General features: G+C 36.0%; 1 long non-coding RNA gene across 2 annotated transcripts; it reads left to right on the top strand.

Annotated features, from left to right (window-relative positions):
* The first annotated feature begins 27,478 nt into the window (after nt 1-27,478).
* Nucleotides 27,479-60,100, top strand: LOC146544625 (uncharacterized). 2 transcript variants are annotated; one of them, XR_014882336.1, is made up of 3 exons: nt 27,479-28,430; nt 54,941-55,082; nt 56,396-60,100. It is a non-coding gene; the product is annotated as an uncharacterized LOC146544625 (long non-coding RNA). The 2 variants fall into 2 exon arrangements; XR_014882337.1 differs by lacking the exon at nt 27,479-28,430 and adding an exon at nt 29,037-29,501.
* Nucleotides 60,101-72,089: the final 11,989 nt, after the last annotated feature.

Raw genomic sequence — 72,089 nt, 5'->3', positions numbered from 1 at the left:
ATTACATTTGGAAGCATACAGCAAGAACAAATTCCTTTTACACTGAAGGAAGGAGAAGAACAATTTTACTATAAATGGCAAAATAATAGCCATTGCTTATATGATATATATATTTTTTAATCTTCATTTTTGAGGATAGTCATATCTTCACAAAAACAACATACTGGATGCTAAGAGCTTGTGCAAGGTTTTGCAGGAACCTTCTTGGTGGGACCTATGAATGTATGCACATGTCTTCAAACATTAGTTTCTTTGCTATAGAGCTTAAAGGCAATGCATTAACTGAATGCCTTTGATTGTGATGAATCGCACTTACTTACCCATAAGCCTGTTTCAGACCATTTTGTATTTGCATAAATGCACTAATGAACAAAGTGAGAACACAGGGCAAGACAAGAACTGTTCCCTAGATTGATGCAAAGTGTTGGGACTCGCTATCAGAAACAGTGTGTAAATGGTTATGAAAGCACAGCTAAGAAGCTCAGAATTTTCTATACTATAAGTAATATGAAGTACCTTGCACTAAGGTAAGTTAAGCTCTGTGGCAGAGAGAGAAGAGCCCTCTTTTGCAGGCAAGGGTATTTTTCAAAATGCTAACTACATTAAAGTCACAGGAATCCTTAAAAAAGCAATTATTCACACCACAACATTGTTATGTTTTAATATTTTTAGGATATATTTCCTGGAAGTAATATAATGACTGGACAAATTAGCTTGATTTTGCTTGGTAGTTTCAAAGCAAAACTGAGTTTTCATGCAATCTTTTTTTTTTTTGAATTTATTTTAAAATCAAATAATATTAAAATGTTTATAGTTTTTTCTTTTATTTCACAAACTCTGCTGTTCTAAAGCATTGTGAAGATGAAAAATAAAGAACTCTAATGCTTAGGGAAATAATGTAACACTATACTTAAAGGGCCAAGTGTCAGGTTTAAAGGGCCAGGTGTCAGTGGCATTTTGGCCACAACAATCCCAGGCAACCCCACAGACTTGGGGAGGAGTGGATGGAAAGCTGCCTGATGGAAAGGGACCTTGGTGTACTGATGGACAGTCAGCTGAATATGAGCCAGCAGTGTGCCCAGGTGTCCTAGAAGGCCAATGGCATCCTGGCTTGTATCAGGAATGGAGTAGTGAGAAGGACTAGGGAAGTCATCCTGCCCCTGTATTCGGCATTGGTGAGGCCTCACCTTGAGTATCGTGTTCAGTTTTGGGCACCTCAGTACAGAAAGGACATTGAGGTGCTGGAGCAGGTCCAAAGAAGGGCAACAAGGCTTGTGAGGAGGTTGGAGAATATGCCGTACAAGGAGCGACTGAAGGAACTGGGGCTGTTTAATCTGGGGAAGAAAGGCTGAGGGGAGATCTTATTGCTCTCTTCCAAAATCTGAAAGGTGCATAGAGCGAGAGCAGGGTTGGTCTCTTATCACTGGTGACAGGACAAGGGGAAATGGCCTCAAGTTGCACCAGGGAGGTTTAGGTTGGTGTCAGGAAAATCTTCCTTACAGAAAAGGTTGTTAAGCACTGGAATAGGCTCCCCAGGGAGTTGGTTGAGTCACCATTCCTGGATGTGTTTAAAAACCATTTGGATGTGGTGCTCAGGGACATGATTTAGCAGAAGGTTAGTTAGGGTAGTTGGTTAGGTTGTCTTTGGACTTGATGATCTTTAAGGTCTTTTCCAATGTGAGCAATTCTATGATTCTAATAGAATATCAGGAAGAGAATCTGTTCCTTTGGACACTTAGGCATAAGTCGTTACAAAAGATGCTTCAAGGAGCACATCATACACTTGAAAGTATAAAATGTGGAAATCTTTCTCTCCTGCATATTCTGCTTTTACTTATTATTGCACACCACTGCAAAAATGCACTGTGACATATTGTGATACAGAGGTACAGAGGTATCCTGGCGGGTACAGCAGATCATTCCTACACTGTGATTTCAGTAAATATTTGTAAGCCTTGGGCAAAGAGAAGAAGGAAGGGAAGGAAAACAATTCATTAAAAAAAAAAATCATTAAAAAAAATATTTTTCTGAATATTTGGAATGATCTATTATATTCCAGTTATAGCAAAGTGATTCAGTTCAACAATACTTCATTGTAATGGACTTCTACTCTGATGCAGTGTATCTTGTAACCTTGACATTTTTATCTTAATGAAAGAACAGACCACATTCACTATATATATTTTCTATTAGTTATGTATTCTTCTTTTAATTAAAATAGATACTTTGATCCTGTCACAGAGCACTCTAGTCTACAAATTAACATCATAAAAAGTTTTTTTAAATTAGTTTAATGTGTTTAAAATTTCTTTAACTGTTCCTTTTTCCTTTACAGTGTAAACTGGAACTGTCATTTAAGTGTGCCTTCACTTATGCACTAAACTTTGTGTATGGAAGGAAGCCAAAAATCAGCACTTTTTTTCTTTAATTATAAAAATACAACTCCTTCAAATTTAATTATTTGAAAGCAGGAATACAAATGTTTCATTCATTCACCTTTAAACATCAAAAGCTTAAATAATATTTTTTTTTCTGTAGTAGTTCCATAAAACAAACATCACTTTAAAAGCACAGACTTAAAAGTGCAGGCATGTAGCAACAGGATGAAGGTAAATGGTTCTAAATTGGAAGAGCGTAGATTTCAGCTAGCTATCAGGAAGAAATTCTTCACTATCAGGGTGGTGAGACACTGCGCAAAGGTTGCACAGAGAGCCTGTGAATGGCCCCTCCCTGTAGGCATTCAAGGCCAGATTGGATGGGGCTTCAAGCAACCTGGTCTAGTGAGAGGTGTCCCTGCCTATAGCAGGGGGGTTGTAACTTAAGGGAAGGGATTTTAAAGGTCCTTTCCAACCCAAACTATTCTATGATTCTATGATTCTATTATTTTGTTTTCTGTTAGTTTTCTATAGACTTGAAACAGCTCTAAAGCATTAGAAATAAAAATGAAAATAGTAAATTCTGCTTTTGTACAAAATCTTAAATAAAGCATTAAACATGTATTTTACTGCTGTCTAATTTGTGAAGTCTTAATTCCAGTTTTCAAATACAGTTTCATTTTTTTTTTTTTTTCATTTCCATCTGTGTGCAACTAGACTCAAGACTACCTGTAAAAATTCTTGTAATTTGAAAAATTCTCTAACCACTGTTTAGGGTTTTAATGTAGATTATAGACTGGATGGATATTTAATCACTAACACCTGCTTTTACCTGTGTTTGTAACTTTAGGAAAGCCTGTTCTGCAGAGCAATTGACCTGCAGCAGTCATTCTCTATCATCCATGGAAAAGAAAATGCCGTAAAAATATCTGGGTTAAAATGATGTGTACATCCAAAACAAAAAGCAAAGGCTGTTTTCACTTAGAGTTGCAGGATTAAGAAGAGAATAGCAATTCCTAAAATAGAAAGGAAATGAGGTTATTAATGAAAAATATTTCTCAGCATATTACTGTGTGTGTGCATTTCTTGCTGGTAAGAGTTTATAGATAGAGAGCACAATCCTCTGTTGGTGAGGATATATAGGATGGGATTCCTTAGGAATTGAAGGAATAAACTAAATTAGCAGAAGAATTGTTCTGCTTACTGCAATGCCTTTTTTACTCTATTGATTGCAACCTGAAATTTCAGAGAACTACATGTCAGCAAGAAAAGCAGCAATTACCATTTTGATTGTTGAGTTATTGCTGCCAGAGGAAGCTGGGCTTCTCTCTCAGGAGTTCTTCTTTTTCCTTTTGTTATTTTCAACAGCTTAAAATACCTTTGGGAGCTGGGAAATAAAAGAGTCACTGTTTGTGTCAGGACACTGCAAGGGTTGCTCCCGCAGGGAAGGGAGCCAGGATCTGGGGCTGACCCTAGCATGGGCCAGGCCGTGCCAGCACTACTGAAGTGCCTTTTCACTGCACAGAAGCAAAGCAGGGTTCTATTGACTCTGCAGCAGAAGGCCTATTGATGGTCCAGTGAGTATTGTGTGAAGCAAGATAACAAGTTAGGGCCAGGCTCAATTCAGGAAAAACAAATTACAGTTTAAAAACACGACTTCATTCTGACAGCCCCATGCTTCAGGGTGGTGAGACAGTGGCAAAGGCCGCCCAAAGAAATTGTGGATGTCCCATCCCTGGAGTATTCAAGGCCAGGTTAGACTGGGTCCTGAGCATCCTGATCTAGTGGGTGGCATCCCTGCCCACAACAGGGGGTTCAAACTGGATGATCTTTGAGGTTCCTTCCAATCCAAGCCACTCTATTATTCTTTGGTTCAATGCTAAGATGCAGGGGGGCTCCTGGGTTCATTGATAAGTGTGTAGGGTGGCTGCAGATGAGGCTGATCATAGTCAGAAAGGCTTAATATATCCTGCGGGGCTCTGACAGCTGATAGAGAAAAAAATATATCTATCAAAAAGAAATGAGAGTTTTTTTCTAGCAGGAGCTGATAAATCTATTGACCTGAGCACGGTAACTGCTGTTACCTCCTACTTAACATCTTTTTTTTTGCATACATTTTTTGTGTATATATTGTTATGCTTGTTCATTATCTTCTAGGATTCATAAGTTGCTAAATTTGTCTCACTGGTAAGGATAATATTCATCATGTTTTTTTGTTTTGTTTTGTTTTTTTGTTGTTGTTGTTTTTTGGGGGGGAGGGGAAACAATGGGTGGGATAAAAAGATTTCTTTCCATCTGAATTAACAAGCTATTCCAAAGTAGAGAACACAAGATCTAAGGGTACAAATCTATGTCTGTAAACTGTAAACTTTAAATTCAGTCACAGTAGTCAACAGTGAGAAGAGAAGAAGCAATTGCCAGAACTTAGCTTAGCCCACCCACCTAGGTGTGCTTTTGTACAGGACTTATACCCAAATTCTTGCAGACCTCTCAGTGAGTACCTCTGCCATTTTCTGCACTTTCAGCATCAAAACAATTTTCAGAATTAAGATATTTTTATTTTATTGGTAGCAAAGAAATGACACAAAGCTAAGGATGGCAAAGCATTATGGCATTCTAGAATTACAGAGGACAAGCCACATTTCATTTCACAGCACTGAAACAAAACCGAAAATATTAACTATGAAAATAAAAAAGAAAATGGACCTTAACTTTGTAGTTATTTATAGTAGGGCAGTGATATGAATAGAACTAATATTTCATCCCTTAAAAATAAAAAGAGATGCAGAAATATTCCTTACTGTGAAAAGAAGTACGTAGAAGATGAACAAAATCATGTTTTACTCATTTTGGCAAGTAGCTACTGGCTTTGATCAATGCTATGATGTGAAATGAGCAAAGCTATTATATTTTTATTCTTCAAATTGTTAAATTGATGGAAATACATATTTCATCTAGTCTATGTCTGGTATAATTATGTTTTTACAGAGCTCTAGAAGTGCTGTCAGAAGTTGACAGTAATACCTAGTTTTTGACAATTTAGGCCATGAATGTTTTGATATCCTCTTTTCAAAGAAGATTTTACATATTTCATTTCCATTTTCTACTGATTGTAGACTAAAGCCTGCAGTGCATTTACTATCAGCCGAAAGTCCACAGAGCACTACAGCATGCACCCAACTTTAGGTACATGATTAAAACTGAGTGTATGTTGAAGAGCCATTATGTATCTTGTAGAAGAACTTTCACCATGGTGTTGAGTTTCCTCATTTCAAAAGAATCCAGATTCTACATCTATTACTGCAAAATGGTAGCAATGGGAATGAATGTCTGAGCTATGCATCTTCTTTCATTCATTCAGATTTAACTTTGGTATTGAAGCTTTCTGTGGTAATGCGTTCGCATTCTAGGACTCTGAAAAATCTCAGCTTTGACTACTGTTGTTCTTATCTCAAATTTTAAATGACTTGGATATTTTTCCTCCTATCTTTCTATTGTTTCAGAATTAAACATACGAACAGAGGAAAATTCCCAAAACTTTAAATATCATCTCAGACTCTTGATCATAAGGGGTTACTGGAAATATCAAAGAACCCTTGGTAATTGAATAATCATGAAAAATAAGAAGAAATGATGCCAAATAGAGAGCCTATACTCAAAAGTATTTTCTGGGAAAATAATTTTTTCTTTTTTTTTATTCTCTGTAAATACTGAAAGTACCATAAATTGGCTTCAGTCCTGCAGTACTGAATTACAGTTACTTAAGTTTTTAATGAATGTTCCTAACTCAAATTCCATTTCCAGTTGTTCAGGTATGATGAGTTGATCTTAAGTTCATGTTTTGAAATTGGGTTAAGTGTCATAATAAGGAACATAGACTTCTTTGAATGTGAATTATTTTCCAATTTGCTTTTCTTCACAAGCTCCTGATCATTTCCCTTTAATTTATATACTGTAAAACTAAAAGTAGCTAAAAAAACAATAATATAAAAAAAACCCTAACAACCTAAACTAAAAAAAGCAATTTACCAGACCAGTAAGCATTTGGGCTTCTCCGGTGCATAGTTAGATACAGGTACCATTATAGATGAAATATCTAAGCACCTAAGTAAGTGACTTGTGAAATGCCTAAATGGCTGAAAATATATAATTCTCATTTCAACCAACAAAAATCAAGTTTGCTAAAAATCATGGTAGTTTTCCACTACAAATTAAACTGTTATTTGATGTGGATTTCTTTTCCGCATTTGATAAGAAGTTATCAAAACTGCTTCTAAAAATGTCTAAATGATAGATCATTACTACATTTTCTACACTATATTAAGAACCATCTTTAAAATAAGAAAATTCAAATATAAAATCAAAATATTTGGGGATATTTTCATAGCAATTTTCAGGAATTGATCTGTACATTTCATGTCTTCTAGGTTACATCTAGCTTAAGACTTTTTAAAAATGATTAGGTTGATAGAGATAGGACAAGGGGGAATGGTTTTAAACTGAGACGGGGGATGTTTAGGTTGAATATTAGGAGAAATTTTTTCACTCAGAGGATGGTGATGCAGTGGAACAATCTCCCAAGGAGATTGTGGATGTCCCATCCTGGAGGCATTCAAGGCCAGGCTGGATGGTGCTCTGGGCAGCCTGGTCTAGTGGTTGGCAAGATTGCAGGGGGGTTGAAACTAGATGATCTTTGAGGTCCTTTTCAACACAGGCCATTCTATGAGTCTTTGATATGATTCTATGATTACCTTTGTTCTCCAGTGGTTATGTGCTAGTTTGTAATCCTTTCAAGAACTTTGATATGAACATCTTTTAAGCAAGGAGGAAAACAGGTACAAAATGTTATTAACTGTCTGTCTTCACTGTTAATAAGACAAAAATCAACAATGGACATTTTTTGTAGTTGCACCTTCTCTGTCACTAGATCTTGTTAGGCATTTGTTTGCAAAATCTGAACAGATTCTTGGTTTTAGAAATACCTCCAATAGATCATTATTTACAGATTTCACTTCTGGATAAATTCAATGTACTGAATGCTTTAAATTTTTGATGAATAACTTTCGTTAAACAAGCAAACAAACAAACAAACAAAAAAACAAAACCAAAACAAACAAAAAAACAACACCACAATTACTCATACCTCAAATAATTATCTTTTCTAAAACTTCTTGAACATTTTAACAAACATCTGATATTAAGCTTCAGCAACCACTTAAAAATAGCCAATAAACCCTGATGAAATTACTTTTAAGAGAGAGAAATAAAACAAACTTTTTGGATTTGAATTGAATTTGTAAGGAACCATCTAACTGGCAATAAATATTTACCTGACAATGTGTTTTGTATTGGAAATCTCATCGTCTGCTTTTGCAGCATGGATAGAATCTTGTCAAACTGCTTATTCTACTTTAAAAAGAATGATTGTAGGAAAAAATAGTATTATGTGTGGTCAATATAATTATTTTTTAGTATAGAAGTTATAGAAACTTTGGTTTCTTCTGCTAGCAAATTCTCAGCTATGTCAGAGAGGAGAGGTAAAGAAAATCTGTTGGTTTTATAGAATAGGTTTGTGTCTATATTGTTGCATGACTAGTCTTAGAGAAAAGTTATGAATGTCACCTAATCTAAATTAATCACTTTGGAAATAGTTCAACCTTAGTAGTAACATTTTTTTAAATAACATGTATTCAAAGTTCTTACGTACTTGGTTTAATCTCATTATGCTTAGCTGTTGGGCCCTAAAATAATGAGGTAATTAACACTATGAATCAACCTTCAATCTTGCACATTTGATTTGGGGTATGTGTGAATATTTTACTTCATTTATTTATTTTAATTAAAAATAACTTGATGTCCACTTCATTAAGAGCATTCTTCAGCATTCCTTACAGCTCACTTTGTATACTTATGATCTCTGTTACTTGTAAAGTCATTTAGACCTCAATTTAAAAATACTGATTAATCCATAAATCAGTGCATAGCAAATGGACAAGAGAGAATGTACAGGAAGTGTTAATTATGTTGTATTAAAATAGCACATAGAATCTTTGTCATCCTCTATAATTTAGAAATAAATAAATAAAAAAGGTAGAAAAATAGCTCTTGAGGAATATTACTTGTAAGAGTCTTTCCCATGGGAAAGTTTGTTGATGATATCAACATATTTAATTCTTGTGCAGATCCTTAATTACCATGTGATGACATACATTATTCTGTGAGGTACTATCTACAAAATTGTGGGTTTATCAGCTGTAGCACAAAAAAGTGGCAAATACATTTTACCTTGGATTCATATTGAAATGTTATTTTTTTTCCGAAGAGTGACTGTGATTTAGAATAGATATTAGATGTTCTGGAAGTAAACATGAGGCTTATCTTTCAGTACCTCTAAGAGGAGTTTTAGCAGTCTAATAGAATATTGTCTGTGCCTTAACTGTATTCCTACTCCTCATGTTTACCTCATCCCACATTACCTCAAAAATAAGGAATGAGGTTGCTCGCAGTGATAACCAAACCTTCATGTGCCAGTTAGAGGAGTATTATGGTTTTATGATTTTTGTTATCAGTATTCCACATCATAACATTATGTAGTTCACTGAGAGTTAAAGAGTTAATGCTCCAGTTCCAGGTATCTGTCCCAGAAGGGAAGTAGAACTACATACCCCAGAGGACTTTGTGTTCAGAGAGGAGATAAAACATCTGGCAAAGTCATGAGACCTCTCTTTCTTCCTTTCTGCTCTGCCTGACTGCATGTCTTGCCTCAGCATTAGAGTAAGGCCTCCAGCTTTCAAATACTCTCATTTAATTTGATTTATTAGCATCAATTCTAATTATATTGTAATATATTGCATTATAGTGGGTTATCTTGCATTCCAATATCATATTTAGTAAATTAGTTTGTTTCTCCTCAGATCATTGCCATTGTTTTGTTTTTAGACCCATCTCTTTACCCCTTTTTCCCTTTTTTCCCTTTTCCCTTTCTGGGGTATGGATCCGTGGCTTCCCCCACCCCACTAGTCACAGAACCAGACCAATGCAGCCAGTAAAATGTTGACAAGGAGAAAGTGCAGATATGTGGATGTAGTATCTAATTCTGTGCATTTTTAACATTTTAAAATTCTTATATGTTTGCCACTATGATAGTGAAAATTTGCTTACTAATTATGAACTGTCAATATGTTCTCAAAAAATACAAGTAGTGTTGGTGTTGTTTTTTAACATAATACACCAGGTTAAGTTGTTTATTCTTGGGCATCTCTGTTTGTTAGACTAATAAAGTTAACAGTATATAGAACAGCTGATCAGAACAAGCTCTTATTTTAGTTTTCAAATGCAGTAAGCCAAGTATTTTCAAACATACAGTCTCTGCAAGAATGATGTATTTCACATCATTCGAAGATCTATTTTTAATGAAGTTTGATTCAACGCATATTATACAATGATCTAAATGCTGAATTGCAGCACTGTTGTGTGCTGTAATTTGATAGTAGCAAGAGTTCCTCAATCTTTACACTATTGTCTTTAAAATTAGCTTTTTCAGGTACATTTTTTAATGTAATAGAAATTTCACTGTTAATATCTTATTTGGCAAATACTTTAAAATAATCAACATATGAATGATTCCAAAGGAGGGCCACAAAATTGATCCAATAGATGGAAAACCTTCCCTATGAAGACAGGCTGAGAGAGCTGGTTCAGCCTGGAGAAGGCTCCAGGGAGACCTGATAGCAGCCTTTAGTATCTAAAGGGGGCTCTAAGAAAGAAGGGAACAGACACTTTAACAGGATCTGCTGTGATAGGACAAGGCAAAATGGCTTCAACATTAAAGAGGGTAGATTTACATTAGATATATGGAGTAAGCTAAGTCTTAGCACAGTGAAGGTAGTGCAGCACTGGCATAGGTTGCCCAGAAATGTGGTGGAAGCCCCGTCTCTGGAGACAATCAAGGCAAGGATGGACCAGGCTTTGAGCAACCTGATTTAGCTGTAAATATCCCTGTTAATCACAGGGAAGTTGACTAGATGATCTTTAAAGGTCTCTTCCAACTCAAATGATTCTATGATAATGACCAATGACTTTTACATTGACATTTTCTTATAACTGTACATACAAATCCACTGCAAATTGAACTACTTGAAAACTCACTTTTGTACTTATTATTCTGCTTGCCAAATATAAAATGCAGGAGAGAGTTTTAAAAGTATGAAGATAATTTTCACAGTGCAAACAAACACAATTCAGATAATCTGATAAAAATAAACATAACCCTTTAAAATAAATTGTGAGTGGGATCATGGAATCATAAAATCATAGGTTGGTTTAATTTGGAAGGGTCCTTAATCTTAGAATAATAATATATATTTTTTTCTTCAATCAACTGCTACTTCCTTTGCAGAGATCAGGATTTGGAAAAGCTGGTAAATAACAAGGTAGGTTTTGTTGAAGTTTGAATTACAAAATCTACTGCTGATAATAATCAGTGACTGAATCACTGCTTCAGTGATTTTATTTAGTCATTTGGATCAAATATTTACATACCTAGTGTTTAAAATATTCTCAGGTTTCCATTCCAATCTTCAGTTTGTTCAGGGGAGTGAAAACTACATTATTGACATTACAGGTAATCTTATCTTTACACAAAATGAAACCTTCCTCCATTTTTTTACATTATTGAGATTAGTTGCAGTGGTCTTGTACATTTTGAAATTATATAACTTTGTAGAAAGTCATATAATGTATTTCATTATAAAATAGCTTTATAAAATACTGATTGGTGTGCATAAATCCCTTTCTGCATAACTTCCAGCATCAATTCCAAATAGTTTTCAGGCCTCATTCACTACTGGAAGTGAATCTTTGAAATCCTAAGTACACTGAAATGACCAAGGACATTCCTCCATAAGATACATAAACTTTCCAGTGTGAAAACATGACAAGTAAAAATCATTTATAACAGAACCATCACATTTTTATACCTATATATCAAAGAATCCAATATCCTTCATTTTGTGAACCAAGTAATCTCAGAGTAAAACTAAGCCTTAAGCCATTGCTATCAACAAGAATGAATCCTGACAGACAATCAGTAAAGAATAAAACCCACTGAACTTCCATAGAGGAGAATTTCTCAGAACACAATTGTTCAATTTCTGATCTCTCAGCCCTGATTCTCAAGGGAACCAAAACTCCTTATAAAAATAAACTTTGGAATTAAAATCCATAACTCTACTGAATACTAAAACCCACGATCTCAATAAAAATATTGGTTCTGTAACATATTGTCATATTCGTCATCCAATTCCAGACCCATTAATCTCCTTGTGTTTCACATTTTATAAACTACTGCTGTCTTTTCCCTAAGAGATTAATGACCTTGTCATATCTCCATCTCCTTTCACTCTTCTGTTCTTCCCCTACATCCTTTCTAAAATTCATAGGTATATCAAGTGTGTTTACTTTTAGAGATAATCTAAAGAATACATTTCTCAGATGCCTAAGTTTGAGATATAACTCTTCTAGCCCTGAGGAAGAAATAGTGTTCCTAAAAGCTTGTTACTTTTTTTTATTTTTTATATTTTCCCATCTTCATCTGCTGGTTTAATGTAAGTTATTATATCTATATGGAAGTCTTGATCTGCTTTTATTTCTTATCCAGACTTTCTATAAGATAATGTAGAAAGCAGTGTTCAGAGACAGATTTTAAAATACAGTATATAGATGAAAAAAAAAAATATATAGGTACTCTGGAGCATTTCAATACCATCATTTCTGGACACAGCAACTCTACAACCACTTAGAGCTGGTTGCATTATCAGGAGAGATGCCAAAAGATTAAGTTACAAGTGAAAGTGCCAAGAAGTCCTCCAGGAGATGTATTTATTACGATAAATGACAGATTAAACTAAAAATGGTTTTTAATGTTTTAAAACAATGACTGTGGCAGGGTGTTTTTTAATATGTACTCCTTCATTCATGTGCTATCTTGAGAATTCTCATAAGCTTTTGAACATTGGAAAAAACTTGCAGAACTTGGGGGATTACTTATTGTTATGAATTTGAGTAATTCCAGTTTTAATAAAGAGGCAATTTGCTGTTAGCATTCTCCAAAAGGCTAATTTTGTTTGCAATAGATGCATTGCTATATATGGAATAGATTTTAAGTATTAATCCTGATTTCACAGCAGGTACAAGTTCCCATGTCAGGCTCTTGTCTAGATTAACAAAGGCTTAAAGAGCTTCAATGTATTATTAAGTAACCTCAGCCTTGGAACTGTCTTACTCTTAAAACACATAATACTCTCCAGCTACTGATGGGAGGAGTGGAGTATCATTTGTTACTTGCTGAGTAAAAGACTTTCTTTACAAGAGCAAAACATACCAGTTAATATCCACCTTCTCATTTTGAGTACATATTCAAAATGCTGTTCTATGTAATGAAAAGGTAGCTTGCCTAGCTTTGTGTAAAGTAAGCAAAATATTGATTGTCTGGTTATGTTCTGCCTGGACTCTTATGTCCACTTTCTTATGTTCCATTTTTCCCCTGACTTTTACAATAACATGACTACTAGCTTATATTATCTTTGGGTTTGCTAATGAATTTTTAATTGAAAGGAAAACAAAGATGATGATTGTTTGGGATGAGCATGCCTCACTTAGAGAGAAGCATTAACTTCTTTTATGTAGACCCTTTTCCACCCTAAGAAGTTTAAAACCCCTCAAAATAACAACAAAATATAAGAAAAGATGGAAAAACGAGGGTGTGTTAACATAAAAATCAAGTCATAAACAAGGAAATAAAATCCCAATCTAGGTGTTTTTTCAATATAAATATATCTCAATATATTTATTGCAGGCATGTGTGGCTGTTAACCCTGTCCTTCTAAGATAAATAGTACTTTTAAAGTAGTTAAGGTATTAACTTCTAAGACTACCACTTGTCGTGTTTAATTAATACGTTCTTAGATGGTTTGGTATGATCTCAAGGAATTTAAATATAAAGTAGGACACACATACTATGTAATGGTATAAAAATAAAAGAGAGAATTCTCTCTAGAAAAAGACTTTGATCTCTGATAAAGACTTGAAGTTTTTTGCCTCTTAACGAAATCGTGAAGAAGACTGAATAGCTGTGATACATTCGCAAATCTCAGAAGTATGATTCCTGTTTACAGGTAAAATGATTTCCCCTGTTGGATTTTTGGAGTTGCAATTGTACCACTTCTACTTCCTTGGGATGGGATAAAAGAGAATGTAGTTTTTCTTGATCACTCTCACAGTTTTGAAAACAGAACTTCTTGCATCTGTTGTTCATTTTCATTTCAGACATGGAGAAAGAGGGCATTCCAGCCCAGAAGTCATGCAAATAAATTATTCTTAATATACTCTTCTGAATAAAATTTCTAATAAAATAGTTTCCACTATGCTTCACATAACAGATTTGGAACAAAGTCCATTACGTCATGTAAGTAAAATTAATCTGAACCATTGGATACAAATTTCTAGACAACTGTCAGAAGCAAGCAGATAGAATTGTAAAATGAAAAATGAATTCATGGTGGAAAAATCTTCAAATAGAATGATGCTACTCCAAAACCATAATGACAGCAAACATTATACTATTATTCAAGATTTCGTATATAAGTAAAATATTACATATTGGATATGACTAACATCACATGTGTTTTTTTGTTTTTTTTTTTTTTTAAATCAAGATTATTTGATCTGATTGGAAAGAGTAAGCTGAGCTGATTAGAAGCACAGATACTGTGATGGCTCTAGTGGAAAATATTTCAGATATTACTACAAGGGCTGCTCCGATAGTAAATCGTCCTATTTTATTATGTTGGCCCACAGTGTCAGAGGAGAATGTTGGTGGTATGGCAGTAGAAGCAGACCTTTCCACCAATATTCTGTTAAATTTCATTACCATGTGACAGTTGGCAGCGGGGGCAGTCTGAGAAAATCGTATCTGACCTGGAAGTGCATGAAGCAAAGGGGTGTCACTGAATTCCTCCATGCAGAAAAAATTGCACTAATTGAAATTCATCAATGCTTGCTGATCTCTTATGGAGACCAAACAGTGGATTTGAGCACAATGAGGCAGTGAGTGGTGCATTTCAACAGTAGTGACATCAACAGTCGTTCATCTCTGCTACAGATATTTAATGAGCATGGCATGCAGGTTCTTGTTCATTGCTGGCAGAAATGCTTAACTAATGGTTGTGACTATGTTCAAAAATACTATTTTGTAGCTGAGAATTTGCTCTAATAAATAGTGTTACTGTGCTCTTTGTATTTGCTGTAGTTTCTGTGGAAATAAATAGGAAGCATTACTTTCAGAGCAACCTATGCATCATTTTTTTTTTTAGAAGATCAATCTTGATTTAAAATTCTGTACCTAATGTCGATTAAACTGTGACAATACAGTCAGGGATTTCTTTTTACTGAAAGTCTTAAAAGATGATTCCTTTTTAATCTCAAGAATTACCACTGAGGATGACATCTAGAATAAATTAAAATTCTTCCTCTTTATTCTGAGACCATAGCATTATCATGCAGCAGTGATAACGTGCCATGGATGTGCCTTTCCTTTTCAATGGAGGAGAAAGTAAGCACCCTACTCAGTAAGTGAAAAGCATCTAGAGACTTTTGCAAGCATTAGAGGCAGAATTCAGTAGTTCTTGGTTAAGTACAGCTTTATTTATTTATTTATTTTACATCTAACCACCACTGTGCCTCCATAGAAAATAAATCAGAGATTTCAGAGGGAGTCTTGTGGGAAAGGACAGTATCCTGGTGAATTCTGACTGCTTGCACATGAGTGAAAGTAGTCATGAGTGACAGAGGCAGGAGGGACCCCTGGATGATGTCCTGTTCCACACTACCCTTTGCAGCAGGTGGCTCAGGGCTGTGTCCATTTTAGAGCTTAACACCTATAATAATGAAGATCCCACAGTGTTTTTGGGCACCACATCCAGTATTTGACTAATCTCACATTAGAAGTCTTTTCCAAATACCTAATCACATTTTCTGTGTTCCAATTTGTGTCTTTTGCCTCTTGACCTATAATTGTTTATGACTGAGAAAAAATTGGCTCTCTTTTTTTCTGTATTCTGTGATCAGTTTACTATTGAGGACAATATTGTTTCTCCTTCACTTTATTTTCTCGCAGCTGAGCAGAACATTTTCCTCAGCTTTATCTTCTGCATCCAGTGCTCCAATTCCCAGTCATCTTAGTGGATCTTCATTGGACCTACTGTAGTATGTCAGGATATTTTCCTGTACTGGGAAATCCTGGACTGGTCAACACTCCAGATGCAGTCTTATAAGTGACAAAGAGAGGTGAAAGATTTCCTTCCTAATTGTGCTGACAACATCTTTGCTAATGCAGCTGAGAATGTTGTTGACTTTCTTTGATGCAAGGGCTCCTGTTCAGCTTTTTGTCCACGAGGATCTCCAGAATTCATATCATCAGAGCCAGTATTGGTGCTTGTCATTACTCCATCCCAGGTGAAAGACCAGAACTTCCTGTAGTTCCTGTCAGCCCATTTTTCCAGCTTGTACAGATTCCTCTGAATTGCAGCTTTGTCTTCCTTGTCCTCCATGTTGACTGCTGCCCACAATTTGCTGCCATCTGAAAAACTGCTGAAAGTGCACTACATCAGCTGCTTCCATCAGCTCTTTACAAGGATAGGTAGTGGTAGGACAAAGGAGAATGGTTTTAAGCTCAGGGAGGGGAGGTATAGATTGGATGTCAGAGGGAAGTTCTTTACTATAAGAGTGGTGAAGTGCTGCAACAGGCTGCCTAGAGAGGCTGTGGATGCTCTAACCCTGGAGGGGTTCAAGATCAGGTTGGATGGCGCCCTGGGACGCCTGGTCTAGTACTGGTTCTGGAGGTTGGTGGCCATGCCTGTGGTAAGGGGGTTGGAACTTGATCCTTGGGCTCCCTTCCAACCCAAGCTGTTTTATGGTTCTATGATGATCAGATCAATATAGTCAATAATGAAGACAGTAGACAATAGCATCAGTGCAAATATTGATCCCTGATTAACACTGCTAATTACCAGCCCAGATGATTTCATCTCCATACCTACATGTGCTGGTAACATCTTTCTATTCCTGTGAAGTAACTCATACCTCCCTCTATTTTCTGTCTATCTTTCTTTTGAATGGGAGCTCAGTCAGTATCTCCATATTCATCCTAATGGGTTTGCTCAGCTTTCTGCACATTTTTCTGCATACTAGCCTGTCTTTGCACTCTGAAAATTCTGTCCTTGAGAGGGTAAAGTAAAAAAAAAAAAAAGAATCAACCATCTGTCCTCGCTTCTTACCCTCCAGGACAGTTTCCCATGGGATTGCACCAGATAGGTCCCTGTAAAGTCCAAAATCTGCTCTTTTGAATTTCAAGGTTCTAATTCTTCTGGTTTCATTGCTTACACATCTCAGGAACTTAAACTCTAATTACATGGTCATGACAGCCAAACTGCTCTCCACACACTGCATGATTGCTTGTTTGTGAGTAGCAGACTCAATGAAACACTTTCTCTAGTCAAATCATTGATAACATGTATCAAGAAATTACCTTAAGTTTTTCAGAAATATCCTAGATTGCTTGCAGATGCATTTTCGCCTCTGTCTATGCTGAGCAGGTTCTAGTTAAAACCCTGAGTTTTACTGATGCTCAACTAATGCCCAGGGCGCTACACCTATGCTCAAGCTGCAGATGTGCAGATGGAGAAAGAGCTTTTCTCCTGCTTCCATCCTTGTCTGTCTTTACCAGCTTCTTCCTTTACTTCATCAGTCATCAGTTGCCACTCCTTCCTTGCCTGGCATGGCTCAGGCTCTTCCTACCACAGAATTCCTTCTAAGACCCTGATATCTCTTCAACCTCCTTGATGCTATGTGGTCTCTCACCTCTCCCTGCAGCTCCCCCACCTTCAAGCTCAGTACCTTCTCTAAAGCACAATTATTGCAGAATAGACCCCAGGCATTCTTTACAGCACCAAAGCTAGGCAGTGGCCTAAGGTCAAGGCTGTAAGTGTCAGTCAGCACTTGAGCTTGTGCCTTGCAGTGTGGTGAGATCATCACTGCAACCATTCCGTAAAGTCCCACTCTTCCCTCAGCAGTGATTGCAGTCTTCTAGGGCCTCTCTCCACTAAGTGCTGACAGCAGTGACTAAGCCTGCGTGTTGTCCCTGAGCTTAGGCCTCCCAACCCAGCAGCCAGGAGTCAGCACTTTCCAGCAGCAGCTGCCAACAAAACCTCAGCAGAACTGGCAGCAGTCTGCAGTTGCTATACAAAACGAGAGCAGCATCCACAAAACAGCCTCAGGAGCCCCTTGGCACCCCATCTGGTCCCACCAGCAAAGCAGCACCTGCTGTGTCTCAGAATGCCACAGACATCACCTGTACTGGCGTGCTTTTGCCAGATGCTTCTTGTAAGACTGAAAACATGTCTGAGCTTGCTGCCACTGTGAGCTCCATTTGTGAATGCTGCTGTTTGCAGCAGGCTTGCAGCAGTCTGCATTAAGCAAGGCTGACCCAATTGTCACAGTCTGAAAGGCTTCTTACACTCTGGGCTGAGTCTGGGACATGCGGCTCTGACAAGTGGATAGCAGTGTCTGATGCTCACTGAGAACTCTGATCAGTTGAGGACGCTACAAGCTGACAGGTTGACAGGGAATGTGCAACATAGTAGGCAGGCTTTGCAAGCTAACCTAATACCGTATTTCATATCAGTATTTAAACAATTATTAAAGAAGTGTATTGGTTCATTCTTTTCCAATTTGCGTTTTCCTTTATTTAAGAAAAATATATATATATTGTTTCAGATGCAGTTTTCCCTGAAACCAGTTTTAAAGTTGTAAATACTTCTTAGCAAGGATTGTGTCCAAATATTACTGCAAACATAAATTTTAAGCACTGTGTGATTTTCTGAGGGTAATTTCTCATTCTGTATGTGTATAGCTTCTGTTTTTCTAAAAACAAGGACGATGTGACACTCTCTGTATCTTTTTCAGCTTGGGATTCTGCCTTCCCCACCCTTCTATTTTTCCTCTGTCTTTTGAACTCACTGCAGACACTCAGCATTTTTCAGCAGTACTAAGGTCTTGGAAATAACAATGATTTTGTTAAATTGGACAGCTCAGTAAAGGAAAGGCTGCAATACAAGAAAACTGTATTAACTAGCTTTAGGAGGTTTAGGTTAGACGTGAGGAGAAACTTTTTCTCTCAGTGGGTGGTCAGGCACTGGAATGGCCTGCCAAGAGACGTGGTGGAGTCGCTGTCCCTGGCAGTGTTCAAGAGGTGCCTGGATGAGGAGCTACGAGATATGATTTAGTTTGTGGTAGCAGTGGTAATGAGAAGATGGTTAGACAAGATGATCTTACAGGTCGTTTCCAACCTTGTGATTCTATGATTCTGTGAACAGAAAAGAGAGAATCCACAACAGTGGAAGGCATGCCCATTCATAAAGACATTATCTGGGGAAAAGCTTCATTCATAGCAGTGGCCTTTCTGAGACACCAAAGTCAGCAACCGTATGACAGAAATCTATATGAAATTAGAGATAATTAGATCCAGAGTTGCAACCAGACTGGCCCTGAGCATCACATCTTTTATTCAGCTTACATGTCCTTGCCTAGGTAAAAAAGAGTTACAGCGTTCTACATCTTCACTTAGAACAGTGAGCACTGAACTCATCTGCAGTACATGCTTTTGTATAGGCTATTGTATCGGCTGCTTAAACACATAATACTTTAAATGAATACTGCTTGTCAGTGTTTATCAGAAGCACGGAAATCATACAGATTTTAGTTTGCTGGAACCACTGACCCAGCATTTACTGACACGTTTATTGGAAAAAAAAACCTTATTTTTGTACTGATATGGCACAATACTTCTGTACAAAGATATTTTACATACAGGTTACAGATATCTCTATGTATTTCTGAAGCAGAAAGACTTGGCTGTTAATCACATTGTTGCTTACTGCATAATATGTCTGTAGTACTTTCCAGATAAAAGTCCTATGCCATCCATATCTAGTATGTGGTGGGGTTTTTTTCAGTTCAAAATGAGAATAATAGACTAAAATTAATTGTGAAAGGAGAAGTTTTGCTAGAAGAGGGTCAAAAATCTGGGCCTCACCTGTAGATATTTTAGTTTGAGTGAGCAATGGATCACATTGGAAATACCATAGAAGACTCTAAGGCTTCTTTTCTCGTTATTATTTTTCTTTAATTTCCAGTGCAATGCATCCTGATTTCAGAAGCAGCTTCATCTTTTTCCCATTCATCTTCTCGTGCCTCTAGTTAACAAATCAGTGCTCTCACAGATGGCCTTTTGCTTAACTACTCCTGTCTGTACAGCTAAAATGTAGAATAAATGTTTGCTGGTTAGCCAGGTTGCATCCTACCAACAGGCTGCTGCTGTTGCTCCACTGAACTTCAGCTTCTGACTTAGTTCAATTTTCAGGCTCTGTTTCAGTGCTTTTGCCTTTAACCGAAGCCTCCAGGAGTTCATCTGACATATGCTTGTGCACTTTGAAGATGCTTCTGTTTTCATTTTTGTTTCCTTTGCCATTGCTACCACCAAATTGCTTATCTTCTTGCTGTCTGAATTTAGTTTTTCTGCAACCCCACAGGCAAAAGCATGGTTTACATACCAGCTTATCAGCTAACAAGTAAATAAATAAAAAGTCAATTTAGTTAAAACAGTCAGGAAGCATGACTTGAGGTAAATGTTTGGTACTGCCTGGATCAATATAAGGAGACAGAAATTATTCTAGCAGAGCAGTAAAGCTGTTCTTTTGACTGGGGACAGGCAATAAGAGCCAGGACCAATTAACTTATGCACAGGTATGGGTACACTGGAAAGAATGTGATGAGTTCTGTGTGACTTCCAGCATCTAACAAAGTATTAGGTAGTTGTAACTATTTAGTCAATCACTGTATATTTGTGATTTTAAAATAAAATTTCAAATAAACTCAAAAAAGTTGTTTCACTCTAAGAGTGTCTGATATGATATAAACCTGATCAATATTTAGTAAAAAAAAGGCATTGAGCATTTTAGACTTAATTTCAAATACAAGAAACATAAAAAAATTGTTTTTATGGTTGGGGTTTTGTTATGAGGCTATACAAACTCTTGTGGAAGTTCTATACTCATTTGCTTTTACCAAGATTTTAATTGTATATTCAGACCACATGCAAGTGGTCAATCATGAATATTAATGGTTTAAAATTAATGCATAGATTAATTTGTATGTTTCAACAATATTGGTAAGTATTTTAAGCCACTACTAACTTTCTGATTTCTTTTCTAATTGCGTGATTTCATTATCTATAACAACAGGTTTTTTTTATTTACATTGTTCAGTCTGGAGAAGAGGAAACTCAGGGGAGGCCTTATTGCTTTCTATAACTATCTGAAGGGAGGTTGTAGTGAGCTGGGAATCAGCCTCTTCTCTCATGTAACTAGTGATAGAACTAAAGGGAATGGCTTCAAGCCAGGGGAGATTTAGGCTGGATGTTAGGAAGTACTTTTCTGAAAGAGTGATCAGGCACTGGAATGGGCTGCCCAGGGAGGTGGTGGAGTCACCAACCCTGGAGGTGTTCAAGAAACATTTGGACATTGTTTGAGGAATATGGTTTAGTGAGAACTATTGGTGATAGGTGGATGGTTGAACTGGATGATCTTGTAGGTCTTTTCCAACCTTGGTGATTCTGTGATTCTGTGATTTTCAAAACTTAAATAGAAATCGAATAAAATTTAATAAATAATTAAGTCTCACAGTTACATGCAAATGTTGGAACCTTGAAAATGTTTACACTTCAAAACTGAAGTAGAAATGAGAAAAAGAAATACCTAATAGCAGTACTAGCTGTCAGTGAGACTACTGCATTGTACAACTGTACAGGTCTACAATCACAGAATCTAAAAAAAGAAAAACAATTTTAAAAAATCAAAATCTATGAATATGACAAGAATGAGATTTAAAATAATTTCAAAAATAAAATAATATTTTAATTTTGTTTGCATTATAAAACTGCTCTGCTTAGAAGTAAAAGCACATATTTTGCTTGCCAGGAAGAGAAATTTTCCACATAAAAAAGCAAACCTGGAAACATAATAATTGTAATTCTCCATAATCATAGAGATTTTAGAATTTTATTCATGATGCGTTTGACTCAACATGTGATACCTTTTGGTGTGCCTAAGTCTGGATATTTATTTTTTTTATAGTTTACAGGGGGTTAATTATTTTAAGATAATGTTCAGTATTAATGTTCTGCTTCTGATTGTGCTCCTCATGCTTCTGTAAAGAGATGTTGGAGTAAAAATGGCTACTCCATATGTTCAGCTGAAAAGTAATGCAAATATTCTCTTCAGTGGAAAGTTTCAATACATACTGGAAGTCTAAGCTGCCCAAAGAAATCTTACATCAGAAACTAATATAATTAGTTAGGAAAAGATACATCAGGAAAAGGTGCCATCCAGAGAGACCTGATCAGGCTTGAAGAGTGGGCTTGTGAACTTTTTAAGGTTCAATCAGGCCAAGTGCAAGTGTCAATATGCAACTCAGGTGCACGTGCGCTTAAGTTGGGGCGATCCCAGATGTGTGTTCAAACTGGTAGAAGAAATCATGGAGAGCAGCACTGTGGAGTTGGACAAAATCTGGACATGAAGCATCAGTGTGCTCTTGCAGCCTGGAAGGCCAACCGTATCCTGAGCTGCACAAGAAGAGGGGTGGCCAGCAGGGAGCGGAAAGTCATTGCCCCTCTCTATTCTGGTCTCATGAGGCCCCATCTGGAAAACTGCATCCAGATCTGGGCCCTCAGCATAGGAAAGATGTGGAGCTGTTGGAACGGGTCCAGAGGAGGCCATGAATATGATCTGAGGGATGGAGCACGTCTCCTATAAAAAAAAAGACTGAGGGAGATGGAGTTGTTTGGCTAGAAGAAGAGAAGGCTCAGAGAAGACTTCATTGAAGCCTTCCAGTACTTGAAAGGAACTTGTAAGTAGGAAGGAAAACAACATTTTTCATGGGTAGATAGTGAATGGTTTCAAACTAAAAGAGATGAGATTTAAATTAGATGCCTGGGGGAAATCTTTTACTCGGAGGGTGGTGTGGCACAGGAACGGGCTGTCCAGAGAAGTTGTGGATCTCCCAGCTCTGGAGACATTCAAAGCCAGGTTGGCTGCATCCCTGGGTAGCCTTATATTGTGGATGATAATCCTGTCCATAGTAGCAGAATGGAACTAGATAATCTTTAAGGTCCCTTCCAACCCAAGCCATTCTGTGATTCTATTAGCAACTATAATGCAGGAAACAATACAAGCTATGGAGGAATAATGAAAATATTATTGCCTTTCATGACTTAATCATATTATAAAATATAATAAAAGAAAATAATATATTTTCCCTTTCAATTTTTAGTATTTAAAGAATCAGAAGACAGCACAAGCGTGGATCTGAAATCTTGTTAAAGGACTTTAAAAATCCAGAAACTTTTAATGGCAATGAATATGTGAGATTTTTTTCTGCAGACGCCTTCGATAATTTTATTTACATTCTACGCAGTCAATTACAAGAAAAAGAAAAGTTGTAATTTTTTTTCTAATGAGTACAGTTAAATGAAACAACATAGATCTGTGGAGAAGAAAAAAATTGATATTTTTTGATATTTTTCTTTGATATTATGAAGATGAAAAAGGCATTCTTATGCTTCTTACTTCTTAGCTGAATGCATATATCTTACAAGTTGTTTTGTCTTTTTTAATAACCTTGAGCATTTTGTTGAATAAGAGAGATAGCTGACACAAATATATAAACTGTATTCTCTAAATACTATGCTCATAAAGGCAGAGAGTGATTTCTCATTAAAATCCAATCTAAATTTACTTCATAATATATCACAGATTAATAAATACATGAAATTAAAAATATGTTAATTTAAAAATATGTGATATTGCTGTATATTGTACTTGAATTCTGCTAACAATAGTCCACAAATAAGCTTTTCAGGAAGGTAAAATTCTGTCAGCATTTGAAAGAGGGCTCCAATATTCTGTCTATGTCATTCGTTCATAGTGAGATTTTCAGATTCTTGAGTAGATGCATCTGTTTTCCTTAAGGATATCTTCTCAGAGAGCAGAATAAGATACGTAAACTAAGCAATTTTGTAATTCCTGGCATATATGCCAGTATTCAGTATGGTATTTTAATGTAGATTTTCTTAGTTGGCACAGTGACCTTAAATGTAAACTTTCCTTGCCCATACAAATATGCATGTTGTACAGGTATGTTCTCAAACATACCATACACTCTTCACTTCCACTGGAATAAATATACACAAATATGTATATCATCCAGTGGAATGCATATCTTAAATCTAGTCATTGCAGTATCTTGAGTAGTGCTGACAAAAGAACTGTTTCATGCAAAATAGATGGCACTTAGGCAGACCATGCAAATTGCCTACCTAAAGTTATCTTAGCTTGGCAGTGGAGCTCCTATGACACTGGCACACTGAGCTGCAATAAGGCTTTCTGCCTGCTTAGCAGATGGCTCCGAATGAAGGCAGCCAAGATACATGAAGCACTGTGTATTTGTGCAAGCCAAAATTCCCGAATGGTATGTTTGGAGTTGCTGCTTAGCCAGCTTGGATTTAGGTCTGTTTTGTGTTATCAAAATCATGGTGTCTGCAGCAGTCTGTAGCAGAACAGGGGTTTTCACTACCTTATTATGATCCTACACAGCCTCAGTAGAACTTACGTGTGTTTTTTTCTTTCATTGTAGGGAATTTTGAAAATATGGTCTATTGCTTTGCATCAGTGAAGTGCCTCTTGCAGAAAACCAGCCTTCTTTTCTCTTTTCTACTACCAGCTATTTTGTTATTAGGCCCTCAGTAACAGTAATCTCTTCTGATGTATTCATTGATATCTATTGATTCCTTACTTTAGATTTATCTATGTAATTTCCCTGACCTTTATAATGGATAAGAGGATCAGATTCCTACAGTATCAAGCTTCCTTCCAAATTTTCTGATAATGTTCATAGTAAATTTTGGAAATTGAGCTTTTGTAAATGACCTGAAAAATATTTGAATTGGGTGATCTCATACCAGCTCTGATTCCTGGTGAATGATGGATAACAAATGTCAAATACCAAGAGAGAAAAAATTTCATTGTACCCTTTTGCTGTTGTCTGTTATGTTTCTTATTTCATTCAGTAACAAAAGTACCTCATAATTGAATACATATTTTCACAGAGTAACTTTTGGAGCATGTAATTGTTATCATGTTTTTAAGAGAATGTTAGCTCATTCAAAGGAAATTACCCCAAACTCAGTGTAATAGGTCAAGAATGTAGTTTATGTACTGCATGAATAATTTAAGTTCAGCAAGATCTTGAAAGATTTGTCTTTTGTATAGAAGAAGACATTTAGTTTCTGTGAATCAGCTAAAAGCAGAGAATTCAGTGATGAGATAATTTGGCAGCTATAGTAGAAAGGTGATTAGAGCTTATAGAACTATTTTGATGGGCTACTTTAATTAAAATTAGTTATCAAAATCTTTTTCAGGTGAATCATTTTCAACCTAATGATACTCTAAATGTATAACTTTCTGAAGTCTTTTTACAAACTGAAGTATTTCAAATGTGCCACGGAATATATATACATCATTATGTAAATATGATGATCTGTTCTAAATGGGCTTCTCAATGATGACTTCATTACTGAGCTTCTTTCCCAAATCATTTATCTGCTAGTCTTGGTTTTATCAAGGTTTATTTTTGTAATAATGCTTCCTTGGTTTTATAAATGAAAAATGCTAATTTGTTTTTTGATTTCTGCTGAAATAATTGATATTTGTCATTTTGGCATGACTGGCTTGAATTAATCCTGAAAAAGAATGTTTGGTCCCTGTTAATCTCAATAGACTCTGATAACACATACAAAACTAAGAGGTCTGCTTGCTTTAAAACTCAGAAGTAAATAATACCTTTTTCTCGTATTGTCTTCACAATATTTCAGTAGAAACTGCTCAAGGAGCTTGAGGCATACCAGTATTTTTATTAAGTTCAGTAATAAAGCCTCATTTTATTTTATCGTCTTGATTATTCTCTTTTTCTATATAGAGTCCACAGGACTAAAGATTTCTGATTTAGCATCTCCCCTGTTTGACTCAATCTGCCTGCCTCTAGTCAAGTGTTGGTTCATATTTCTGAGCCAAATATAAAATCAAAGGTATGATAAGCAGTTAAAGAGGAGGAAGGTGGAGTACACTGCAAATTTTGAAAGAGGGAGGTGGCAGGAGGATGAAGAGGGGAGAAAATATAGAAAATGCTGGCTCCCTTGCAGCACAGGAATGAAAGCATTATGTTGTACCTGTAGATTTAGAGCATCAAGAAACATGATTAGAAAGATGTTGTGCTGTGGCTTCCACACTAACAAAGCAGCTTTCATGAGCTTGCAGACAGGATATAACACAAAATATATTTGGATGAGAGGTTAAAGGAGCTCTCATGAAAGACATCAGACTCAACACTTCAGCAGACTAATTGTTGCCAGAATTCCTGCTACCATCAGGGAAGACACAATAGAGTGGATAATTAGTTACTTCTGTCAGTGTGTAAGAAGGGATTATCCAAAATGAGAGAGCACCACAGCACAAAAATACTGCTTTGAAATTTTGCCATCTATATAATGTCGGCTGATATCATAGGGCAGCTGAAGATAGAGTTGATATTTGCATGGCCATTGAGAAATATTTTGAAGGGATTAGTGATGGAAAATTGAAATGATATTCTGATTTGAAGAAAGGCTTAACAGTTCCCACTTTTGTTGTTTTAGCTCCTTTAGATTTGAGATCTCTTTATATCAGGCAATATCAGAGGCAGATTTTGGTGGTATCTCAGTAGAGGCTGAACCTTCCCACAAATATCCTGTTATATTTTGTTGTCATGAAACAGATGGCAGTGGAGAGGCAATCTGACAAAATGGCATCTGACATGGAAGTGCGCATGAGGCAAAGGCGTATCATTTCATTCCTCCATGTGGAAGAAGCAGCACCCATTGACAATAAGGTGGTGCGTGGTGAGTTTCATCAGTGGAGCCAGCAATGTGACAGATGAGCCACCTATCGGATGGTCACGCGTATGTTTACAATCATGGCATGCAGGCTCTTATTCACCAGTTTTGAAAATGCATACCTAATGGTTGTTTCTACAAAAATATTGTTTTGTAGATGAGAATGTGCTCTGTCAAACAGTGGTATTGTGCTCTTTACATCTGTTGTATTTTCCATGAAAATAAATAGGAAGCATTGCTTTTGCAGCAGTTTATGTAGTATATTCTTTCTGGACACTGGTTATACAATGCAACTTCATCAGGAAGTTCAGGAAAACTGAAATAGTATGTTCTCAGCTGTACAATTTCATTGCCATTAAAAAGGTTTTAAAAATCAGAAATTTAATAGTTCTGCTACAAACCTTTAAGCCTTTTAGAAATCTCAAAATAATTTATACTATAAACTTCTGCAAGAAGAGGCATTAACTATCTTATTAACTAAACTCTCAAGCAATATGAACACATCTTTATAAACATTTTTCATAGAGACATAGAATACTTAAGAGTTGGAAGGGATGTCTGAAGGCCATCTAGTCCAACTCCACTGCAATGAACTGGGACATCCACAGCTAGATCAAGTTGCCCAGGGCCTGATCCAGCCTCACCTTGAAAGTCTCCAGGGATAGGACATGAACCATTTCACTGGGCAACCTGTTCCAGTGCCTCACCACCCTCACTGTAAAAGATTTTTTCCTGGTATCTTACCTAAATCTACCCTCCTTGAGCTTGTAGCCATTTCCCCTTGTTCTATTGCTGCAGACCCTGCTAAAGAGTCTGTCCCCTTCCTTCGTGTAGGTCCCCTTTAGATACTGAAAGACCACTATCAGGGCACCTTGCAGCCTTCTCTTCTCCAGACTGAAGAGCCCCATCTCAGTCTGTCCTTTTTGGAGAGGTGCTCCATTCCATGGATCATTTTTGTGACCCATCTCTAGACGTCTGTAGTTCCAACAGGCTTTTTTTGCAGAACTACAAACATAATTGTTACTTACAAAATTGCTGTTCTATCACTGTAACTAATAACTAATGAAATGTTTTTCAAATCTATTTATTGAATAATAGAAGAACACAAAGAAGTAAGACATGCTGAAAATGAAATGCAATTATCACAAGACAATATGTGGCAGGAGACAGTCTCCAGAAGACATAAATATAAGCATCTGCACTATTGGAATTAATCATTAGTTATGCCCCAAAAGCAGTACTATCTGAGTAATAAACTGTCACGTTTGAAAAAAGGAACCAAAAAATGATTGGAGAATGGTATATATTATGTTCTTTCTTTCTTTCTTTCTTTCTTTCTTTCTTTCTTTCTTTCTTTCTTTCTTTCTTTCTTTCTTTCTTTCTTTCTTTCTTTCTTTCTGTTGTTGTTGTTGTTGCTGTTGTTGTTGTTGTTGTTGTTGTTGTTGTTGTTGTTTCCTAGCAAGATGTCATTTGGTAAATGATTCTGAAGTGGATAATTGGATGTCTTGCACCAGTTTTGATTGTTCGTTTGTTTAAATAAGCCATTTATCTGCTTTGTTTCTCCATCCTAATTTCATAATGAAATGCTGTCTGAGACAACATTTGGTATGTTGCAAATCAACATGAGACAATCCACAATACTTCATGGGCTGTTTTACATTCAAAAGCATTCCTCTGGACAGAGCCATTACTATTTGCTTTTGAAAAGGAACAGTCAGGGAGCAAAGATTTTCAGCTTGATACAGGAGATGTTGCAATTGTATCCTGCAAGGACACGGGGCCTGGTAGACAGGAACAAAAGAGTTCCTGCTGAAATCCCCAAAGCCAGAAGCTGTTACTCCAAAGAGCAATCTTGATCACTCTGGACTGTATGCATGAGAACGTATTGTGGTTGTCAGCTGACTGTCGCATCTTGGATGATCCACCACTACCAAAGACCAGCATCCCCTGACATCAAGGTACCGCTGGATCAAAAAGTGATGAAATGCTTCACTTTGCTGTGGTTGCATATCTGTCTGTCTGTTTGTCTTTCCCTATTTTCTATTTTTTCTCTATATCTTCTTTTACTCTTTTAGTCTTTGTAATAGCCATTGCCTAATATTTTCTTAGAACTTAGCATAGAAATAACTCCTGTGCCAAAGTCCTCTTACCTGTAATGCTTAGTAGTTGTTCTTAGCAAATTAGCCTACCTCCAAGTAAGGTATTAGTTGTTCTTAGAAAGCTCTCAATAAATTGATGTGTATTATTCCTCTACTTCCTGAATGACTCCATCGCAGTAACAACCCCTGCTGATTAGGGGGGATGTGACTTAGGAGAGAGAAAACTATTTGCCTTCCTCAAAGCTTACTGAGTGGGATGTGACACTTCTATATAAACGTATATAAACAAATATGCATATACACAGAATGTCAAGTCATAGCTGATGCTGAATGTGTATCGCACTGTATGTAATAATAGTTAAGCAGTACTACTGAATCTATTCAAAATAATGCTGCATGAAGTGTGGCAGTCTTCATTTTGAATTGCTGTCTTTTTCTTTCAGTGCTTGTCCTATCTTCCTCAAGTAATTGCAGGGAACAGCCATCATTGCAGAGGCAGTCATAAATCTTTCTGCATCAGTGATTCAAGCCAATATGTTATGCTTGTTCCTGCTTTTCTTGAAAACAAAGACTATAATGGTACGTTGACTTGTTTAATTCAGCAAGGGACAATGCAAAAAATAACTTTTGTTGCAAAATTTAATCTATTATGTCACAAAAAAGCTTTCTGTGACAGGACACGTTAAATTTCAGTTCTTTCCATGCTTAACATTTACTTGAGATCTGAAATACTTAGAAAAAAAATCTTTGTTGTTGTAACCCTGGTGTTTTACCAGGTGAAACTCATTACTGTTCACTAGAAGGTGCTTTTTCCTCACTTGAACCAGAATTATTATTTTTTTTTTACTCTGTGACTTGACTCTATAAACCTTGTGGTGGAGTGCACCACTTCATGCAAGAAATCACAAGGAGGTCAAGGTAAGACTTCAGGTAAGACTTTACAGTGCAGATGTACCATGGAATTATTCCTCTTAGCACATTAAGTCAGAATATAATAATCCTTAAAACCAAACAACAAAAAAAATCTAGTATCTCATCTTTCCATTTTGTATGTGACAGGTACTATCAACATATGAATTATATTGTGACTACTTGTGATTAAGTTATGCCATCAGACACCATATAAGAGGAGTCATTGCCATTATTCTAAAATTATGTTGTTTTTTGGTTTTTTTTTCCCGCACATTTTAAATAGATCTATAGCATCTGTTCAGGTGTCTCGTATCCAAGTAAAATAATCATGAGTTTGTGTATTATGGATTGCATCTTGTATTCATGTCATAAAGTGACAAGACGCTGAAATCATATGCTACCACATAGGATATTTAGGATATTACAAGCAGTTACAGAATGTCTTCTTAATTTATAAATCTCTTTAGTTCCTTCATACTCATTTTTAATTTCCATGCATCTCTTCTTTTCAGTCTCTTTCCTGACAGTCTACGTCTTTAAACTTAAGCAAATGTAATATATATATATATATATTTCATTTATATATATATATTCATTTTCACTTTCCGAGCAGAAAATCCAATAAAGACTCCTGAGCAGAGAGTGTGTATATTTTGAAGCAATCAGAGACCTCTAAAAAGAACTTTGCCAGTCAGTTCTCTGGATAGGAATCCTTACAAGCACATAATTTCACTGCAGTTACAAGAAAAGCTCTTTAAAACATAAAACTGTCCAGATTCTAATCTAATTTTTGCTTGTCTAATAAAGAGCTTTATTATATTTGGCAATTGCAAATAGCTAGATGAGGCAGCTGGTGCATAATGGTATACATGCCCTTTTTGTGTTGAACTGGCACTTTGCATTGGAATACAAATGTCTTGGCATTACAGAAATAACTTTTCATACAGGGCTAGTTATATTTTAAAGTAACAAGATGTAAAGACCAAGTACCATATTGGACAGTAGATGTGTAATGGCATCTTCTGCAGAACATGAACACTCCATGGCTCCCAAGAGACAGCTGGTTAATAATGCACAAATTTAAATGTATTTGGCGATGGTTGCTTCGAGAGGCAATACAGGGTTATCAAGCTTAAAGACATTTTACTCATCATTTCTCTAACCTTCATTTGATGCACAGTCTGATATCATATATTGTTACATACAACTTGCTGCCTCATTAGTATTTTACTGGTTTTGGAACACTGAAAGAGAATGGGTGACATTCACCAAAGATCTGCATAATTCACATGAATTCAAAGTTTATTCTAACTTATTGGACAGGAGCACCTAACAATCAAAGCAAAACTATAAGCAAAAAAGCAGGAAGATTATCTTTATACAGCAGGTTATATATGCTAATCATATAGTAAATTTAATTTGCTTTATATTACAGTAAAAGTTCTTTTTTGCCCATATCTTATTCCTGGAGTCTTTCAAGATGAGGCTGGATAAGGCCCTGGGCAACCTGATCTAGCTGTGGCATCCCTGTTCATTGTAGGGGAATTAGACTAGATGGCCTTTAGAGGTCCCTTGCAACTTTAGGGATTGTATGATTCTATTCAACTTAAAATATAAGTAACAGCTAATGTCAAATACAATAAAGTGCAGTTCAGTGTCTATCATCTCTAAAGGGAGTTTTAAAATTGATAATTCCAGAACAATTTTTCTTTCCAGAAAAGGCAGTGATCTCAAGAAATAAATTTTGTTTCATTGCAGTTATATTCTTGATGCTGATAAATAACAAGAGTCCTTCACATTTTCCTGTTTAGTATACTGCTTTTTTCAAGGACTGGATAAAGATTGGTATAGAGGCATAAATGTGCTAATGGCGATGCCCTCTAAATGCTGACATCTGAAATCACATGTATGCTTGTATACATTTTTGGGTAATATAATTCAGTGCGTGTCTGTGCTTACTTCTTCCTCATTTATTCACTTTTCCAGTAATGCGTGAGCAAGTGTCGTGAGATAAAGCCTAACTTAAGGCAGACTTGCTAAGAAAAGCGAGGGTTTAACTCTGTCTGCCCAGCTTTAACTTACTAGGTGGTTCTAGTAGATGCTATGAAAACAAAGTGCAGCTAATTTACCCTCAGTATGTTTGCTGACTACATCAAGTTGGAAGTTGGATGGGAGTGTTGATATGCTTGAGGGTAGGAAGGCTCTGAAGAAAGATATGTACAGACTGGCTCAGTTCCACATTCAACAGGGCTAAATTGGCTGCACTTGGATCACAACAACTCCATGCAGTAGCACAGGCTTGAGGAAGAGAGGCTGGAAATCTACCAAGCCAAGATGGTTTTGGGGGGTGCTTGCTGGCAGCCAGATGAACGTGAGCCAGCAGTGTGCCCAGGTGGCCAAGAAGACCGATAACATCCTGACCTGTATCAGGAGTAATGTGGCCAGTAGGACTGGGGAGGTGATTTTCCCCTTGTACTAGGCTCTGGTGAGACTGTACTTTGAGTCCTAAGTTTAATGACCCAAGAAGAACAGTTTGTTGCTCAAGGAAAACAGCAGTGTTCAGAAAAAAACAACAGTGTTGGTGAAGAGACTAAAAAGCAAGCCAAACAAGGTATCTGAGGGAACTGGGGCGGTTTAGCCTGAGGAAGGAGAGGCTGCAAGGAGGCATAATCGCTTTCAATAACTAAGTGATGGGAGGTTGCAGCAAGGAGGGTGTCAGATTATTTTTTTCAGGTGACAAGTAATAAAAAACAAAGGATGATTAGGAATCAGAAGGAGCTGCCAAAAGAGGTGACAAATTTGCTATCCCTGAAAGTATTTCAGAGGTACATATGTGGTACTTATGGGTACGGTTTAATGGTTGGATTTGATCATGCAAGTCTTTTCCAACTTAAACAATTCTCTATTTCTTATTTGGGGTTGAGGGATAACCCAAAGCATACGGACTACATTTGCCCTGCTGACTTAGGTTTGCATGGAAAATTAACAGAAAAACCTCACGCAGATGAACTTCTAGCTTTAAATTTGTGTAGTCTCATTGAAGTAGGAAGCCAGAAGTTGACAGTAAGACAAGTAGCAAATTACTTAGAGAAAGAGATGACTTTTGTGTCATTTGGATCAATGAGGCCACTGTTTGCTTATACTGACCCAGCTGAGTTAAAAAGCTGAAACAGTGAAAATGTTAGCCCACTGAGAGGGTAAAGCATCCACATATTAACACTGCAGAAGGATGAGGTAAGGGCCTACTAAATGTAAATGCCACACCACCAGCCAAGACATGAACAGCTTGACCATCTGGAGTCCATGGTTCCAATAAGAAATGGACTAGATATCCTGGTCTTTTGATGACAGCTCTCTGTATGGAGAGAGTATGTCTATGTCACAGAACAGAAATCACTATCTACTCACTACCCCCCTCCTGTATATTAAATAAAATCAGAAATCTATGTCACTGAGTGTTGTAGCTTTGTTTCTGTGGCTTCCTCACTCTTAAGTTTCTCTGGAGCAACAGGCAATGTGATAGCATGATTATGTGATGCAAGACAGTCTTGTGAATTTGACTTGTTCCTGGTGAAGGAATTGAGTCCAATAGATTTCCTGGTTGTTCTTTGTAATTGTAAAGCAATTGTGATTTATTCTACAGAAAAGGGCTAAGGAATCATTGAATATTTATATTTATTTTATTATGACTGGTAAAGAAGAGAGATGATAACTCAGATATTTCTTATAGCAAAGAAACTGAAAATCAGAAACTGGAAGCCGAAAGCATTCCTTTAAAAAAAAAAAAAAGAGAGAAAATAAAGAGAGAGAGATTGTCATTTGATACTGATGGTGGGATTTATCAAACCAAATGTTGGTTGTCTACATGTAAGCTGATCAGTAGAGTCTCACTTTGGAGACACATAGTACAGTGGTATGATCCTTCCAATTTAAGCAACAGCAATTTCTCTCCATAAGTCTGAAGATATGAAGTCATATGTAGCTGTTTGCTCTACAGATGAAGAGAGTTGGATAATGTGTATTCCAACAATATATATTGCAAAGAAAAAAAACCTTTTTCTCCAGGCAGTTAACTTTCATATAGAATACAGCAATGAAGGGAAAAAAAAGGGTTAAGATGTCACTCATCATACAAGTATTTAAAACTGGGGAAGAAAGGCTCACCTTCACAGGCTAATTAATATATTGCTCATTTAAGCCAGGGAGCAACCCAGATAACTCTCATTCCTTATACCTGTCTTCCACATATCTCAGATTATTTAACATTTTCCACATTAAATACGTAGGAGCAGCACCTGCAAATGAACTAGCTTTTCTGCTGGTCTCCAGGAGCTCATGAGAGCTCCATATCCATATCAGATAGAAAATCCAATCAATGCTAATGACAAAGTCTAAATCCAGTGCCAGTGGAGGACTGTCACTTAGATATTTTCTTCAGCTAATGTGTATCACTAATTTACCTCAACCACAAAAGCATAGATAAGGTGTCATAGATGCTGTCTGCATTTCTTCCACTCCAAGGCAAGTAGTGCAAATAATCATTTCTCCTTTCACTCCTTCCAAATTAGCTGTTTCTTATTTGTGAAGCATAATTGAGTAGAAGAGATAAGATTTAAGTAGTTCATAAATTGGCATAAATTGGAGGAAAAATAGTATTTTCAGATACTGTTGTTTATTAGTTTCTACTGCAGCAAACTCTGAAAACAAATGAAAAACACTAAGTGTTCATTTAAATATTGAATTTATTGAACACTGCTTCATGTCCTACACATTTTTCACTTTTTAATACGCAAGTTAGATTTACAATGTTGAATGCGGTGAGAATATGATTGTAAACAATGTAAACATGAAAATATGTCTCGTAAGTTATGAGGATAGCAGTATATTTTATTACTTTGCCTCCCAAATGATCCTAGTAATATCACACATAAATACCTTTTAATTCACATAGGTTGCCGCAAAAGTAATGCCTCCTATTTATTTCCGTGAAAACTACAACAAATACAAAAAACACAATAATGCTATTTTATAGAGCATTAGTTCTCAGCTACAAAACAGTATTTTTCAACATAGTCACTTTTCAACATATCATTAGCTGTATATTTTCACCAGTGATGAACAGGAGCCTGCATACCATGCTCATAAAGATCTGCACCAGTGGGCATGACCCATCACTGCTGAAACGCACCACCCACCACCTCACTGTGCCCACATCCACTGTTTGGTCTTTATAAACATTCAGAAAGTGTTGATGTCAATGTGAGCCCTTTTTTTTCTGCATGGAGGAATTTGCTTCACCTTTGCTTCATCTACACTTCCATATCAGACATCATTTTGTCAGACTGTCCCTTTGCTGCCATCTGTCACACTGCAACAAAATATAATGGAATATTGTCAGGAAGGTTCAACTTTTACCGCCGTATCACCAAGATCCTCCCCTGATGTCATGGGCCAATGTAATAAAATAGGAGGCATTACTTCCAGAGCAGCCCTTGTACTTCTAAAGGACAGCTGTCTCTAAAAATGGAGGAGTACAATTTCTAACTCCTTTTAGAAAAGCAAGGAGTGTTGGATATAACTGAAAGCCAGAGTAACATTTATATAAGCATTAGCTAATGGAACAGTGGGAGTTGGTGCATGGATCCACAGTTTTATAACATCTGAAGGCAAAAGGGTAGAGTTTTAACAATAAAAAAATCTGTAAAGCTTGTGTTTGAATCTCATTTGAGGTGCATCATCATTAAAGTTTTAGTGCTACAGACTCCACACAGTAGAAATCTGTTGCTTGACTAAGCTGAATTTCTGTTTGATCATCAACTTTATAGACCAGATATCAGTGAGTTTTATCTGTGAGATTTGATAATTGTTTTAGGTAATGTGAATTATATGTGTATGCACAGAGTTATAAGCAGAAAAATGCCTTGATTACAATTACAGATCAAGCATTTGAATATGGCTTTGGCTGGTAAGTGCCTGGCTTGCCATGTTTGATTGCTAATTTGTACTGTATGAAGAGTCAAATCAGGCACTACTGTCTCAAATATTTATATGCAGGTTAAAAATTCTAAATTTTTAACATCCAAAGGGAAAATATTACATGCTTCTTTTTTTTATTTTTTTATTTTTATTTTTATTTTTTTTCCCTCTGTTCCCTTGCTAATAAAAACTTTGACATTATATAATGTTGTTAAAAGCATTATTACTTTGGAAAAATATTTAGAGCTGGCAATGCGCTTCGTTTTTGAAGCGAACTGCTGTTCTGGATTCAGTACACATGGAGTTGGTGGCAAATTATCTGTTTGCTCTGCAATGAGTGATTTCTGGATCAAGTGGGGGAGGTGGGGTAGATTTCAAATGGGGCTTATTATCTTCAGGTCTAGATACCCTTTTAGGTCTCATGTTAATGCATTATTGTGATATATACCACGTATAGATTCTCTGGCATCACCAAGGAGAAGAAAGGTATTTTTAATACTTTGGTCTTCTCTGAAACAGAGGGGGTTTTAACTCTATTCCAGTCCTGCACTTGACTGTACTTTTACAGGTTCATGTAAGTGTTGGAAATTGTATAAAAAATGACAAGGTTTCAGAGCTTGACAAATCAGAGCCACCATATTGATGAAATCTGTTATGAAATATCAAATATCATTATGTACTAGCTGGAAAAATGAGAAAACAAAACATGACTCTTCTAGAAAAAAGAAAAGAATGTGTGACAGACAAAGCTTCTCTGCTCTGTGACATAAGAGCAATGTATGCAGACCCTTGCCATGCTTCTGACAGTGAATTAATTTGAATTTGGATTCAAAATTAAAGTATATTGAAACTTTGATCGTTGCTGTACTTACTGTTATAAGAAAAAACGTACCTTATTCACAATTTCCACTCAGATATTACCACAAAATAGTGACCATAAGCTTAATAGAATCATAGAATCACCAAGGTTGGAAAAAACCTCTAAGATTATGATGTTATAACTCACAGTAGCAGAATTTACAGAAAAGGTCTGTCAAAGCTGCTTCTCCTCCCCTTCCTCCCTCCCCTCTGCTCTCCTCTCCTTTCTGTTGTGATTTCTTTGAAAAGCACATACTAGAATTTTGTCCTGTTGATGCCCCTGACACACGTGGAGTGATTGTAGTTACTGCTGAGTCTCACTGCAGGAAACATAACCCTTCTTGTAGGGCTATATTAGCGCTCTGAATGATTTTCTAAATCAATACCAGAAGCAACTTCATTATTGAATGGAAAGTTAATGAGGAAGAGACTCTCACTACATTTAATACAATGTTTTGGGATTCCACTTAAGAAACTTACTCCTTAAGGGACAAACTGCACGAAGTGTTTCCTATCTACTCCACATTGTACTAATTTCAGTACACCATTTTCATACATGGGAGAGTGGTGAGGAGGGAGAGACTTGGTTTCTCTCTGTTCTCAGACTGTTAATATATTTTAAGTTAAAGAACTTCCAGATAAAACTATCAGATATAATTTAGCACTGGAAAATTGAGTAAGGTGCCCCATTGGGATATTAACACGTTTTTGCTTTGTTTTGTTTTGCTCATCTTACACTTCTTTGTACAGATTCCAGTTGTTTGGATAGATAACTGTATCATACAAAAAATGATTTTTTGGATCCTCAGGCTTTGAAAAGCAGGGAAGCAGGATCAACTTATTCCTAGCCAGAAGTTATCTGTCTCCAAATAAAGGGGCCAGTTAGTCTGATGTACACCAAAGCACAGCCTATGAGTAAAACAGAAAAGATATTCAGGCTCTGATTCCTAAACTCAAGAAGAAATCACTTAATTCAGTTCACATCCATGTCTGAAATGAGGGCAGGATTTCAGAAACAAGATCTTTTAATAATTTCCATTGTCCAGTTTTACTCCCTTCCTTTTAATTTGTTTATCTTTTTCCTTCTCCAAATATTTTGACTGATAAATCCCAATTATTTAGGCACCAAAATATGTACTTCAGATCCCAGCTGATTTGGATACTCTAACCATGCTATATTTTGAGAAGAAATTTGGGGCTTCTCTTGTATTCTTTCTACTACCTCCTCGCCCATTCTCTTTTCATTTAAACTATGAAAATAGTAACAAGACAACTGAATATATGAATGGAAATAATCTGTTCTGTGACTCTCTCTCCTTTTGAAAATATGAAACAATCTTTCAAAAGCTCCAGACATCAGATATAACACCTAATAGTATTTAATAATATTTTATAAGTAGAATGTTAAAATAGATTTTTTACTCCTTTTTTTTTTCTTTTTTTTTTTTTTTTTCTCTTGTGTTCTAGTCTATTTTTAGTAAGTTTATAGTGGCTTGAAAATTTATTATTGAGAGCCTGTACATTGTTTTACCTATTGAAAAATGAGTACCTATTACAACTTTATAGCAGTTTATCATTTTTAAACTAAGCTCTGTGAATAAGAATGTAATAGAAAGGATATTGAACCTGAATAATTTTCTCCTGAATTTTGGCTTCATGAAATCATTCTATTTTATTGTTATTAATCTAGATATGTCTAATGCTTCTCAATATATATGTTCTGCTTTTTTGCTTATAAATAGAGATTAAATTTCTGTTGAATCAAAGAAGCTGCCATTCTCTCTTCAGAATGGCAAGGTCAAATTGGATAGGTTATAGGTTAAAACATAAAGTATTTTGTATCACAGTCACATTACACAGTCATCCCTTTTCCTCATCTTTGCTTGCAATCTACGCTTCAGAAAAGAATAACAAAAAATACAAAAAAAAATTGATGAGCCTCTGCTGAAAATTACATCCTTAAGGTTATCTAACATTCAGCAGCTCAGACTCACAGCTTTCCTTCCCACACCCTTGTTACAACACAAGGTATTTTGTGCTTTCATAGGTATATTTTGCTACATAATCTAATCACCTAAGTTTCCTTTAATGACCTGGAAGCTACAATTTGAGAGCAGGCTGGGAAAAAAATCAGGTGGAAAAAAACCCTTTTAATTGCATGTGAATGAAAAAGCTGCCAAGTATCCTCTAATTTAGTCCTTTGGGAGTTGAGGGAAGTGGTTTTTTTTGTTTGTTTTTTGCTTTGTTTTATAGCTTTCATCAACACCATAACTGAAACTGTGCTGTTTTTGGTAGCCTTCTGAAAACCAGAGCAGCAACAAATTACCAGAGCAATAAGCTGTTTTAAGTGTTTTATGACATGGATATATTTTCTTAATAATAAATACTCTTTGAATACAGTATGTAAATTAATTGGGTAATGACTGCCAAGAGATTTGTTTTCTTTGACTTTTATCAATATTCACAACCACAGATTATCTTAAATAAGAAATTAATTGCTGTTTGCAAACATTGGTGAGCTTCATAAATATTTTCATCTGCTGATTCTGGCCTAATCATTGGGTAAGAGACAGTTGCGGAATCCTTGAGTTTCTAACATTGATAATTAAACATTGCAGCTTTCATTCAAAATGAAAAATGTAGCTTAACAGGAATGAAAACTCACAATGCAAAAATCATATAATATTTGTATCTATAATGTATAAATGTAATATATGTTTAAATCATATAATATTTATATCAGATAATATTTAGAGGAGCATTTATCTAAATGAGGATGAATTCTGATGCATGGTACGATATCAGTTGGGATTAAGCTAATATTATAAAACTGTTTCATCTCATGCTCCACACGTCTTGTCCTCTGTGTATGTGTACCAGTAAAAATGATGCTCACCTAGCAGTTTTCATTAAGAACCATCTCTTGAAAACATCTTATATTCAAAAGGGAAAACACTATGAATATGGAAACAAAAATGTATAGTCCAAATGTTCTTTTAATACTTCAGTAGTCAAAGTTGCCTAGTTAATGCAGAAAATGCTCAGTAATGATACAGTTAAATATATTTCCACACACAACCCTGGTAAACCAAGCACACTGCTAATATCTCTCTCTTTTTTTTTTTTTTTTTTACTTTGTTGATGTTATGTTTCACCTCCCCATTTATCTCTGGGTTCCTGGCAGACTGTTTCAGCCTCCACTTGAGCAGGATAGAGGAATCACTACCCGAATGTTATGTTTGTGGTGGGGCTTTCTTCCTTTCCTTTGAGCTCAGTATCACCACCTTCTTCATCTTTGCCTTGGTTATCTGTTTGGGTTTCTTCTGTCAGTCCACCTCTTTTCTCAAGTGGCCAGAACAGCAGGATTAGCATTCACTGGTCCTCAAAGGGATGGGATTTATAATGCAGCAGCTACCACAGCTGTTCATGCTTTTATTGTCAAAGGTACTGCATAGCCCCACCTCACCCTGGGGATGTGAGAGTTACTCATTCCCAGGTAGACAGGACAAACAGTACCACCAAGATCAGGATCAGGCCTGCAAGCCCCAGGCCAACAGACCAGGGTCCTGAGAGTTTCTGCTAGTGAGGCAAAAATCATATTCACTGGGCTATAGGATTTAAAGACTTTTGTAGAGATAATTATTCCTTTTTAAAATGCTTTGTGAAAATGAGGAGCCATAAGTTTAAGGCCAAACTTTTCAAAGATGACTTCTGATTTCTTGGTGGTCACCTGACCAAATTTGCTGTGGTCAGAGAGGTCATTTTTTTCCCTCAATTTACTGAACTCTCCCAACACTGAAATCAGTATGAACAGTGAGTGCTCAAGCTGAAGTGTGCCCACTTGAGTAAGCAAAGTTCTGGGTAAATGAATTGTGTTGAGATGCAATTCACTTATTCAAGGTTGTACTTTGTGTTAGACAGAAGCATGCAATCTGCTGATGCAGGGCCCATGGACTCTCATTTGGGTGCTGAATGTGTGGATTTATACTTCTACCTGCTATAATCTGTGACCTTAGTGCAAAGAATATAGTTTCAAAGAAAAAGATATCATCTGAGTGCATAGAAATTCTTTCTCTCAAAAGGGAAAAAAGAATCATTGTTCAGGAGCTCTCAGAGCTAGCCTAAGGTGTACTTAGAGTTTACACAAGCAAACTCTCTTTGTGATTTGGTGTCAATGACAAATTTAACTCTGAGGAAAATGTTCATTGGAGGATAAAGTAATGTTTTGAAAAAGTCCTCTACCTAAATCATGAAAGTGAGCAGTTAAATTCCATGTAGAAGTGAAAAAGGTGAAGTATAATCTTCTCAATTGTTGAATTCAGTTTTCTTTTATTTGGAGGTTTTCAGAAGTGAAAGGGAGATTAAGTGGTAGAAGCAGTACTTCAAAGGGGAAAAGGAAACAACCCTTAAAGGATGGATTTTTTTTTTTTCATTATCTAGTCACTCCATCAAAAATGGCATTGAAAGACACAGTTTAGGTGGAACTCTAGGTTATGGGTAATAAACATTTATCAGTGGAGAATGTTATGCCACTGAGATGCTTTCCATCTTCAGCCAAGGAATTTTTGGAAACAATAAGCACTTCTTGAATCTGTAGAGAAAGCCTCAGTAAGACTCAGTACTTGCTATAGCTGCGTTCTACAAATGGTTTTACGTTTTCTGTTTTGTTTCTTAAATTTGCACAATAATAGCTAAGCACTCTATACATTTTTAAAGTCATTTTTAGTATTGCAAACCTTATTTTTTGCATATAGAGTTTTAGATTGCTTAATAACATATTCTTTCATAGTTTCAGTATGTCTAGCATGTTTACAATGGTTTGACTGTAATATCTCACAACAAAAATAAAGGCTAAGTTCCTAGTATTTTCGCTGATTATCTTCCTATCTCATTGATAATTAATCGAAAATTATTCCTTTTCCAATAATATTGCACCACTACTGTTACAACTCTGGGGTGCATAAACTCCATACTTAAGTGCTTGAAGCCCAATTACCATTTCTGTGCTACACCTGCAGGCTATTGCTGAGGCAAAAGTGAAGATTTGGGCTTCTTTACCAGGGAGGGAGTTTAGTTATGGTTATATTCTGTAGATGGGTAGTAGTTAAGCTCTCCTGTACCTATGAAAAACATCTGAAAATAATTTTTGTTTTGAGAGCCATAAGGAGAGGAGGACTTAATGAAATAATGCTGGTTTTGAGTTTCTGCAGGTCTGAGGAAGAGCACTTGGACTGAATGCATCTTTGAAACAGAACTCCCTCCAGAGCATTACAGAACCACAGCAGCGATTCACAGAATAATTCTGGTTGGAAGGAATCTCTGGAGGTTTCTAGTCCAAACTCTGCCTCAGGGTGGAGTCAGCTAGATCTTGCTAGGCTGAGCTTTGCAGGCAGCTGTGTCCAGCTGCCTGAAACCTGGAGGTGTGGTACTTTGCATTCTGGTGCACCAGAGAGGATCTATGCAGGAAGAAACTGCTGCTTCACTATTGCACTGATGTCTGCATACTTATGAAAAATCTGTTAAATGCTTGCAAAAAGTGTCCTTTCTTAGTTACAGTGATTAATAATCTTCTCTGTTACTTGTTCCTACGTTATAAAATATCTCTGTAGGTGTTTTTCTGTAGGAGTTCTGATTGTATCAGATAAGACTGATTTAAAAGAAACCCTCACTGGTTTTAGCACATCTAGTAGTAACAGCCAAAATAGCAGTTCCCACTGACAGTGTTTTCTCCTTTTAAATAAAGACAATGTTTGAAGTCAAACTTGGTAGTAACCTTGTTCAAAAATGAATTGTGGAAATACAAGGCATAAATCTTAAGCTGAAATGAATTGCTAACATTCTCAAAAATGATGTCTAACTCCCCGAGGGCTCTGGAATAACCAGAGAACAACAGAAAGAGTTTAATTATTTGATGCAAATTTCTGTGGGAATAATTTTCTTACTCAAGATTTAAATGTCAATTGTTTTAATTCTGATTTTAAAGATATTTAAAACTGCTTTCTACTTAACTAAAATATGGGGAATATATGGTTTCCTTCATCATTCTTTTGAGAACAGAATCTCTGCTTCTCAATTAACCCTGAATTCCTAAATAATTTCTTATGACTTTTATGTCCTTTTCCATTATGAAATTTGGGACTGTTTCCCTACTTTCTTTCTAGATCTTATGGTGTGTGCCAGTACTGAAATAAACACAGAGATGTGTACATAAGACAGATAAAAAAATATCTGTATCCTTTAGGAGTGTTCAGTTGATTGGTATAGTCAACACTATTTACACTGAGCTTGTAGCACAGATGAAGCATAGAAGCAAATCTGTCCTATCACTGATCCTTCAATCATAGGAGCAAATTAAACATTGTGTGGGAAGAAAAGGAAAAAACAAAACAAAACTAACTACTCTGAGACTGAAATCTTAGTGCAGCTTTTCTGAATTAAGAGACTGATTCTCATCTCTTCAACATAGCTCCGTCCATGTGAACAAAATGTATGTAAGCATCCTGGACATGAATACTCTCTGCACAAAGACTGTCTCCTGCTTTTTACAGCTCCAGGAAAACAGATGGCAGTTGTTGAATAAGCAGTTATTGAATAAGCAGTAAGTAGTGTGTGTTGCAGGTCTTCCCTGTGCTGTGGATGTGAAGACTGGACACTTAAAGGAGGCAGTTCAGCAGAGACTGTCTCAGCACTTGGTCTCAGCAGATGTTTGAAAGACATTAGTTCTCTAGTCCAGAACCAAAAGATACCCTTAGTAGATCATATCGTTGGGTTCTTCTATCCAAGGAGAAAGATCAGAAATACTAAGTGTAGAGGTTGTTCACCTTTACTTATTCAGTGGAAATAATTAAGTATATTTATTTTTCTGTATTAATTCTAAAAGTTAGTGAAGGTGAACAAAGTAAAGTCCTCTTCCTAATCATACCTTTTGGACAGGAGGAAGAAGCAATAGAAAAAAACTCAAGTCACTAGAGTTTCAAGAGTCTCCATTTAGACTAATAAATTGCATAATTTAAAATAATACTAATCTATTTGTATTCTGAAATTTAATACTTCTGGTCTGCTCTTTGTATTTGTGTTTTGGTTGAAATATGCTTGTATTTTGCAAGAGCAGACATCCAGATATAATTTCTGAATTTTTTCTTGGACTAGAATTTATCACAATTTAATTATATGGGTACCTTGATCTTTAATATCATGTGTCATTGATTTCTATTGTATCTTAAAGTAAAAATTGTATGTATTTTGTATCAATTAAGCCCAAGATACTTATCAAGATAAAAATAAAATGCACGGACTTGACCTGTTAAAATGGAAAGTAATGACTTGATCAAGATAAGAATTGAATAGCGACTTTTTTCCTCTAGAGTTTGGTCTGAATTGCTGGAATGCAATTCTCCTGCACCTCAAATACGTGGCATTTTTGAATCCCGGTTTTGTTTTTCAGTCCATTACAAAATTGAGACAGCCCATTGCAAAACTAAAGGCTGCTTATAAACTTGAAGTGTTTGGATTTGTTATTGGTTTCAGTGTATTTCAGTGTGTTGGGTTTTTTTTGTTGTTGTTGGTTTGTTTTGTTTTGTTTTTAATGAGCAATAGAATGTATGTTCAGTATTAAATTGTCTCCCATGCCTGTGAGGCACTAAAAGCTGAACGTGTCTTGCCACAGGCCTATGCATGCTGCTGTCAGCATTTTTTTCCTCTTTAAAGATGTATTCTTTTCCTAACTCCCTTCCTTGGAGTGTTATCAAATCAGGAGGAATGGATGTAGTTTATATAACTTGGGAATTAATCAAAATGAATTCCCATAAACAGTTCTCAAAACCTCTTTTCATTTACTTTTCCAAGTGTTTACAAATTCTCTACAATTATAATTTGTTTCCCAAGCCACCAGCAATGATTCTTGTGATGGTTTTTTTTTCAACTTTTAAACAGCAATATAGCTGATTTATGTTCTTTTTGGAAATCTTCCCTTTGGTACCAATGATAGGCCAATTGTATTTTGCTAGGCAGAAACATGTTGAAAATTAATAGACTTTGTTTCATATTGACACTGTAAGCTATCCAGCGCTCAAGGATGCAGCTGTTTTCTGCTGGGGGTTTCTTTGTTGCTATTTGTTTTTTGTTTTTTGTTTGTTTTGGTTTTTTTTTAAGAAAAAATGTATCCATTCCTTCTACACTTTCTACATGTCATTTTCTCAGCTGAACTCTATTAATCTGAGTTTCACGTGTATGTGTGTGTGTGCATGTGTGCGTGTGTGTGTGTGTATCCATATATATGTATTTGTTAACCGTTGCTTATGGAATTCTATATGTACTGTTAGTCAAAGTACTGGTAAGACACAGTGTGCCTTTTGGCAAAACTTAAGAATAGGAGACCGTGGGACTCTAACCTTTCTGCAGCTTAGCTCTATAAACAAGACTCCTACTCTAATATTTTATCATATCCTTTGTCCTTGCTGCATGCAAACAAGACTTGCAAACCCAAGATCTGGCACATGAATATAGGTTGGATATCTATTGGAGGTTTTTATTCTAGAGCACAGAAGTGTTTCTTGGCTGCAATTAGAAAGATTAATGCACACACATACAAGCACAACTATTTAATGTTAGCAAGTCACTTCTCACAGAATCAGAATCATAGAATCATAGGGGCTGGAAGGGACATCTAGAGATCATCTAGCCCAACCCCCTGTCAAAGCAGGCTCCCTAAACCAGGTTGCACAGGTAAACAGATAACACTTACATTAAAAGGATAAACAAATTGCCATATGCCCAGTGAAAACAAAGTCCTTTGTTCCCCACTATCTGCAGTAAAAGCAACTCACTTTTAGTTGGTTGTGCTACATTTCATTGGTTACAGCCAAAACAAGTTAATCATCTGGTAAACCTTTTCCTTTACTGAGCTTCTTAGTTTCCTGTGCGCTTGCGGGAATGTTCTTGTATATGGAATTATTTGGCAGTGATTGTGTCTGTGTTACATCTCTTCCCACTCATCTTCCTTTTCAGTCTCAAGGAAAATCCAATGGCTCCTCCGTTTACTGAGAAGTAATAGCACCTATGATGCGTCACTGATATCCTTTCTAGTCAGCTAAGAACTTATGAATCACTCATATTCCTCAAAATGTGGCATTTATAGTGTTCCAGTACATGCTTTTAGGTTGGTCACTTCTTTGTTTCCAGGTAAGGTGAAAGTGAGATTGTGCTCATTGGAACTAGTATTAAATACAAACATGTTGGAGGCTGTTGTGTTATCCTTCTGCTGAAATGTGGAAAAAACATCTTGGACAAGGGTAGATGAGTTACTGATTGTGAAGACATGATCTCAAGGTTCCACTTCTGAGTGCTCTTCACGCTGTGTGACACAATGGAGCTGAGAGGAGAATGGGATGAAAGTCAGCAGTGAAGATCACCCGACACAACCATGCCTTAGTTTTACCTTATCCTGAGGTGAATTGTTGTACAGGGTGTGGGTGCCAGATGTCCCACGGCTGTGGGGCTGCATGTGAGGTGAAGCCAGAGCTGCCTCGTGCTGGACACAGCAACAGCTCCAGTGGCCACACCACAGGGTATGGCTAGGCCCAGCAGCCAGGGATAGGCACCTCAGGAAGAGTATATGTGAGCTAAAAAAGCATATTAAGTTGCAGTAGCCCTGGATACCCAATACAGAAGTACCTTGAAACAGTATTCAGAGCCTACTTTGTAAAATATAGATCATATAGCCTTCTAGATTATTATTATTATTATTATTTTGCAAATTACCTACTGCAGGTGCTTTGAAAAGCAATTTTTCTGAAACTGTTAAAGGTTATTGTACTTACTTTTACTTTCAGAACAGAGAACATTGATTTAAACTCATCAGCAGCCATCTTCTACTTGGCCTTGGTAGCAAAGAGCAGCTGTGAGTCCCTAAACTTCTTGTTGAAAACTACATTCAAGGATGCTTGTGTTGTGCGTTTTTTGCCTCAGTGCTCTGAAATAACATTAAAATGGCACCTTAAAATACTCAGAGGATACTAGCTGCAGCTAGTAAATCCAGTTGTCTTAAAACCTTTAACTGTAAAAACCTTTAACTGTAAAAACTGTTAAAACTGTAAAAAATAGAAATATTTCTTAAATAGGTCCTGATGGTGTTGGAAATACTAAAAATGGCACAGCTATGCTTCTGATACATTCCAGGGCATTCTGTGCCTAGCGTAACTATGTTCCTACAAATGCACCTCTTCTTTGTTGGCCTCAAAGGGGAAAGCTTCATTTCCTATTTCCTTCTTCAAGACTTCTGTATGCATGATAGTTTCGGGGATTTTTTTTTTTTAATGAAAGGGCTTAGTAAGAAATATGCCTTAGAGCAGACTTTAAGAAAGATGCTGGCTGTGACAACCTGCTTGAAAATGGCTGTAGAAAGTGCTCATATCAAGTTATGACACCACAGACATTGTAGAAGAGCTATAGCTTCTTTCAAAAACAGTCTTGAAGTCTGGGATCCCTATGCTTAGCCTAGTGAATATTATACTTCTCACTAACCTCCTCAGTACATTGGATATGCAGGGTCTGGGCCTGGTGTGAGTGCATTGGCCACTCTACTGCCCAGGCTGAGTGCCTCCCACCTCCAGGGGCAAGGTGGGACTATGTGGTGCCATGTGGTATGGGCAGCCCTGGTTGTCACCTCATGGCAAACCCCAGCCTGATGTGTTCCTGGGTCTGAGAGCAACCAGCCAGTGGCAGGCCACTGAACAGAGGTAGAAAAATAAAGCTAAACAGGCCTAGGGCTGAGGAGGAGGAAATTCCATCCAGAGATTAAAACATGAAAAAGCATAATACCTTATTATAGCTGCCCTTCGCACTTGTTGCTGGGATGAAACTGCTTTAACAGCCAGAGAAGCCTTGGAAGAGCAAGCAAAATACCAAAGCAGAGAAAAAGACAGGAATGTTTTTGTTTCTTTAGTAAAATTTTGATTGTATTATTCCTGTAATAATTTGATCTAGGTATTTTGTATGTAGATAAATAATTTGAATTACTGGTCTGATAAAATATAAGTTAGACTAACAATTCTTAGCACTTTAGCTTGTGTTACGTTCAGTATCCTGCCATGAAACTTTTGCCTTTTATGCTCAGAGAATTCTGGGCTGTTTGAGCTAGAGATCAGGTCTCAGTTTCAGTCTCCATCAAAAATTTAAGTTAGATGCCTTTGGGGATGTCTGTTTTTCTTTTGTGAGAGGTTAATTAAGAAATAGGTAATTCTTTGTGATGATTAACTCATTAATGTGGGAAAAAAATTGAAAACTCATAAATAAGTGAGGACGTTTTTTGATGTAAAAATGGAAACTTATGTAAAGCTGACTGTTGCAGTGAATAAAAATCAGGACATCTTTTGTTTTGTTGTTAAATGTAGGCACCTAGCTTTCAGCAGTAGATGGTATTCTTTGAGTCTTATGAATGGAACCTGTTTCTTGTCCTGACATATTCTGGCAAACCTAAGCAGTTGAGTGATATACTTTGTCTGTCATACTGACTTACTTTAAAACTATGTATTCTGTTTCGAGAAGTTAACATTCACTTTTCCTGGCAACGTTTTTTTTCATACAGATCTGTTTATATACTGATTTTTTAAGAGTGCTGAATTAGGAGCTGATTGGGAAGAGTGGACTGGGATTTCTCAGTGATTTCTGTGCTTGCTTCTTTATATGTAGTTCCAATATGCTGACACAAAAGTAACTTGATCACTCTCCTACAGCAATGGAGCAACTTATTTTTATACTTCCTGTCCCATCCTCCTCCTCCTCCAGTGTCTTTGTATGTTACTGAAATATTATTAGAAATGTAGGGTACATTAGCATTCCCCCTGTTGATATAATAGGCTAAACTGGGTGTCGTAAGCAGACAGCACTGCCACCTATCTTACAGGTTGTTGTGTTTAAGCATCTTCAGATGCCTGCAGATATATTGTGCAAGCAGTATGTACCATCTATATGTTTGTATAAACAAATATTTCTGTATACACATGCATAAAAAATAGTCAGGGCTTAAGGAGCTGTTGGGTTGTGTTTTGTATGCTTGTTCTCACCAGAAAGCTATAAAAAATTGGTTTTCTCTCATGTGTTGATAGGAGGGGAAAGGCTGGTACCACAGTGTTCTTGTTCTTGAGCTGCTACTAGCAGCTAGTCTGCCACTAGCTCTGATGCTGATAACTTGGCCAGATGATTCTCAACTGGCCTCCCTGTTTATTCATAGAATCATAGAATACTTAGAGTTGGAAGGGGTGTACTTAAAGATAATTTTTATAATATAACCTATTGGTGCTTTTATTTATGAATCTTCTATCTACTGACTTTCTATTGGTGAGTTTAACCTTTTTCTGGAGCCTTTTTTTTTATTTTTTTTGTCTCTCCCTCACCATTTAACATGTAGCTGTTGCACACGAGAACTGGTGTGCAACTTGAATCCTTGGTACACAAGCAGCTAGACTTCTGTGTGGGCAGAAGACTGCAGATAGAGTTACAGATCCATCTCAGAGAGACTTGGTGTTTTGTGAACCATGGGGAAATTGACATGTCAATGCATGTTAATAGAGTATGACATTAGACTGAGCTTCTTTTTGCTCCTCTGTATAGTGCATTGTAGCCAACAGCAGGGTTAAGGCCCCACCAAGCAGTAGCAGTAATAGCTAAACCTTAGTCTTTCTACTGTTACATGGTTCATTCAAGATGCGATGCTGCTGGGAATTGAAGTCCTGAGTTGTGATTTGATATAGCTTTTCTTAAAAAGACAGGATTATTACACTGTCAGTTTTGTGAATGTCTTTGGTATTAGTAGTTGCAATTGTAATTTTACCTACTAGATGATACGATGCTACATAGTGTATATACGTCATCTCACTTATATATATGTACATATTATATACTATCACTGAAGAGCAGTCTATTGTGGTGAATACAGATGTTGTGTTCACTTGTCACATATCATGATTGTTTCAGTTCCTTTTCTATGTTGTCAGAGGAAGGAGAACTAAAAAAGGTAAGGAAGGAAGTCAAAAGTGGCAGTGGAAATTAGAGTAAGGAAGCCATGGAAATGGCAGTTGTTTTGAGGCAGGCTTTCTCTAGATGTTTGTGGCTCACACCGGTGCTGCGAAAGCAAATTGTATTTGACACTGGTTGCAATCAATCTGTAAGCCATCTATCCATATGAAAATATGGTAACAAAATTTGCTATAGAATGCTCCAGTTGGCAGATATATTTTGGATGCTGCTTTTACTGGAAAAAAAATCAGGCTTTTATAATAATAATAATCTTTTAAACTGAATTGGGAAATAGGATACCTTCAGTCAATAGCAAAGCATTTATCAGTAATAAATTTGGTTTTGTATATAACATTGAAATGCATGACTATTCAGATACTTTCACGTGATCTATATTCTTGTAATCAAGAATAGCAGTCCTCAGTGATAAAACTGTAACAAAAGACTGTGGATTTATAAAGGATGCTTAGAATCAGTGAATCAGTTCCAATGCTACTAAATATTTAAATTAAAAGCATAATTGGCATTGGAGCAACTGGCCTTGGAAAGTCAGGAAGCACCTACCAATTAACTCAGCTGATAATTTTTTTGAAAGTTCAACTCAGGAATGAATTTTGGCTTGTGTGCCATTACTATTGGCCTTCTCCTAAAGCTGTTCTTTGCTTAATGAAGGAGAATAATAATTCTGAAGGAAATTCTAACAAAAAAAAACAGAATGAGTGTTCTTAGAAATAGCTTGTTCTTGCCTCCATCATTGTTAGTGATCTCTTTTATGTAATTATAACATTGATGTTGTAAACCTTTGTTTTTTCAGCTTCATATAAAAGTGTTGGTTGTTTTTTTTTCACTTTAAATTTTTGGGTGAGAGTAGTTCATATGTGTTTATTCCTTTATAGAGATGTAAATTCTATTATTTCCCCTTTACTCACTCTTCCATTGTTTCTTGTAAGCATGTGACATTCCCCTCTCTTTAATCTGGCTCTTTATTTTAGACATAGTCTTCAATTTTAACTTCTCCTTGCAGAATATTAGATTGAATAATTACAGTGAGAGGCTTCTGTGAATGAAATAGCTTTCTCTGAAATATTGCAAGTTTTTTCCTGTTAATGTGTTCCTCTTAATCCATTACTGGAAGAAGTAAATAATGCATTTGTTTATATCTGCTATATTTTGTTGCTCCAGGATATATGAAACTTGCATCAAACATTTTCTCACTTGGGTTCTATTTTCTGTTCCCCTAAAGCATACCTTCTCAAGGTCGGCTGTTGCTTGTTTACACCATAGCAGACTAATGAAGTCTTGTTTCCTCTGAATACATGCTGTACATCCTCTAGGGTTTTTTTCCTCTATTCTCTTCATTGAACCCTACCTACTATTCAAGCCTACCACTTCTACCACTGGACAGAAGATAAAAATGGCTCTGCCCTTGTGGATCATTCTGACTTTGCAGCCAATGTCTGTTGCCAAACCATGTGTGATGGCTACATTCTTTGCTTTTCCCACTGCAGAGACATGTTCTGCTTTCACAAAACCGGAGGGAATTTGATTTCTATTTGAGATCTTTATTGCTCTGTCACATTTGATTGAAATAGGCCAATGGGTAAAAAGTTTACTGGGATTACACCAAGTTGGTAGAACAAAAGGCAGGAAGAGGCAATCAATCCTAGGAAACTTTGGAAAAATCTGCAGTTTATTTATCTGCAGTCATCCAATAATGTTTAATAAGCAATGAAACTTCTGATATATCTCTAACAGTTTAATAGAAGACACTATTTTCCTAAACGTTGTCACATTTACTATCAGCCATATTCTAGGTTCCAGTTCAACAGTTCCTATAATTTAGTTTTGACAAATTGATACTTCACTTATTGTTGAAGTATTTTTCCTTATGACATTCTCATTAGTAAGGGCCCTCTTTTGTTACCATTTCATCATATTTTCTTCCTAAACTACCACTTTATCTTATGTACAATGATTGGCTCTGTTTTATTACCTTTTAAAATGAGTATTAAACACAAAGCATAGATCTTACTGGTTCATATAAAAATGAGTATATTGTTCAGTATTGCAGAGTGTGATTGAACATGTTTGTGATAATTCCTAATGTGTGCAAAGACACTTCAGTGACCATCATTTTTCTGATCACTTAAATGAAAAAATCCTTTTCTGTGCAGATGGCTTTTCCTATTCGCCTCTTAGTGATCTGACTCTGATTTCCTTTTGGAGAATAAATTGCATATAATGCAAATAAAATAAGCTGACTCATATAATAATTGTATTTTTAAAGCAATATTAATGTAGCCTTAGTATTATTCTTCTATGTTCTATTGAGCAATACTCATTTTCGTGGTTTTTTTTTTAATACATCATTATACTTTTAACAATTTGATCAAATAATGATTTCAAATTCTAGTTTAGAGGCAGAATTCCTTGATATCATTTGGATAACGAAATCTTGGTGAGCAAAGTGAGCTAAAAAAGAAATAGCCTTTCTTTAAGAATTCACATAATTGCAGAGATTTTTGTATAATACATGTAATTTTGTGCAGCTTAAACTAAGGAAAAATGGGAGCTAGTAAAAGGACAACTAGCCCGGTTATTCAAATCAAATGTACTGTGTGTTGCAAGAACGTTAAATTTTCAGAAAACATCCTTTTGAATTACTGCAGTTGTCTTTCGCTTCTTTCTTCTTGGACAGAATGTTCTCAGCACTTCTAGCTTCAGCCAGACTGAGCTTCAGCACAGGTTTTGCAAATGAGTATGCTAGGATGTTTGTGAGTCCTTTGCTGTCATCTAAACAGTGTGTGATGTGCAGCATGGATTACATAGGATGCACTTCCACTTCCTCATTTTATTTATAATGCTTAAATGAACTTATCTTAATAAAAATCTTATTTTCTTCAGTGAAATTAGATGAAATAAAGAATAAAATTGGATACGAGTGTGGCTCATGTTCATAATCAATTCTGTTAACTGCCTGTGTTCATGTTGATCTTATCACTACAGTGAGGTTAACCTTTTAGTGTTAGGTGTCTATAACGCAAAGATATGTCAGACCAACAAATATCTTTCTGAAATCTTCCTTTATTTTTACCAAGAAATACATTTTCTCTCTGCCTTGGAGTATTCTGGGTTTTGATTCACAAATATGAAGTAAAAAATACATTTTGTTTGGAAAACAGGCAACTGATGCCAATGAGTATGATTTGAATATGACTTCAGTAGATCAAAAATTAAACGTATCAGATGTTTACTAGAGGGGCAGCAGGCTTTTCTTCTAGGTTCTTAACATTAGCAAAGTAAAGGCCAAAGTTCTTTCATGTGGAAGTAAAGAGAGATAACAAAATCTATGAGTATATCTTCTAAGACGGAAGTGGAATATGGCAGAAATAAAAACTGAACCAAACTTCCACCAGTACTTTAAATGCAAAACAGTTTTTTTATTTGATTGTTTTTTTTGTCTGTTTTTTTTTTTTCTGAGAAAATTCAGTAACAAATTGATTTTTTTTCATTTACTTTTATTATAAGAATTAAAAATACACATGATACTACCAGACTCCATAGTCTTCTTTTGAATGTTTGTAATGTACGTATTTACACTGGGACAGTAACTATGAATTTGTGAAGTCAGGAAGTGTATTTTATCATGTATCATACAGTACACTGTACATTTGCACATGTTGAGAAGAAGGGGATTTATAAATTAAAAAAAAAAAAATTGAGAACTGATGCAAATAGGGTGAAAAATTCAGAACTGCACAGTACATCTAACAGTTGAAAGAAGAAATAAACTTCATTTATGATGATGATTTCTTAAGCATGTTCTATTATGTAGTCAGTGTAATGTCATGACCAGGCATTGTAATTGTTTGAACATTATTTCAAAGGAATCAAACTTAAGATAGGCTTCAGGTGGAAATATGACTCTCAAAAAGGTTAGTTTGCATCAATGGCATCATCAGTGTTGCCTCAATCAATTGAGGATTGGACTCGATGATCTCTGGACATCTCTTCCAACCCTTACGATTATGTGATATACTAGTCACTGATTGGTTCAAACCAGAGGAAAAATAAGCAAAAAATTGAAAAAAAAATGGAGCATTCTGAATGCTAGATAATTATGGCACTTTCAGTAGGAGGTCCTTTATATTCATATCATGAAATTCTCTATCTTCAGCCTTTTGTATGTCTGCTGCCCTTTCTGAAACAGCAATCCTATGTGCTGGTGTGATATAGCATATAATACAACTCTGAAGGCCTTAAAGAAGTATTCTTTCTGCTTCTCTGGTGTGAGGGATAGTATTTTCCATAATGTTGTAATGCCTACACTGCTTTTTGGAAAGGAACTCTGTTTCAGGATTCCACTGAAACAGATCTCTTCTCTTCCATACATACATCCATACATCATAGACTGCATAAGAAACTGTAATTTTTTAGCCTCTAAGAGGACTCCAGTATTCAGACATTTCCAGTAAGATTGAAGAAAAAGCTACCGATGAGGAATGTTTGTATTTCAGATCTGGTAATGGCTATAGGAAATAAACATTTGTCATTCTGAAGAGTCCAATTGAAAAAGTAATGCAAAAGGAAAAGGTAAAAGCTGAGGGCTTTATTCTTTTGATTTAAATGGTCCTGGGATTGTGTTTCTGTTTCTTAACCTTTAGGACAGAAGGGAACAGCATGGAGCTATGTTAGGGGAGGGTCTGACTGGGTTTTAGGAAAAGGCTCTTCACTAGAGGTTGGTGGGCATGGGCCCAAGTGCTAGAGTTCAAGAAGCATTTGGACAGTGCTTTCAGACATAAGGTTTGAATTTTGAGTGGTCCTGTGTGGGGCCAGGAGTAGAACTTGATCCTTCTACATCCCTTCCAACTTGGGATATTCTCTGTTTCTTATGATTATCTTCACTGCTGGTTATCTCAGCAACCAGAGGATAAAAAGTCAACAGCATCTTGATCACCACATCTGTGAAACAATGTACACATTTCTAACACATTGTATGTGTTAGAAAGGCATTAGATATGATGTTCAATTCAATTCAACATATTTGCATACACTTTCTCTATCCTTTTTAAAGAAAGACAATAGATATATACATTTTTTTTTCTCTTGAGGAATTAAATATCACTACTAAATCCAACTCAGTCCATCTGACACGTTAATGATTGAGTGGAAACTCCTTGGACTTCTATCTAGACCCTCTATCAGAGGATAAAATGTCTGCAAGTCAAAGTTTTGCTTTTAAAATTGTGACAAAATCCAATAAGGTTAGCTATGTTAAGAATGGTGTTCTTTTATTGCCATCCAGAATCTTATTAACAGATTAATTTAATTTGACTTGTGGGTTTATCCAGATCTAGATTTCTTACTCATCTTCCAATATTGTCTGAATGCCCCAAAGCCTGGACTAAATTCTTAGTTTTGATCAAATAAGAAATTTACTTCTCTGACAATTTCTATTGCTAATATTTCTAATTACTAAATACATGGACAAGTACTTACATACAGTTAATGTCTCCAGATAGGAAATCACTTTACGTATATGATTCTGCTTATAGTCTTTCAAATAGATAAATGTGCCATTCAATGGTTTTTATCAATTATTTCCTTAGATGTTTTTACGGTGGAACAGACCAATGCTCCAGACTATCTAGAACACCTAGTTCTGGCAGATGTTCATGGAAACTGTGGAACTTCTACACAGGGACATCATCAGCTGCCTACCAACACTCTTCTCCTATCTCTCTCCTAAAGGTATGGCAACCACTTGTCTATCCAAGACCCGGAGTACTCTGAAGCTGCATTATGAAGAATACATAAAATAGACAAAAATCTTACAACCTCTCTGCTGGATGACAGGAAGTAGAAGGCTAGGAGAAAATAAAAATTGAATCTTTCCTGTTCTGCAATGAGCAGTCATAGCTGACTGAATTTTATTCTCTAGCATTTTTAACTTAACTCTTTTCCCTCCCTGAGAAGTAGTCTCTCCAAGGTCTTTTTAGCATTGCTTCAAAGCATTGATTTGAGCTAACTGTTGTGGGCAGAGGTATCTCTCTGGTGTACCATATAATACCATACCATATAAATACAGTTTATGGATTCTTGACTTAGACTACTACTGTTTGCAACAACTGTAATCTTCTCAGAACTGTTTTCAAATTCCAGAAGCAGTATTTCTAGAGCAATAAAGTAATGATCTTTTCTACACAGTCACATCAGTATTTAGCTGATAAAGAAAATATTGATTATGGAAATGCCTCTAGTCTTAGTCATTTCGGACTACTGCCTTTGCAGGTCATAACCTTCTAGAATGCTCCTCCTGTTTTCCACCTACCAGTGGAAGGTGCAATTCATACAGCTGCTGCCAGTGGAGTATTACAAACTGTAAAGCAAGGCGTGCCAAACCCGTATTTCTCTATTGGCTGCATGTGATGCCTTTCCTTAATGTGGAAGAAATTCACTGCATAGATCAGTGACATCCTTACTAGGCTCTTTGGATTGCTGTCACTTGTCTTATCAATTGAAACCACTCTAAGGACCGTTTAAGTAGTGTTTCCGTCTCCATGCCAAAGGCTCTTTACACATTGTTTTTCACTTCTACAACAAATTGCTTACGGACTTGTCATGGTCTGTCAGATTGTTAAAGGCAGTTATATTCACTAACAGACTTGGATGCTTTACTTACTGATGTACTGGTGTACACTGTTGTTATTAAAGATGAACTTGCTCACAGGTGTTTTTGTTTCTTCCTTTTTCCTAACAGACTAACAAATGTCTAATGCAAATTCTGTAGATGAGGAGTGTCCTTGTATGACCTGGCTACTTCATGCAGCACTCTTGCTCTTGAGGTCTATTTAAAATTTGAAAGCAGAATTGTTTTCATATTCTGGATTCTTTTCCGTCTTTGCTTAAGGAGTTAATTGCCCTCTTGCATTTCTGCATCTTCTTTCTTAGTTTAAAAAAACACAAAAGCAAACAAACAAACAAATCATAATTCCTATATAAACTCTGTTCTTATTTTCTTTTTGGGTTTGACTATTTATAAATTTCCTTTCTTTCTTTTGTAGATGAGATGAAGGATCAACAGAATTTGAGCAGAGATTCTGATTAGATTCCCATTTGTATTTAAATTTTGTCAAGGGAGATCCTCAGGGAAAGGTCACCACAGCTTGCACCGAAATTCAAAAAACAGTTGTACTGGTTTGAGAAATCTTTCTACAGCTGAAACAGAGCAGTGGAATTAATATCTTCTTTTTTAAAATAACAATCTGCTAAGATGTATCTTATTTTTCTGATTTTGTTGTATTTTGATTTTTAAAGGCCTAGTAATAGCCACTTCTTTCATTTTATCAGCTGCCATAGGGAATAACTGCTGAAAGAAAGAATGTCTTCTTATCTTATGGTAGCTATAGACAAGTCTGTGTGCAAATTTTCCATGCTCCTCTTTTCTTCTTGCAAATCTGAGATACTTCACAAACATGCTTCTAACATTGTTAGAATTGAAAATTACTTGTTATTTCTGTTACATTAATCTTTCCAAAGAATGAAATCATTTAGTGCAGTTAGTGCAGAATTGTAAATCTCAGTACTTTTAAATATTGTGAATTAGAGTATATGAAGAAAATGTGTAATATATATATATGTATTAAAAATATTGCATTTCCTGCTGCATGAAAAATAAAGTTTTAAAGTTTATACGAGAGGGAAAAAAAGCTGGAATATTACTTATGTTTATATATGTTAGTCTTTGATTATAGTACCTTTAAAATGAGTGATTAGATTTCTTTTTAAAAATCTGAGAGGCCAATTTACTAATTCCAAATAAGTCACTAATATAAAAACTAATATAAACTGAGGCTACATTTTAAAACATCAAATAAAAATATAACCAATCTGGTACCTCCCTTGTAGCACCTTGCAGTTTTTTCATACTATTTTACCTTACAGATCCTAAAAGTATTAATTGCAGGTATAAAATTTTTCTACTTCAGAGTTCCTGGGGAGAAACTTCTCTCATTGTAGACAGAGGAATCATCTACACAGTTTTATAGTATGTAACTTGAACTTATTTTTGTACTATTTCTGTTTATTTATGTCAAGTCAGCACATGCAAATCCAGGGGAAAATATTCAGTGAAGTCAGATTTGTCCTTAACAAAAGCTTCTTAAATCAAATATAAACATTGCTACTTATCATACTAATATTGTCAGAGTAATGCTTCAGTTCTCCCCTACTAATTATCCTATTTCTTACTATAACTACTTTTTTATTTGCTTTTGATTTGTGTAGTAGTAACTACTTTAAATCAAACTACTGATAAAACAGGTAAATGCTTTGGGCAGAAATCTCATTTTTCTTTTGGTTTTATAGCTGTTTTTTTATTCACTGTTTATGGTTTTTTTTTGTTTGTTTGTTTACCTATATTCGTAACCATTTTTTTTAGCAGTCTCAAGTTTCCATTCTTGTAGACAGATTCACAAAGCAGAGCAAATCAATATAATTCCCCTGAGATATCATCTAAACTGAACTGTTTTCATTCATCATGACTTTTATCTTACTTGATGAGTAGTTTTCCTGCAGCTGTTGTGGTTATTAATGTTTGATGGGACACAGGTACACTCCACTCTGCTTATTGACTTGTAATTTATTTAAAAAAATTTCAGATATGGCATTTTCCCTACGTTTTTCTATGTTACAAATCCCTCTCTTAATTGGCACAGCACAGATACTGACTTTATTTATAAAAAGTCTTTCATGGATGTGTACTTGACACTTTTAAAATTCGTATTGGTAACTATAGATGTCATAAGCAAAGAAAGAAGAGTTCTTAAAAAGTGGCTGGAAATCCTTATGCCTTTCAAACTGTTTGCATTTCGTTTTCTTAAATACTTTGATGTCAATTTCGTGGTTGTCACAGCTCCTTCTGAGCCAGCCAATTCTATATTTATCAGCTAAAATGAAGCAGGAAAAAAAAAATCTTAACCGGTATGTTACTGGTTAAGAAAAAATCCATATTCAAGTATACATTTTTATGATCTCATTATGCATAAAGACAAAGGTTACAGAAGCAGAAATCTTGTCCTTCTTTCTTTGCCTAATGGTTGATTCCAGAACTTTCACAGAAAAAGCAAGAATTCGTAATAATCTCAAATTAAGCTTTTTTTTCTAGACTTCAGTTTCAGGTCATCAGTGACTTGTGTATTTAGAAGAAATCTGACATATAAACTGGTATGATCTCCTGTAATTTTGAATTATTAAATCCTTTTTTAGTAACTGTCATGATAGCAAGCTTCAAATATATATTCATGCATGTGTATATGTATACATTCAATTTTACATAGCAGAATACAAAGATCATTCTGGACTCTGTTATATTGCTCTTTATAAATGTAAATTTGGGCAATTTCTTTGTTACATTTACTATGAAACAAACCTAATATATTCATAACTAGTTTTTCTCATCTTTCAAATCTTTTTACTGTGCCTTATATAGGAAAATAAGAGAATAAATTATATAAAAAAGAGAGAATAAGACCAACCAAACAAACACAAGCTGATCTTACTCTAAAAACAACAAATACAGTGAAAGAAGTGTGCTGATAATGCCATCCTTTTGTGATTTGCTTTTATTTATTTATATATTTATTTTAAATGAAGTTTCTTAAAATTTTTAAGATAGGAAAAGCAAAGGAGAACTGCCTGAATAACTTTATCAAGCTGGAATCAGACCAGCAACGGTTCAGAACTACATTAGAATCTGAATCTTTTTTTTTTCTTTTGTTGGGTATGGAGTGGTAAGTATGGAGTCCACGTAACTGTTTCATCAAGAGTCCTATCAAAGTAAAGCAGTTGCACAAATTTATAAGCTAACTTTCAGGCAATTTTACAAAGCAAAATTTCTGCCCAAAAAGTGATAGCCTGGGAAGAGCAATGATAGCAAAATAGTTTTACCTACAATGCAAGAATTTTGGTTTGTTTATATCAAAATTCTATCAGACTTTTCTTCAGTGTGGATACTTTATTTTTACAAGTTGATTTTTTTTTTTTTCTTTTCCCAGTGATATGACTGTGTTGCATTTCCATATGACATTACTAAGCTGTCAAAGATTTTCTTCCCACAGGCAGTGTAGACTTGCTTGGGGTTTTTATAATTGTTGAAAAACTGTGTGTAAAGGGGAAGTGTTTATTTAAGTACTTTTCAGCATCTTGCCTTCAGTACTTTGCAGTTCATATCCACTGGGACCATTAACACAATAAAGGAAAAAAGAGAAGCATTCTCAATTTATATTAGTTACTATAACTCATAACAGCTTAGTAATAACATAACAACAAGTAATAAGTGTGTGGTATGTATAGGTACTGTACAAGTTGACAGTTTTGCTATGTGATCCATTTGCATCTTCTTTTATATGGTGTTCCCCCATTCCTGATAAGTTGGAATAACTTTCTTGATTTCTTGAAATTACGCTGGATTTATACCAGAAATGTGTTTGTGTATTATATAATGCATATATGAGAATATCTGTTTATAATATAAAATATTTTACTGTTATGTTTGTGTGTTATTCTGACAGCCATCGTCAATGCCAAGATCAGTTAGTAAAATAACATTATGAATTACCTATTCCATGACTCCAAGAACTGCCATGTCATGTTGTATTAACTGTGCTTACATAATACTTCTTAATGTATTACATTTTAAAGAACAAAGTATATAAAGTTGAAGCAAATGCTTGAAACATTATCGAGTTTCATTTTCACACTGTATCTGTCAACCTGTCATATTCAATAAATGCATTCCTAGTATAGTTTACTTTGTACCACATTGCTGATGAAATGCTTATTGCCTGATGAAACTAATTGCTGTGGATAATGTGGTGAGAAATCTAGCAGTTTTACTTTATGACTATATGCAGTTTTTAACTACATAATCAAAATAATAATTTCTTTGTCCCAATTTCATTATGATTTGGCTGACACACATGTCACAGAATCACAGCGGTTGGAAGGGACCTCAAGAGATCACTGAGTCCAACTCCCCTGCCAAAGTAGGCTCCTTACAGCAGATCACACAGGTAGGCATCCATGTGAGTCTTGAGTATCTCCATAGACTCCACAACTTCTCTGGACAACCTGTTCCAGTGCTCCATCACCCTCATCATAAAGAAGCTCTTCATCATAATTGTATGGAACTTCCTGTGTTCGAGTTTTAGGCCATACACCTTGCCTTATCACTACACTCCACCAAAAAGAACCTGGTCTTATACATTTGCCTCCTACCTCCCTTTAGATATTTATAAACACTGATCAGATCCTCTCTCAATCTTCTTTTCCCCAGGCTGAACAGACCTAGTTTACTCAGCCATTCCTTATGCAGGAAATATTCCAGCCCTTTATTATCTTTGTGGTCCTCTGCTGGACTCCTTCTAGGAGATCCCTGCCTTCTTTGAACTGGGGAGCACAGAACTGGACATAGTAATCCAAATGTGACCTCACCAGTGCAGAGTAAGGGGGGAGGATTACCTCCATTGACCTGCCGGCCATGCTCTTTTTAATGCACACCAGGATACCGGTGGCCTTCTTGGCCACAAGCGAACACCGTTGGCTCATGGTTAGTCTGTTGTCCACCAGGAGCTTCAGGTCCTTCTCTGGAGAGCTCCTCTCCTCTACTGATGCATGTGGTTATTCCTCCCCAGGTGCAAGACTGCATTTGCTGTTGTTAAACCTCATCAGGTTCCTCCATGCCCGACTCTCCAGTCTGTCAGATTTTGTTGAATGGTAGCACAGTCTTCTGGTGTGTCAGCCAATCCTCCCAGCTTTGTATCATCAACAAACTTGCTGAGAGTGGACTTCATTCTTTCATCCAGATCACTGATGAAGATGCTGAACAAGACTGGAAATTACTTGCATGTATATAACAGTCAAAACAAAAGTTGCTCTGCCAGTCTTTGTCATTCAGAAATTATTGATGGCAAGTGCAAAATCCCCTACAGTCTAGTGATTTAGACAGAAGCAATAAAATGGAAGAGAGAATTTACAGTTCTCATTCCTACTGTTATGATAGGGAATCTATAATCTTTTTCTTTTGTATACAAACAGAACAACAACCATTTTGGTCGTGACTGAAGATGGCAGGAAGATGTGTTACTGTAAAAGTATGTGTGCAAACATGTATATACATATGTACATACTAACATACATGTATTTGTATATCCAATGTATCTTACTTTCTCAGCTTGCCAGAATGATGACCAACTGCACTCCAGTATAAGAGTTAATGAAGAGCAACTGAATTTTAAATCATACTGGTGTAAATTTTCTGTTTTTCTTTAACTTCTGGTGCTGATGTTTGAGGTGCAGAAACCCAGAGCACAAGAAAGTGTCTTGAACTGTTTTTAAAAGACATTCTGGTACAGCACTACTGAAATTGTCTTCTTGACCAAGGAAGTCCAAAACTGACAGATTTTTTCTCTCACACATTTTAGTCCAAGCTTTCAAAATCTGATACTTGGCATTAATTTGAAGTAATTTTCACCATAGTGTTTTCCAAATGCAAATAAAATCACCTTATAGTATGTCATGGCAAATCACTCAATTTTCATGCATTGGCTTTCTTTTATCTTTTTTAATTATTAAAATTAAAATAGACCAAAGAGCAGAAGACCTGCAAGTGTGAGATCAGAATGGAATGTGACAGGATAGGAGAGCCAATGCTGCTGCCTCTGTAATGCTGAACATTGAAAAAAATGATAGATAACAGAATGCTAGTGAGTTATTGGAGCAATTGGGTTGCTTTCAAAGCCAGAATAGATGACTAGGACTTTGAAGTACTTATTAAAAGTGAGACAGAAAGAGAAAATACAAGGTGCCTGTTCATGGCAACTGCTAATTCCAACTTGAAAATACTTGTTAGAAGTTCAGAGAACAAAAACGTCTTTCAGTCTTTCATTATGATCATCCTTGCCATCAGTTTTGTTTGCTTTTCCCCTTTAGTTACTTGATGTGGTTTTAAACTTTCTTAAAAAAAAGTACTTGGAAAGATGAAAGCAGATACAATAATAGTTTAGTAAATCTGCAACACTTTCCTTTTTGTTTTGTTTATTCTAGGTTAAGTATGGTTTGTTTGTTTTACTAGTAGCTGTAATAGAGTTGTGATGATGCTTCCAAGCTTGCATGTGTTGCTGCTGCGAAGAAATTAAAGAAAAACAAAATTGGAAGAGTTGATGCAACAACTCAGTGTATTGTACTTAATGTGGCTGTGTTTTGATAGTGGGGGGCTGCAGGTGTGACTCTAAGAGCAGAGCCCAACGCTGCCCTGTATCAGATCAGAGCTGCCTGCAGCTGTTCCAGAGTAGACCAGCTGCTGCCAGAACTGAACCCTGAACAATGTTGGTTGTGCTCAAGGGGAGCAGATTTAGGGAAAACTGAAAGAATCAAGGAGAAACAGTTCTTTAGGCACAAAGATCAGTGCAGGAAGAGCTCCAGGCACTCAGCAGCAGCTCCGTGCTGGTCAAGAGAGGCTCATGGAGGAGCAGGCCATCCTCTTGCAGCCCATGGGCACCCCACCAAGCAGATCTCTCTGCGCAGCCATGGAGGAGCTGTGGTGTGGCTGTGGATGAGGCTTGTAGGAGGCATAGCCCACAGATACCGCTGTAGGAGCAGCCCAGGCCGGAGCTGCAGTTCATTGGGAGCTATGTGAATCAGTGCTGTGTGAGCTGCAGTCTGTGAGAAGCCTGTTTGAGATCAGTTTGGGAAGGACATCAGCCATGGCAGGGACCCACGAGGAGCAGAGGCAGTGAGTGAAGGAGCGATAGAGTACTATGGACTGACTTCTCTGCCTTTCTCCATTCCTTTGAGCTGTTTGAGGAGAGGAGATAGGAGAAAAGGGATGAGGATAAAGTGTTTATATTTTGCTTTTAGTTCTCACTGCTCTGGTCTGTTAGTAAAAGGCAGAAGTTACATTAATCTCCCTACTTTGAGTTTGTTTTGTCCATGATGGTAATTGGTGAATGATCTCCCTGTCCTTGTCTCAACTCATGAATCATTTTTCATTCTATTTTCTCCTCCTCATCCCTTAAAGAGTGAGTGAGAGAACATTGTGGAATCTGGCTAGCCATTAGTGTGAAACAGCAATGAAGGGGTATATTTTTTGAAGTTCATTGTGTGCACTTCATATGATACTGCATCTGACACTTCAGAAATCCAGAAGAAATCCAGGACTTAAATATTCCCTCATTGTTTGAAAGTGATATTTATTTAACAGTCTGCTATTCCTAGTTGGCTTATTTAGATAATAGGAAAAAAAAAAAAAAGAGCCAATGTATAGGGGACTGAGATAAGCAGTAAATGGAAAGCATGTTTGTGTATGCTAGTCCTTTCACAATTAAAAGTGAAAATAACATATTAAAGCATTTTTGAAGAATTGAATAAGATTTAAATTATTTGGATCTCGGAGATGTAAATGAACTCTTCTTTGAAACAGCTATGGTTTGAATAATTTGGCTACTAGAGTTATAATGCTGATTTCAGAAGTAGAACAGAATAGGCTACAGCTTTGGAAACTGAAGTTAAAAATAGTTCCAGGAGTACTAAAATACTGACAAGTTTTCCTGTCTGAAAGTTGATCTATTCTAGGAAAGAATATTTTGTTTAGAATCTGAATGCTTTAAAAAAAAGTCATGAATGTGTGGAGGGAGATTAAAACTAGGATGTGTACTACGTGGGTTTTGTGGTTTCCTAACTTGCGCTGATAAACAGCTGAGGCATCTGTTGACATCAGCAGAATCTGGAAGGATTTGTTATCTGTTAAGTTTCCTGCAGGTATGTTTTTCTTTTTGGTGCATCTGTGAGAGAAGGGTTGTTGTCAGAGTATGTGCTCATCTTCATATTTAGGTCAGCGAGATTCAAAGGGAAAAAGGGTCATTAATTTTCTAGTTCTTGGCAGTGCAAGCTTGAATTTCCCCTTTCCTGTCAGAATAAAGGAGTTATCAGCTTTTTTTTTCTCTTCACAGTAGGAACATTCTCTTCCTTCCAGCTTCCCTGATTAGCAAAGAAGTAAGGAAAAGCTTCAGTTGTACTTCTCAATTCAGACAAAGGTACTCTAGCAAGACACAAATGTGTTGCAAAGAAGCAAGCTGGTCAAAAAAAGAAAGCATGGGAAGTGGAAGCATCCCATTTGCAGGTGCTATGTAGGTCATGGCAAATCTGCTGCAGCACTTCTCATTGGGTTTATTACACAGATTTTAATGAATGGAAAGGAAGAATTATCCAAGCTTTTTTTTTTTTTTTTTTTTTTTTTTAACAGTTTAACATGTAAGCTTTTATTTTGGTTCATTTCTCATCCAGGCAGAGAAGATCAGCTTGTTTCAACATCTTTTGTCAGCTAAGAAAATACGTCAAATTTGTATTTGCAACGTTATTAGCTACATGTGCATGTGTGAACTTGGAAGTGTTTGTGTGTGGAGGATTATTTCTATTCTTCTAATGCATTAAGCTGACTGGATTTTAGACTAGATTGGATTTTGTATGGAGTCGGGTAATATACATTTGCTTAAGCATATATCAATATAAAAATCTTTAAAAAACTATTTCTCTGCATCTCATTTAAAATGAGAAGGAAGGTTAGATTGTTATTCTCTGTTGACATCTAGTGGCTATTGGAGCAATTGCAACCTCCTCAGCCTTCCCATGTTGTTTGAAGGAAGCAAGTAGGGAGAACAAGTCAAATCATGCACCTTAGCGGTGTGTGTGTGTATGTGTGCGTATATGTGTTCTGACCAATAAGAAATGTCAGTGCAATTAAGCTATTTTAACATTCCAGTGATTTTTTGAAATATTCTGCTGTAGAGGCTGAATAGCACTACTACTGAGACATGTTACCCTTTGAGGTCTGAAGGAAAACTCTGTTCTCAAAGGCCTGTTACACTGAACGCCCAGTATTATTTCATCATTCTGCGTTTGATATGTCTCTCCTAGTCTGTAGTGATGACACTTATACTTCCAAGTAGGCAGTATCTGATGGGCGTCAAAGCTCAATTTTATCCCATTTCAGAAAGGGCTTGACAAATGTGAGGGTTGTGCATTCACCAAAGGCATGAAGTTGTACAAGAATAAGTGCCAAATTATATGGCTGGGGTGGGAAAATCTAGTCCAAAAAATCCACTTTTTAATTGTTCTTTTAATAGAATTTTAATTTGTAGCTATTGAGGAAACAATTATCTTCCTGTCTCTTCTATATACAACTGTAAAATTAGAAACTTTCTTGGATGGAAAAGCTTTGAGTGATTTTTAACTTTTAAGAAGTTTCATGCACCAGTGATCGTAAAAATACCCCTGCCTAATCATGCTGCTATTCAGGTTTACTGCTAGGTTAAAAGATTCATGCCATGAACCCCCTACCTAAACTCAGTTTTCTGCACTGTGAACTTCCCATTCACCATTTCATGCTTTCATTTTAAGTTATCTTTGTAAGAATAAAGCTTATGCTTCTTTATTTCTCTACGCGATTTAAAGAGCTGTGGTCGAAAAGAAGAAAATCATAAGGTGTTTGTAATTATCTATCTGTCTGTGAAAGTCTAACCAAAAAAGCAGTCTGATTTAGGTCTTCTTGTCCTGCCTCAATCAAAATGGCAGTTCATTTTATAATTACCATATTCTTTTAGTCAAGGCTAGTGGGGAAAATACTAACATTTCTGGAAAATTGCATGTCATCTTATGGCATGATGTGACTCAAACATGCCATGTCTGTTAACCCACATCTATCAGTTCGTAAATCTATGAAAAACTTAACAGCATAGAGGTGCCCTGTTTGCATCATAGAATCTGTGAGACACTAACTTTGTGTAGCTCAACCCTTTCAATTTTGATGACTTGTGGTTATCTCTCTATAATTTAGCTGGCTCACTCTTTATATATATACTTTTTTTTTTTTTTTTGTGATTCTCATTTGCCTTATTTTGCAGTCAATCACTTTGGAAAGACATCTATACTACTGAATTATAGTATTAATTCTTGAATTAATTGCTACTGAATTACAGTGGTAACAATATTGTACAAAATACTTTGTGCCAGAAAGATTATATATGTTTATTTATAAAACTTGTTACTCTCAGAAATATTACTGTTCATTTAACAAGCAATTCAAAGAATATTTGTAGTTATTTTATGCTCTAGAACTAACAGTGATGATGTTTTCGTTTTAAAGGAGAAGCCAAGTAAGTACAATAGAGCACATGAACTTGAATAATGTGTACATTTTTAGATACTTGTAGATTTTTAGATAATCACATCATGAAACAATTACACTAGTGTAGAAGTTAACAACTTTAGTTCCAGTTTAGAACTAAGAGGATTCATCTTAATTAATCTTAAACTGGAGATTAAAATAAATTCCTTCTAATTCTTTTTTAGAACCAAAACAAGAAAATATTCCCACAATTTTTCCCACAACTTTCCACAAGAAAATGACATAGTGACTGAGAATGTTACTTTTATTGACATTACTGCATTGTATTTTTTCATGTGAAACCATGGTCAGATTCCCCTCATCCCCTCAGAGAACCACTCTTTCACCTGTTACCTGTGTTCTCTGGACGCACCTCTCAAGCATCCATGGTAGAAGATTGCTTATCTTTATTGGTTTGTGTGTTCAGATTCATAAACAACTTCAAAGTTCCTAAAATTCAGCGTACAGTTTTTATTTTCTACTGCTGTTGCTGGGCCTGCTTGCTGTATGACACTCCAACTGTAAGATCGCATGTGACTTTCCACGTATTCCCTGTAATCACACTGTTACAGCTTGCAGAAATTTGCTGCTGTGGAAAGTGAGATATAGCCACTGTCAGATGATCTTCCTTGAAAGTACTTTTCATTCCTTACCTGTTTAATTCTATGTAAATTACCTATTTATTTTATACTTTTAAATTATTTTGTTGGAATTGATAAATTTGCATTGTCCTCTTATTTTGAAGTTAATGGCTACTGGAGTCAGGTGGTAAAATCTGATCCACGAAGTTTTGGATCCCATTTGTTTCCTGGCTCTTCAGGTAAATAGTGTTTGCTTTATGTTATCTTTGCAGACTCCTGATGTATTTAGGATAGAAATTATCTTTAGATAATTTTAGTTGAATGAAATATCAATGTAAATTTAGCTTATCTTTATTTTTTTAGCTATAATGGTTATGTAATTCATTCATCTGTGACTGTTCTAAAACTTCATATGCATTCCTTAGATAACATGAGCTCAAATCAAAATATTTATCTAGTATTGCTCTGGACACCAATTCTTTGGAGATACTGGAGCAAGGGAGCAAACGGCTTTTTACATCAATAGTTCACATATTTGATAAGAGATAAAGAAGAAAGAATAGTAGTGAAGTCTCAGAAACTTCACATAGGGCCTCCAAGTATGCTTTTCCCAAAAAAGCTTCACTACATCTGGTTTCTAGAGACTCAGTAAATGGAAGCTGTCTTTGCAGTGTTGCTAAATGAAGAAAACAGGTATAAATAATGAAGTGTTCACGTGAGGAGAACATGTATTGAAATGATTGTAAGACATTTCATTAAATGATCTGTTCTGTTATAACAAGGACAAAATACTGTTAGTGTTTGCACAAACATTTGAATACCAACTCCTGTGGGGACTGCAGTACATACAAGATTATGTTGATCTGGCAATAAACACTAAGAAGAGATGGGGATAATTCTGTATCTATGTCTGCTCATTGTAGACTGAAGACATGTTAATAAACAAGCAAAACAATGTGACAATTATATATTTAAGTTCTTAAGGCTAAGTGTAAGGCATTCTTGGTAAAATCTAATGTTATCACTTCAAAAAAGTACATGATCCTTTTATACGGAAAAAAATAGTTTTCTTTTATATGTTGTTCCTGGAATGACTCCACAGCAGTGCTAAGGAAGAGGGACATGAGTAGAGCAAGAGTAGAGTAAATTTTAGATAAAATTCTAACTTTAGGCAGTTTTATCTATCCTGAGCTATTTTCTCATATTTTACCTGTGCTTTCTCTAATTTTTATGCCTTCTACATATGACACTTCTTTAGAATTCCCATCTGAGAATGGAATCATGCTCATAAAGAGAATGTCAAAATGCTATTTACTGACTAAAAGAAGATCTGCAAGTAGATTATTCAGCCAGTGCAGCAAGATCTGTGGTAAAGACCCCTAATGGCTTTAGGCCTTTTGTAACGGTAGAGAAAGACAAACTACAACTCAAAATCCATGCTTAGAGTCAAGTATTTGGTGGTACAGGTGGCATATCCTGTTCCTTAGGGAAGAGACCTCCTCTTGCTCCCTCAGCTAAGTAAGTATCTGTATTTTTCAGTGTCTTAAGTCTGCAGTGAGGTTTGATTGTCAGATGAACCAGAGCATACATTGCATATTTAATGCTAAGAGATTGAATATATTCTTCTAGCATCTCTGCTGCATTTTACAGGATAGCATTATTATTATTATAGTATTGAAAATTTTGTAAATGTATGCATTAATGCTTATCTGTACCAGGAATCACTCTTCAGTGTTTAAAAGACAAATCAGGTGAGTTTCAAATTTCAAAACAACGCCTTCTTAGAATGACATTTGTTAACAATATATGTTGCTAATGATTAGTTCTTGCTTATTACCTACTGTTCTGACTCTACAGAGAATACAATTACTCATTTAAAAGTTTGCCTGCAGTTACCTGTGAGTATTCTGTACCAGGGAGCTAATGTCAGAAAGATACAACTGGTAACTGTGGTGCTTACTTGTCTTAGCTGCAGAGGTCAAAGTAATGAGGCTTGAGCTCCTTCCTCAGTGAAGGAACTGCAGTGCATCTTTCCATTTTCATTCTTATCTTCCTTGGTTTCCTCACCAGAGGAAAATAGGGGGAATTCATCTGCTTCTGACATTGTTCCTCCAAATTTTTTGGGCCAAGAGTCATTCAAGTTTTGTCAGACACTTTTCTTGCTTGCTCTGCGGGGTCGTTGTAGTTGTACCAGACACTCTGTTCAAGGTTTATTTTGGTTTTACCATGTGTTTCCTCCATTTTTCCTTGGTTTTCCTTTACTGATCTTACAATGAATATGCTTCCCTGTGCCCTGTTTGGACAGCTCTACTGTAAGACTGCCTCTCTGTGGTTGCCTATTATTAATGCTTAGTGGCATTACAGTGTTACTGAAAGCTTAAGTACAGTCATTCCCAGTGCATGTGTTTATGCCTTGGTTCAAGAGAAGCGATGATTAAATCATACTGAATCTTTTTGTGCTTCATGGGTGCACAATGCTTAGCGAAGAAACTACCCACTATGGACTTAGGACAGAAACTCATGATTAACTAATCGCAGAAAATTACATCAGAAATGAGTGAGCTGACAGACCTAATTAATTTCCATTGTCCTCAACTCAGAGAGGAAAGGTGAAGAGGAGTAGGAATTGGAATAAGTACTGTGGTCCAGACTTAGTCTTCATTCTATTGAGGGTTTCTAAGCTCGACTCTAAAGAAACTGGAGTAGAACACCACCAGTCCATATTTTAAAATAAATAATAGATAATAAAAAGCAAACAGACCCATGGGGAAAAAAATGATATAACTGTTATATAATTAATTATATGATTAAAAATAGATACAGGATTTATAAATTCTGGCCAGTCTAATGAGAAGAACTGCATGTAGGATTTGCTTGCATCTCTGCATTGATCTAAAAATTACAATAAACTGTAGTAGTCTTTCCTCAGCTATTCAGTTTTATCCTATCATATATTTTAATTAATATTGATTGAAATCTTCAAGCTATTTGAAAATTAATTACATCAAAAATGGATTCTTTAAGAAAAGAGAACCACTATAAATGAGGATTTAGGGCAATCACTTATATTCGACTTCTATTCACCTCAAGATAGAGTTCTGGTTTTTTTAATATATTTTATTTTCTGCTGCTCAACAAATTAAGATTATAAATATACATCAATTATACATCTTTCTGTGCCTTCTGATAAAGTGATTCTGAATCCAAGTTATTTCATCACTGTTGTAACTATTTATGTGATGCTATTTTTTCAGTAGTCTTTGACACCAACACTCCTGATTTCAGCTGCAACAAGCTCAAGTGACTGCACTTCTATTCCAGTGTCTGGAGAACTTTTAGAAAGGAAAGCCTTTCCTACTTCTTTTCTTTAAAGCAGAACAAGTAGGGATGTCAGGTGCTTTTATTAAAAAAAAAAAAAAAAAGATCAGAAAATAAAGACAGTATGTTTAGACTACATGGCATATTCTGTGTGTTAAATGCATTCTCGGAGAAAAATAGCCAAAGTCATACCAAAATAGAATGAAGAGTTAGTGTTCTGTATTTGGAAGGTTGAATTGTTTCTGAAATTTCTCCCAACTTGGGATGGGAGATCATCTTTAGTTAACTTTCTGTCCTGCAATTTTCCGCATATTGCCTGTACTCAAGGAAACACTGAAACCCTTTTGGAGAGATGGGTGGATACTCTGTGAAAGTGTAAGTTTTTCATATGAGAGCCCAAGTAAAATCTATTATTATTACTTCATTGAAATGTAATAATCATCTTAAAACTAAACCGAACAAGCTTTAAAAAAAAAAAAAAAAAAAAAATCCTCAGAAGTAATTTTAAACATCTTTGGCAGGCACAATAAATTGACATATCTTATTGCAAGACAGGTGAAATGGCTGCTTCCTGAGGGGTTCTGATCACCTTGGCTCAATCAAAGCTACACTGGATTTTTGATGTTTCTGCAGATAGAGTCATGGTTGTTCTGCAGTGCATACCAGAAGGGACAGGAAGATGATGAGAAGGGGAAAATACAAGAACGCAGGGCATACATTAGTCTCATCTTCTCCAGGTCTTTTTTATATAATAAGCATTATTTAATAAATAATAAGCATTGTTTATTCCCTGCTAGATATGAGAAGTTGTCTTTGAAAGATTCCCATTACATTCCTCTGTCTTCTTGTTGATATGCTTTTGCTATATTATTCAATGTGCATGCAGTACTTCTGGGTTTGATCTATCATTAGCAATGCTGAGAACTCATAGGATTTTCCGAGCACCATTTCTCATTTCACATAAGCATTAATGCTTTGTGTTGATGGATAGCAATGACTGTGACTTTTTCTTGATATCCTAGTAGAGAAAGTATATTGCTTAATAGTGTGTCTTGTAGGTGGTAAATTAAATGTCATTGTATTCACAAAGCTTCTGCAGAAGCTTGAATTTCACAGGGAGCTCTTAAGGCACTATTCCATATTAAGACACAATATTCCATATTGTCTCTTGTCTAAAAACAACATCATTTCAGAGTAATTAATCTTGTATTTTGTAGAGTATTAATTTTGTATTAATTCATCATTTAAATAAACTTTTTTAATCAGATAAAAGACAAAACAACAATAATAAGCAGTGGTCTGAATCTGTAGCCCTCATGAAATTGTTTGGGTGCCAGCTGACTACCTTTGGCAAATAGGCTTCTGCAATAAAAATATCTGTTTCTGAAATGAACTACTTGATCTCTGAAACAAAACTTGCTTTGGTAGCAAATCAAGGCAGCTGAATACCTCTTTTGTCCTTGCGTCACTGTAATTCCTTTCTGTCCCTCTCAATATTATCTGTGAAATAGAGAGAGAAAACTGATTACTGCATCAGTGACCATCATTTTATTTGATAAGATGAAATAAAAGAGTTTTGAGAGTAAAGGACGAGGCAAATAAATTGAGGAGAAAAGCAGTGTCAGCATCTTGAAGAAG

This window comes from Meleagris gallopavo, chromosome 3 (assembly GCF_905368555.1).
Source record: "Meleagris gallopavo chromosome 3, MGAL_WU_HG_1.1, whole genome shotgun sequence".
Classification (NCBI taxonomy): domain Eukaryota; kingdom Metazoa; phylum Chordata; class Aves; order Galliformes; family Phasianidae; genus Meleagris; species Meleagris gallopavo.
The sequence above is the reverse complement of the archived record's forward strand: the minus strand, read 5'-3'. Positions and strand labels throughout refer to the sequence as shown.